Source organism: Lactuca virosa, chromosome 8, assembly GCF_052849685.1.
Source record: "Lactuca virosa cultivar CGN04683 chromosome 8, Lactuca_virosa_CGN04683_v6, whole genome shotgun sequence".
NCBI classification, from domain to species: domain Eukaryota; kingdom Viridiplantae; phylum Streptophyta; class Magnoliopsida; order Asterales; family Asteraceae; genus Lactuca; species Lactuca virosa.
This window is the reverse complement of record NC_136433.1, coordinates 218,428,714-218,500,802: the sequence shown is the minus strand read 5'-3', so window position 1 is coordinate 218,500,802 and position 72,089 is coordinate 218,428,714. Positions and strand designations below refer to the sequence as shown.

The 72,089-nt window shown below is 36.6% G+C and overlaps 2 long non-coding RNA genes across 5 annotated transcripts in view; both read left to right on the top strand.

The window, feature by feature from the left end:
* The first annotated feature begins 44,112 nt into the window (after nt 1-44,112).
* Nucleotides 44,113-44,773, top strand: LOC145134875 (uncharacterized). Its single transcript, XR_013719403.1, has 2 exons — nt 44,113-44,224; nt 44,321-44,773. It is a non-coding gene; the product is annotated as an uncharacterized LOC145134875 (long non-coding RNA).
* A 24,861-nt stretch (nt 44,774-69,634) lies between these two features.
* LOC145134821 (uncharacterized) overlaps nt 69,635-72,089 on the top strand; it is a 2,694-nt gene continuing 239 nt past the window's right edge. Inside the window, exons 1-7 of one of the 4 annotated variants that reach the window (XR_013719373.1) lie at nt 69,635-70,049; nt 70,149-70,264; nt 70,511-70,594; nt 71,024-71,059; nt 71,169-71,256; nt 71,411-71,486; nt 71,578-72,089. The exon at nt 71,578-72,089 is cut by the window's right edge and continues 239 nt beyond it. This is a non-coding gene — a long non-coding RNA (uncharacterized LOC145134821). Of the gene's footprint in view, nt 70,265-70,510; nt 70,595-71,023; nt 71,060-71,168; nt 71,257-71,410; nt 71,487-71,577 lie in introns of all 4 variants that reach the window. The other 3 variants (XR_013719374.1, XR_013719372.1, XR_013719371.1) reach the window with 3 other exon arrangements.

Genomic DNA, 72,089 nt, shown 5'->3' with positions numbered 1-72,089 from the left:
TAGAGATTCCTACGAAGCTCTTAATGTTTAAGACATGTAAAAAGGGCTTAATGTGTCAATGGCATAGGTTGTGGCAAAGAGGTGTTGGATTCTCCACAAGAAGATTTGAAGAAGGCTTGGAAGTAGGTTGCCATTATCTTAAAAGCGGTGACTTATAACTTTAATTAGAGTATGCTTTTATGAGCTAGATTTGATGCTTTGACCTTTCATTATTTTGGCTAGAGCACGCAAAAAGTGATCCAACCCCATCCAAGTTCTAACCGTTTTCATTAAATAGACCAGGTTGGGTAAAAATTATTAACCAGTTTTCAACCCAACAACTCATTTAATATATATTTCATTTTATATTTAAATATTATTATTTAATATTTTAATTATAATGTTATATTATTATTATTATTTATGTTAAAAAAATAGCAACCGTAATTTCTATCTCTAACATTATTGTCGATCACATTCCATATTTTGGACATCACTCCTCAATCACATCGCACACTGCTCCACACCGAATTGTCGAGTTTGAAATACATAAATAGATCAACCCAATGGTAATTTATTTATCTAACAGGTAGGGTTGAATTGAAATTTTCAACTCATTTAACTAAGTAGGTTGGGTTACGTTGGAATCTTGAATCATTAAAGAGATGAGTTGAACCTAAACTTAACCCATGTCTAGTTGTCAACCCATTGTCGGTTCTAATTTTGGCTATCTTGGATATAGAAAGACATTTTACCCTTCTTTTTTTATCTTTTTTATCAGTTTATTATTTTCTTTTTTATTAGTCATTAAACTCTAATTTCCCCTTTGAACCTCGACTCCCACCGCCCTTTAGACCACATCTAACGACCGCCCACCTCCGCCAAAATCAAAATTATAACTAGCCCTAATAATAAGAATCAAATCTAGCAAACATGATGTCCATGAAATCAAATTGTTTATATAAGTCGTTACTAATTAAGCTTCTCAGTTATTCCTATGTTCAATCTTCCAAACACTAAGTCCATGAAATCAGCTAACCTCAAAATCAACCATCCCATCGCCATCATGGAATCAACCTGCAATAAGAAGTACCAAGGCTTTGGTTATGTATGTTTGTCGGTCTTCCAACTTAGAAGTTATTGTGAACATGAATATAATATATAAAGATGAAAATCATTATTTTTACGGTTGTTTGTTTAATTTTAACTACAAACCTTTTGCTAATTAAATATTTCATAATTGTAAACTAACAATACATAAAACGGATAGGGTTTCGTATTATTATAAAATGAGAAGTACAAGATACAATGAAAGGAAAAAGAAATAATATATATACTAGCTAATTACGGTTTTCTAGATAATAGGCCAATATACAACCCAATACAAAATAAAGCCCAAAATCTTATTAGACTAACATCCCCCCCATAAATTCACAATGCAACAGCAATAAGCATTGAGAGTTTGTCGAATAGAAAATGAAATCGATGAGCAGTTAATGGCTTCGTAAGAATATCAACAATCTGCAAGGTGGAAGGTGTAACATCACAAAAATCACGATAAAATTTTTCATTTTCCAATTAAGGTAAAATCATGGTTTCCAATAAAAACCCAAGTCAAAACCAAATGTCAAATACAATATCCAAAATTAGAGTACCATAAAATCTCCAAAAACATATCACCGAAGGATGTGTACGATCATGCCTTTGCTTTCCCCCGATCATCTGAAGTACCTGAAACATAACACTTAAACCGTAAGCCAAAGCTAAGTGACTTCCCCCAAAATAACACCACACAAACATATAACAACATGCATATTGGGTCCACAACCATCGGGCTGGATTACCCCTAAGCCCACAACATGAGTATGGCTTGCCTTCCTGGCCCACGACTCATGTATGGGTTGCTTCCGAGCCCACAACATAAGTCTAGCTTGCCCTTTCTGGCCTACAACTTATGTCTGGCTTGCTCCCGGGTTTGTTAGCTTCAGCACAGAGCAGTATTGCCTCAACCCAACCGCACTATGTCGACATATGCAACATATAACATATAACCAGCAAGCAGATAATCATTCAGATCTAACAGATCACTACAACATAGCAACATCCTATATGTGACATCCCCAATTTCACGGCCAGAAAAGACTGATTTGTTTATGCTTTGTTTTATAAAATCAAAGTAATCCTTTGATTAAAAGAGTTGCGGAATTCGTTCCCAAAACAAAATGTGATCAAATTTATCAAAACGTTTCTCAAAGAGAATGTATTTTCATTAAATAATAAAACTTCGGGATGTCATGTTCCGATACAGACCAAAAGCATAAACAGTACAATACAGACCTTACAGCAGTTATTTACAACTACAAGTCTATAATCAAAATGTCTTGATAAGTCATCCAACTTATGCTCTCGCGCCACTACCTGTAATGCAATTAAAACTGAGTAGGCCAGACTTGGGATCCTGGTGAGCATATAGGGTTTTCAACCCACAATAATATAATCATTATATTTAATCATCAAACAATCAACCCAATTACCCATCCCCATTATCTCCTTTCATTTCTTAAAGCTTTACCCTAAGAATCAATTATCCTTCATTCATTTATTCCTAAGAATTGACCTAAGGAATTGCCACAAAGTCCATTGCTGTCTGTGGTCCATACATCTGATGAATACGTAATTCAAACATCCGATGAACACCTAGTTCTAAAATACCTAGTGAACACACTCAGTTCAACAACACTAAGTGAACACATCTAGTTCAAAAATACCTAACGAGCACCTTGAGTTCTAAAATACTTAATGAACACATATAGTTCAAAATACCTAATGAACACATTGAGTTCAAGGACACCAAGTGAACACATATAGTTCAAAATACCTAATGAACACATTGAGTTCAAAAACACCAAGTGAACACATAGAGTTCAAAAATACCTGATGAACACATTGAGTTCAAAACACCTAGTGAACACATAGAGTTCAAAAATATCTGATTAACACATTGAGTTCAAAACACCTACAGGTTACAAACCTGTTAACTTTTCATTGGATTGTCTAGAACAGTCTATGGTCACCATCTCTATTCCACTAGTTAACTAGAACATCAATATCATCCAAACTTCTTATCATTTCGTCTCACATCAACTATTTCATATACCCATGTTCTACCCAACATATTTGTAGATATAAATTACATATAAAGTTTTAATCATTTAAAAACTTGTATGAAACATTCATTCAACATCCGTCTCAAGTAAACAAACAATATATAAACACATAGCACGTATTTCATAGCAAATACTTCATATCTATGTGTAAGGTGAAAGTAACTGATGGGTTTTAGGTAAAACAAATAAACTAGAAACAATTCCTAAGTTCACATGCAACCTACTTTGGATCTATGTTTTAACTATTGAACATACAAATTTGAATTGCAAAACAAGAACCCTAGAGGAGAGAGGCTAATTTCGAAATTAACAAACTAGGGTTTAGGGTTTACATACCTTTCAATTGTTACAGCAAACAATTGATATTCCCTTGATCTTGATCTTGATCTTCTTGGAAGCTTTAGCACCACAAGTGTAATGCCTCTAATGGAATCACACCCAAACTAGCAAGAAGGAAAGTAGAAGAAGAGAGAGGGGAGGGAGTATGCAAAATCTCGGCCTTAGGGTTTCTTCAAAAGAAAGAGTCACCAAAAACATGAACCAGGAGGCTCCTTATATAGCTGAGGGATCTAGGGTTTAAGGGAAACCCTAGTTATCCTTTGCTTAGGGCCTAAGCAAACCCAAGGGCCTTATCCAAGCCCCTATGGACGAAATTATTAGGGTTTCCCCTAAAGATTTCGTCCACCCTCTTCCAAGGGGGTTCTAGAGCCTTCCACTCAACTATTAGATAATTGCAAACTAGTCCCTGCACCTTATAATTAATTCTTTTAACCCCAAAATCAATTCTGATTAATTTCTGGCTAACAATTAATTAAACATAATGATTTCTAATTAATATATTAATCCATTAACATATTAATAAATCATTTATATATATATTAATTTATTAATCTTATAAATTAATATCTCTCCTTTCATAATTTCCTTGTCCAGTTGCTAGGTTGAGGGCAACCCAAAAGGACTGTGCTGCTATCAATTCAAGTACATACCAATTATAGTTATGGGCTTAGACACCTAATCCAACAGTCTCCCACTTGGATAAGTCTGTAACTATAATTGCTAGTATGCCTTCTAAATTTGACCAGCAAATTGTAGCTTCCAAAAGCTGCTGCCGAACTCTGACCCAGTCAGTTACGCGTCCTAAGATAAGTGATCATATAATCCTTCATTCTGCTAGATATCCCTAGACATAAGACATGGAATGTAATCAATCTCTTTGTATAGAATCTATGTTTCCCGATTCCTGATTTGTGATGATGTAGGACTTCTAATTGAACACATCAATTTAGTCCTGGCTGGGCCCAGCACATAAGTCAACACCAAATCATCGAGGGGCCCACAGATATCGCTTTTCCTGTTAGGGCAAAAGGAACGAATAAACGTTGACTCATATGCTTGTATCTTTTACTCATCAAATTATACATGACAATACGTTTTATAACACCAAGTTACTGATGCGTTTTCGCATCACCAATGCATAACCGACTTGTAAATTACAACTCATATATCTTTGTTTCAAGATTATAAGATATTATCGTGTCAGTATTACTCGTGATGAATTCCATGAAGTAATACTCTGAGCGAGGGTTTATCCAATACTCAAATCTCAATTTCTGAGTACTCATGAACATTGAAGCAATTCTATTGCCATGTCTATCCTTAGACAATCTGCAATCCAATTCATGACAGTCTTAATTCACTACTTACTTCCAAGAGTACGAGCGACTGTGGAGTTTGAATAATCTCATTATTCAGGAAGTAAAACATGCAAAAATGAAACACAATAATAAACAATTGACAAAAGGTAGTAGCCAAACTTATAAATAATACTTTATTATTTAATCACCAAAAGTCAATTACATTTACTTTGTTACAAGTTTCAAAAACTAATCTAACTACTAAAACTAATATCATCTTTCAGTCCTATGCTCCGAGCATGCTGAATATGCTTAGCCCTACTCAGACCCTTTGTGAGGGGATCTGCTGGGTTATCTTCAGATGACACCCTCTTTACTATAAGATGGCCTTCTTCAACTCTATGTCTGATGAAATGGTACTTTCTGTCGATATGTCTGGTCTTACCATGATCTCTCGGTTCCTTTGTCAAGGCAACCGCTCCTTCATTATCGCAGAACAGTTCCATAGGCTCCTGGATGGTTGGAACAACTCCGAGATCCCCGATGAAGTTCCTCAACTAAGCTGCTTCTTTCGACGCTTCACTTGCTGCTATGTACTCTGATTCACAAGTAGAATCAGCCACCGTATTTTGCTTGGAACTCTTCCAAGTAACTGCTCCTCCATTCATTAAAAATACCCAGCCCGACTGAGAACGGAAGTTATCTCTATCCGTCTGAAAGCTGGCATCACTGTAACCATCTACTCTCAAAGTATCACTGCCACCAAGCACAAGGACCCAGTCCTTTGTCCTTCGCAAATACTTGAGTATATTCTTAACTGCTATCCAATGAGCTCTACCTGGGTTTCCCTGATAGCGACTGACCATGCTCAAAGCAAATGCCACATCAGGACGAGTACATGTCATAGCGTACATGATCGATCCGACAGCGGAAGCATAAGGTACACGACTCATGTCATCTATTTCAACATCTGTACTCGGGCATTGAGTCTTACTCAATTTGGTATTGCTCTGGATAGGTAGCTCTCCCTTCTTGGAATTTTCCATACTAAACCTCTTTAGTACCTTATCCAAGTATGTGCTCTGACTAAGTCCAATTAGTCTCTTCTTTCTATCTCTCAATATTCTAATCCCAAGAATATAGGCAGCTTCTCCAAGGTCTTTCATGGCAAAACACTTTCCAAGCCAAGACTTAACTTCTTTCAAGGTTGGAACGTCGTTACCAATGAGTAATATGTCATCGACATACAACACCAGAAAAGTTACTATACTCCCACTAGCCTTGATATACACACAGAACTCATCTTCACTTCTAGAGAAACCAAACTCCTTGACTTTCTCATGGAAGCAAAGATTCCAATTGCGAGATGCTTGTTTCAATCCATAAATGGATTTCTCAAGCTTGCACACTCTATTGGGGAACTTCGCATCAACAAAACCCTCTGGCTGACTCATGTAAACATCTTCAGCCAACTTCCCATTAAGGAAAGCAGTTTTGACATCCATCTGCCAGATTTCATAATCATGAAAGGCAGCTATGGCGAGCAATATCATAATAGATTTAATCTTAGCCACTGGCGAGAAGGTCTCATCATAGTCAACCCCTGGGGTTTGAGTGAAACCTTTTGCAACCAGTCGAGCCTTGAATGTGTGCACATTTCCATCCATGTCTGTCTTCTTCTTGAAGATCCATTTGCACCCAACTGTCTTACGACCTGGTGCACTATCAACCAAATTCCAAACTTGGTTGTCATACATGGACTTAATCTCGTTGTCCATTGCCTCTTTCCACTTGGAAGCCTCTGGGCCTGCCATTGCTTCCTTATAAGTGACTGGTTCATCTAAGTTTACCAGTGTTCTGTCACTTATGAATGTGTCACCATCTGAAGTAATATGAAAACCATACAACTCAGGTGGCATACTCACCCTAGTGGATCTTCTAAGAGGTAATGAGTTATCGATTGGTTCAACAGGAACTGTTTCCTCTGGTTGAGTGCTAGTGTCATCTAAGGTTCCTTCATTGGCTGACTCTTGAATTTCTTCAAGGTCAATAGTGCTCCCACTGTCCTCTTTGAATATGAGCTCTCTTTCAAGAAATACTCCTCTTCGTGCTACAAAGACCACGTTTTCACTAGGCCTGTAGAACAAATATCCAAAAGACTGCTTTGGGTAACCAATGAAAACACATTTCTCACTTCTAGCTGCTAGCTTGTCGTGAGTCTCTCGTCTTACGAAAGCTTCACAACCCCAGACTTTAATATGTGCTAACGAGGGAACTTTCCCTGTCCACATTTCGTGAGGTGTTTTGGCAACCTTCTTTGTAGGGACAAGATTGAGGATGTGGGCGGCTGTCTCTAAGGCATACCCCCAGAAGTGAATGGGAAGCGAAGCCCGACTCATCATAGAACGAACCATGTCTAACAAGGTTCGATTACGCCTCTCAGCTACACCATTTAACTGTGGTGTCCTAGGAGGAGTCAATTGTGAGACTATCCCACATTCTTTCAGATAGTCGTTAAACTCGATACTAAGATACTCCCCGCCTCTATCGGATCTAAGTATCTTTATCTTTCTGCCCAATTGATTTTCGACTTCATGCTTAAACTCTTTGAACTTTTCAAAAGTTTCTGACTTATGCTTGATCAAGTAGATATATCCATATCTGCTATAATCGTCAGTGAAAGTCACATAGAATCGATTAGCATCTCTTGTAGTTGATCTGAATGGCCCACACACATCTGTGTGTATGAGATCCAACAGACCTTCACCTCTTTCACAAGACCCTGTGAATGGTGATTTTGTCATCTTTCCCAAAAGACAAGATTCACACATATCATCTGACTTTAGGTCAAATGATTCCAACACTCCATCCTTTTGGAGTTGGGCTATGCGTTTCTTGTTAATGTGTCCAAGACGACAATGCCACAAGCATGCCTTGTCTGCACTATTAGACAAGTCAATATTAAGTACACTATTTCCTAGGCTATCAACACAAGTCACTGTTTCATACACACCATTACAAGGCAAAGCTTCAAACATAAAAACACTATTCTTATAAACAGAAATTGAACCATTAAAATCATTAAAAGAATATGTAAAACCTTGTCTGAACAATGCATGAAATGAAATAATGTTTCTCGTCATCTCAGACGAATAGCAACAATTTATTAAATCTAATCTAACATCATTACTAAGCAGAAGCTGATAAACTCCGATCTTGGTTACTGGTGAAGACTTTCTGTTTCCCATGATCAGGTTTATCCTTCCTCGCACTATCTCCTCACTTTCCTTTAGACCCTACAAATCAGAACAGATATGAAAACCACATCCTGTATCAAGGACCCATGAACGAGAAGATAATGAGTTATTAGCAGAAATAGTGTAAATACCTGCCGAAGATGGCTTCACTTTGCTATCCTTGATATCTTGCAGATATTGTGGGCAAGATCTCTTCCAATGCCCCTTTTGGTTGCAGTAAAAGCAAACTGCCTCTTTTGGATCAGAAACATGGGGAGTGGAACCATTGGGCTTAGCCTTTGGGCCATTACTAGATGACCCAGCTTGAGCCTTGCTCTTCCAGTTTTGTTTGGGAGGACCTTTCCTCTTTTTCCCCTTTCCCTGTCCAATAGCCAAAACAGGGGCACTCGCAGGTGTGGAGGGTATACTTTTACCCTTCATCCCTGCCTCAGCTGTCTGCAACAAGTTGTGCAATTGGGCCAAGGTCTGCTCAGTATTGTTCAAATGGTAAGTTAGAATAAACTGACCATAACATTCAGGAAGTGAGTTCAAGACCATGTCAATGGCCAATTCCTCATCAAAGTGAATATTGAGCTTGACCAAACGCTCTATGTAGCGTTGCATTCTTTGCACATGTGACACTACCGACTCCCCATCTTTCATCTTACAAGCCATGAGTGACTTGACTACTTCGAACTTTTCTTGACGAGCTCGCTTATGGTACTTTTCCATAAGGTCCTTGTTCATCTCGAAAGGCCAGTAGTCCTCATAGTACCTCTGTAGTTCTGGGGACATAGTTGCCACCATGATGCATGCCAGTTTGGTAGCATCATCGTAATGTTTCTTGTAGGCAGCAAGATCTTCAGGAGTAGCTTCATTCTCATCAAGCTCTTTGAGCTCCTTTTCAAGAACATATTCTTTGTTCTCGAAACGAAGAGCCATCTTGATGTTGCGCATCCAATCGTTATAGTTTGAGCCATCCATAACGACTTTGGAGCATATGTTGAGCAAAGAGAAGTTTTGGTTGGAGGAGGACGAAGCAGAAGTGTTTCCAGGAGTAGACATCTGAAAAGAAAGAAAGTTTTAGTTAGATTTCAAGATACCTTAATAGAATAACCCAAAGATATAATATCAAGGTTAGGATCCAACTATGAAGATTCACAACTTAGAAATGGGATGCCGAGATCCAAGTGCAAATTTCATAAAGGTAGGTGAATGACGATTCACCAATTCCACCATTAGACGAAACAAACGAAGTGAAATTCCTAATTCTTTTGAGATACATTGAAACTATTCAATGGCATGTTTTAATCTCAGATTATGCTCTTCTATTTGTGACTGGGATGCCGAGGATCACAAACAAGATGTGAATAACCATGCAAATGTGCTTGGTAACCTCATTGTCTTTATCATTAACTATTGATGTGCTGGTAAACCACACACGCTCCATCAAAATGACAATTATGAGATACCCATTACTACTCTTTATTAGTGCCTTTTAGTGTGCTGGTTAACCACACACGCTCCACTAACGACCAATAAAGCATAATGTGCAATTTCATGGATTAGCATACTTTTCACATTTTTCCTAAAGTAACTAGAGTTGGGATTTTGAAAATAATGTTGTAGTACTTTCTTTAATATCATTATACTTTTAATGAGAAGTAGTTGTCCTATCAAATCCGTTCTGCTAACGACCCCCCACTAATCAAGGAAGCGGTGGGTGAGAGTGGACACCCATTCAACTACCATTTTATAGGCAGTTTCCTTATACCCCCCTTATAGATTAGCTTCGTGAATGAGGCATACTAGCGATTTGACTGACCATATTCTTATACATATATAATATTAAACTTTTAATCATAATACATATATAGGGTGTGTTTTAAAACTTTTTAAAACTTCAAGGGTTTATATAAATTTCGAAATTCAAACTATTAAATTTAAATTTAAATAAACCAATTAACTAGATTTAATATTTATCTTTTAATTAACTATTAATCAAATTATTAAATCTTGTAAGGATTATCTAATTAAATTAATCAATTAATTTAATCCTAATCCTTATCCCTCTAAATTTCGAAAATTAGGGTAAGGATAATTATCCAATTAATCTAATTAAGTAACAATTATCCAAAACAAGAAACCCTAGTTATCCTCTTAGCATATTTCGAAATTCATAAGGGAGGAGGCTAGGGTTTTCAAAACCCTAACCCTAATTTCGATTAGGGTTCTTTGGAGGCTAGGGTTTTCGAAAAAAACCTTTGATCCAAAACCCTAGAAATCGAAAAATTGGCCTTTAGGGTTTAATAGCTATAAACTCTAATTTGCAATTCAACAATTGTAGCAATTCAATTTAAAACAACAATGGCTCTGATACCACTGATGGGTTTTAGGTAAAACAAATAAACTAGAAACAATTCCTAAGTTCACATGCAACCTACTTTGGATCTATGTTTTAACTATTGAACATACAACTTTGAATTGCAAAACAAGAACCCTAGAGGAAAGAGGCTAATTTCGAAATTAACAAACTAGGGTTTAGGGTTTACATACCTTTCAATTGTTACAGCAAACAATTGATATTCCCTTGATCTTGATCTTGATCTTCTTGGAAGCTTTAGCACCACAAGTGTAATGCCTCTAATGGAATCACACCCAAACTAGCAAGAAGGAAAGTAGAAGAAGAGAGAGGGGAGGGAGTATGCAAAATCTCGGCCTTAGGGTTTCTTCAAAAGAAAGAGTCACCAAAAACATGAACCAGGAGGCTCCTTATATAGCTGAGGGATCTAGGGTTTAAGGGAAACCCTAGTTATCCTTTGCTTAGGGCCTAAGCAAACCCAAGGGCCTTATCCAAGCCCCTATGGACGAAATTATTAGGGTTTCCCCTAAAGATTTCGTCCACCCTCTTCCAAGGGGGTTCTAGAGCCTTCCACTCAACTATTAGATAATTGCAAACTAGTCTCTGCACCTTATAATTAATTCTTTTAACCCCAAAATCAATTCTGATTAATTTCTGGCTAACAATTAATTAAACATAATGATTTCTAATTAATATATTAATCCATTAGCATATTAATAAATCATTTATATATATATTAATTTATTAATCTTATAAATTAATATCTCTCCTTTCATAATTTCCTTGTCCAGTTGCTAGGTTGAGGGCAACCCAAAAGGACTGTGCTGCTATCAATTCAAGTACATACCAATTATAGTTATGGGCTTAGACACCTAATCCAACAAGTAACTACACACTCACTTGATTAGATGATTCTCAGACAGCACTACGGCTCTAAAAGTAGTATTGTTCAGTGAAACTGGGATATCTTCACACACCAGGCTTCTCGTGGGTAGAGTTTCGGCTCGGAAACCCTTTTCTTCTCGGGATCTTCGGGGCTTCGGGACTCGCTTCGGGTCTAGGGATGATGTCGGGGATTCGGGGGTATAACTTGTACGTAGATCGAGGTAATAAGGAGTGAGAGAGAAGAATTTGAGCAACAAAACCGACTGCCCTTCAATTCTATTTATAGGGCTGATTTTTCGATTTTCACGCCGTGAACCCTCATTTCACGTCGTGAGCTTGGTCAGGCATAGGGCATTGCGTTCGTCATCAGTCCACTTGCTCTATCAGGCTCCAGAAGGCATCAGAAGACAGTTAACGTCGTGAACACTGTTTTTACGTCGTGGTCTCTGACACTGCTTTGGGGTTCTGTGACATCCCTATTTTCACGGCCAGAAAAGACCGATTTGTTTATGCTTTATTTTAAAATCAGAGTAATCTTTTTAAAGAAAACAGTTGCGGAATTTGTCCCAAAAACAAAATATGATAACCATTTATCAAAACATTTCTCAAAGAGAATGTATTTTCATTAAATAATAAAACCTCGGGATGTCATGTTCCGATACAGACCAAAAGCATAAACAACACAATACAGACCTTACAGCAGTTATTTACAACAACTAGTCTATAATCCAAAGTCTCTCGTCAAGTCATCCAACTTATACTCTTGTGTCATTACCTGTAATACAAAGAAAACTGAGTGGGTCAGGCTTGGGAGCCTGGTGAGCATATAGGGTTTTCAACCCACAATGTTATATTATATATATATATATATATATATATATATATATATATATATATATATATATATATATAAGAACTCACAAACATATACAATTTCACTATATACAAGCAACTCTTATCCCACCCCGTCGATCCTTACAACGAAACGATCCATACTCTCGTATCACAATTTACCTCCTTACCTAATCCATACTCACGGATCTAAAACTAACCTCTCTACCAAATCCATACTCCCGGATCTGGTATATCTGATCCATACTCTCGCATCACAATTTACCCCTTTACCTAGTCCATACTCACGGATCTAGTATATCTGATCCATACTCCCGGATCTAAATTAACCTCTTGATCGGATCCATACTCCCGGATCAATAACTGTGCCCAATCCATACTCCCGGAATAGGGACAATTAACTATACCTTAATCCATACTCCCAGATTAATAACTAATAACTAAGTCTTAATCCATACTCCCGGATTAATTACAAATAACTAAGTCTTAATCCATACTCCGGGATCTATTGATCTCAAGACAAATTAATCAGATCCAAATAAAGGGGTTCTACTGAAACTGTTAGAACTTTGTTCTAACAATTGGTATCCTGATAGAACTTAATCAGATTAAGGACCGAAAGTGAATTGCAGTTCGCTTCAATTTCATACCAAAGCGAAATCAACCGAACGTTCGGTTGTGAACAGTAGATTCGGGTTCGGTTCTTATTCGTGAGGTTCAGTTGTTAATTTAAGTTCGGTTCTTAAACTGAGTTTCGCTCTTGTAATTGTAAGGTTCGCTTCAATGCTTCAGTGAACGACCAAACAAGCGAAACCTCTATTGACCATAAATCCAAAAGCAACCCCTCCTGTTACAATAAACTGACAGTTTGTACCCTTTAAGCATAAAAGTGTCAGAAGTCAGCTTTCTTTTTGCAGAAAAATGACACTTTTCACCCCATCTTTTCAACTTTTTCAACTTTTGTCAATTCCAACACAAAAAAAACAATAAAATTGATTTCTTCAACACAATATCATATCATTGAACCAAATCCATCAGATTCCACCAAGATTTTGTCCCCATTTTCGTTTTTTTTTTTTTGATAAAGGACAAAACTTTTATGGGACTTTTGGTACCCATTTAAGATTCAACATTGAAGTATGTTTCTTGCATAACCACTTATTTGAAGAAAATCTATCATCCTCTGAATATAATACCCGCTTCTTAGTTGGAAAACAAAATTTTCCAAAAATTTCATTAAACCAACCAAATTCTCTTTTCTTTTCCTTCCAACTTCTAAGATTTTTAACTGAAGAAAAATGAGAATCAGAGATTCTTTGAGCATGCTTGACATCAACTTTTTCAACTTTTTCACAAGCATTGGGTACTTGTACCTTGGGCATCCAAACTTTCTTCATTTTACTCTTGTTCTTTCTCTTCTTCTTCCTTTTCTTATTTTTAGGCTTCAGAAACAAATTTCGGATCTGAACCACTTTTTCTTCTTTCTGAAACTGAACATTTGAAGACTTTTGAACACAATCCTTAGGAGTTTGATAAATATGAACATCTTGAATTATTGGCTTTCTGTAGGGAACCAATCCTTCAAAGATATCATCAGAACACATTAAATCATCTGTTGTTGTTCCAATAGAACAAAATGTCTTTACTTTCATGACTTCCAAAGATTTACTTTGAGATTCATCTTCAGAACAACTAAAATCGGATTATAACTCATCTGAAACACATGAACCACTTGACTCCCCCTCAACAATAACATCTGGAGTCATCTTTTCTTCAGAAACATGAGAAACAACATGAACTTCTTCTTTTTCTTTTTCAGCCCTTTTTATCTTCAACATTTGTTTATGTTCCCGATTTAAATGTTCATATATAATATGAAATTGTTCTACTATTATCTTATCCTCTCTTAACTCATGGTGATTAACAGATGAGTATCTAGATATTTTATTATCAACAAGAAGATTATACAACTCAGGAATATCATTCAACATAGATCGACCACTGATTTGAAACATGGTCACTTTGTTAACACCATAGATTGGTTTAGTAACCTTTAATCCAAGTTCTAAAATGAATTCAAACAATAAATTCGTTTTATCCATTAGATCTTCAACAAATGATAGAACTTGAAGAGAGAGAAAGTAGATCTGATAAATATTCTAGAGATAAAAACGGATCTGAAAGGGTTTTTAGTGAGAGAAAACAGATCTGAAACGATTTTTAGAGAGACAAAGTAGATCTGAACACGAAAATTCGAATAAACACGAAATTTTCTTCTAATTCTCTTTCAGAACACAAATTAAGAACAAATCATATGATAGAATGGGTAGAAGATAACAGATCTGAACAAGATTTGGCAATAAAACAAATTAGTACTCTTTCTTTTCAGAAAACTTACAAAACTTGAAGAACAAGGTGAGATTCAAGATAAAATTTCGCCATAAACAAGATCGATTCTTGCAAAAATCGCTGAAATCTACAAGAACCCGCTCTGATACCACTTGTTAGGAATAAAATCCGAGATGACGAATGCGGAATATCAAGAACAATCAGAATCAATCACCACAATATGCAAGTAATCTGATAAAAGGTTTTTCTTGTATTGATTATGAGATGAACGTACAGAGAAAACCCTAATCTGGTCAAAAGCTTACACCAAAAGTTAACCTAATGATTATTTATAGGGAACAATAAATATCTACCATAAATATAAAATAAATGCCTAATATAAAACCAATGCCTTAGAAGAGCTCGATTAAGAACTTCTACTGTAAAGGCATCATAGGGAATCATAAAATGATTAACCCTAAAAAGACTTCCCTAAATAACCAAATATGCCAAATCAATTTCAATATCTCAAATACTCAACAATCTCCCCCTAGATGTTGAAACTGGTGAAGATCACGATTTCCGATCTTCTTGGCACTTATTTGGATGTGATTAATTTGTCTTGAGATCAATAGATCCCGTTTGATGCCATTTAATCGAGTCTTATTTCGTTTATCACACTATTGATTCAATCCAATACTGTTCCTTGGGCCCAATAGTTTCAACTGTTGATTATTGTTCATATATCGTTCATCGGTGTTTGAAATCACAAAATTCTGAATCTCGAATGTCAATATTCTTATTCGATTTATGGATTTAACTTCATAACGATTAAGCATTCTTTTTGGAATTCACAATTCTCGATTTTTGTTTAATTCGCTAATAGTTCTGTTTTTGAGTTGAGATTTCTGAAAAATATCATTCTCAAAATCGATTTTGATTTTGTTCATCTATCATGTTCCAAAATCGATCTGTTTAGCCTGGAGATTGAGTTGAGAAACATTGATTTTGTTGTTTGGCGTTAATTGATTTTGGTAGTCAAAGCAGAAAAGTCAAAATCGGTATTCTTGGATATCTGGTTCTGACTGTGATCTCATAAACTTAGCCAAATCTGATAATTAGACGAGATTTCGGAAGTAAATAGGAGAGTGATTTCGGAATTGATTTTGGAAGAACTATGATGGACCTGACATCGGAATGAAGGCTGTTGTAATTGCAGATTCTGTTTCGCATTTTTGACTCGCAATTGGTACATCGCATTCGCTGTTGACGTTGATCTCATATGTTGATTGCAAAAGTCTCGCAAGTGGTATATCGTTCTCATGCCAATCTTGTGTTCAGAATCGGAACAAATGTTTGAGGAATCGGAACTAATATCATAGTTGAAGTGGAACTCGCATTCGTATTTATGTTATCGGAATTTGGACGCCTTCTGAATGGAAAAGAAAACTTCAGCCGAAGTTCCTATTATTCCAAATCTCAGAACCGAAAGTCCAATTTCGGTCCCCAAAAGGGCTCTCAGAACCGAAAGTCAAGTTTCGGTCCCCACACAGGCTCACAGAATCAAAAGATAAGATTCGGTCCGAACGTTACAGTTAACAACCGAAAGTACGCTTTCGGTCCCAACACCGTCACTCAGAACCAAAAGTCAGGTTTCGGTCATAAGACCAGTTTCGGTCCTAAGTCTAGTTTCGGTCCTTCCAACTCCCAATGCAAAACAAATCCTGTGAAGGACATCAAAGGAAAGGGAAAGCTAGCATCAGATTCTAAGTTCCATAATAAGAAATCATCAGCTAACCCTAGGAGTCAAAAGAAAAATCATAAACCATCTAACAACACACCATGTAATGCACCAATCAAACAAGATAAAACTAAAATCAAGGTGTATACCATTAAAAGAAAAGATCAAACCACTCTAGTAAAAAGAACATATTTGGTTGATATTTCTTCTGTAATTCCTTTTTCTGTGAAAGACTCACCAGGACCCAAGAAACTTTGGGTTCCTAAATCTGCTTAAATTTGCAGGTAATCAGTGACGAGCAGTTCGATGATGAATGGTATATAGACAGTGGCTGCTCGCGTCACATGACAGGAAGGAAGGAAGAGCTGAGGGAGTTTCGGTCCCTGAAAGATGGTGGGTGTGTAAAGTATGGAAATAACTCCTATGGAACAATCAAGGGATACGGTATGATAACAAATGGAGATTTCTCGATTCGAAAAGTGGCGTATGTGGAAGGATTGCAACATAACCTCATTAGTGTGTCACAATTAGTTGAGGGCACAGGTTTGAAGGTTTCATTTGATGATGAGGGATCTGAGATAATTGAGAAACAATCTAAGAAGGTTCTGTTGAAATCTGAACGCAAGGGAGAGATGTACCCCTTAAACCTCAACCCAATACGAGGAAAACCAGCAATATGTTTGTTGTCAAAGGCGAACACATATGAAAGTTGGTTGTGGCATCGGCGACTATCGCACCTGAACTTCAAAGACATTAATAAGTTGGTGCTTGGTGATCACGTTCGAGGCCTCCCTCTTCTCAAGTTTGACAAAGAACATATGTGTGCAGCGTGTGAGATGGGCAAACAAAGTAGAAAGAGCCACCCTACACGAATCAATACGAAGATTGTTGAAGCTCTTGAACTTCTGCATATTGACCTATGTGGACCTTCGGCTATCGAGAGCATTGGTGGTAGTAAGTACATCCTTGTTATAGTAGACGATTTTTCGCGCTTCACCTGGGTTTTCTTTCTTAAACAGAAATCAGGTGCAACTCCCAAGTTGAAGACATTTATCAAGCAAGTAGAAGTACAGCTGAGGAAAACGGTGAGGAATATCAGAAGTGACAACGGTCTGGAATTCAAGAAATGGAAAGTGAACCTCTTAAAACTACAGATGGTCAATCCTCAACTGACTCTCCAATTAACGGCCCAATATTCAAGGGGGGGAGTTCATCAGCACCAAACACAACTGGAGTATCTTTCGAGGGGGAGAATCCAATTTCATCCCCGATTCTTATAGGTCCAGGTGTAGGGGACAACTCTGCTACAAACCCACTCAATAGCAGTTCAATCGAGGGGGAGAATCCATCTCTAACAGAGGATGCAAACTCTGATACTGCGACAGGTTTCACTTCGCCAGTCGAGGGGGAGAAAGAGAATACAACTGACGAAGGCGAAGGTGATTGTGAAAACAGAAACTACCCAACCGAAAGTCAAAGTCACAACAGAACTGAAGGATAATGTAGCTTCAGGTTCTGGTTCACAAGCTAAGCGAAAGGAGATCAATGATGATAGTGATATTGATGTAGAAGAAACCATTGCTGAGGCTCTTCAAAGAAAGAAGAGAGACCGAGAGTTGGATGAAAATTTAAAAGTTGCGAAGGAAGCATAGGAGAGGGAAAGGAGAAACAAGGAAGAAGAAGAAGCCTTGAACTGCAAGAAGGCCTTGTTTCCCTTATGGACAAAAGAGGCACTTATCAATCAAGCTATAGAGTTTCCAAGTATTTATTGGTTGAAACCTGTTGCTTCGTTTGACTGTGACAACTCTAAGGACTCGCAGTTCGACATGCCAATCACAAGAAAAGCATTCACGTTTCACTGCTTTGACTCGACTGCTGAGGTTCCTTTTCCTCATCCGAAGGTTGACCGAGAGCTTATTGACTTCTATCTGAAGTATGGACAACCTCAGTACCTGACATGGAGTGCCCAGAAAATTGTGACTGTCAAGGTGCTCAAGCCAACGCCTGCTGGGAAATTTGTGAATGTCAATTTCAAAATCACACGAGGATCTGCAAACTCGGTGTCGATTATCTCACTGGCAGACCTTCCAAATCTTAACCCTCATGATTGGATTTTATTATTCAACATTCTGCTCACAAATCCGAGAGAATATGAGCCGATTTTGGAACACTTAAAGAGGATGTTGGCTTCTTACATCCATGAGGTTGCGGCTATGGATCAAGAGATAGCGAAAGTCATGAACAAGAAACCGACCATTAAGCCAACACCGAAACCAGGAGATGTAAACAAAATGAAGATGGGCCAAATAGATTCAACACATCTCACTGTGATGTTTACCAAAGGCGAAGCTCACAGATTTTTATTCGCTCTTGTGGATAAACACTTGTTTTCAACCGACTGCTTAGAGCACATCATCAAAATTATTCATCGGTGCAAGCAGAACTCGGATGCTGATAAGAAGAACTTCACTGACATGCTTCGGTGGTACATAACGTTCCGTCATCATCTTTTGGCTATCATTCCGAAGGTGTTCAAAACAGTAAAGAAGACTTCTGTAGCTCAACCGAAGTGAGCTTTCGGTTCCAATGACGCAAAGGGGGAGATTGTAGAGTTTAATTGTGTTGCGTCATGAGCTTTTTGTTTAATATCCGGATTGGGCCTGTCCATCCGTGATTATCTAGTAGGGTTATACTATAAATATGCATGCATGTATGCATAATATGCTGTTGATTATTACGTTTATTGTTTTGTAACCCTAAACACCTCCACAATCGAATTTCTTAATCGAGCTCTTCTGAGGTGTTGAAGCATTAATCATACGACATATTCAAAGTCATACTCGTGTTCTTATTTACGTTCATAATTGTTTGCTTGCATAGAATCTAACGATCCTGATAGAACTTTGTTCTAACAATTGGTATCAGAGCCCAGGACCGAAAGTGAATAGGGTTTCAAAGTACTCTATGGATGATGGCAATGGGCCCCCTTGATGAAGTGTAGGTTAAAAGCCCAGGACTTGTCTTTTCCCTATAAATAGTCATGTATTATTCATTATTAGGGTTAATAGTGAGGCAAAATGTAGCCGCCACGTTGTGAGGTTTCTTATGTAGTGTTCTTATTTTCCGCATCTTGTTCATCAAATCTCAATTAGGGTTTTAATCCTAACAAGTGGTATCAGAGCGGGTCTTTGAAAATCTATTGATTTTTGAAGTATTGGTTCTTGATTTGATGATTTTCTGCGCAAATTATTGAAGATTATTGGTGTTTTGGCGTTTTGGAATCAAGATAAACCTGCTGTTCATGAATTTATGGTATTTTCTAATGGGAATTTTTTTTAATCCAATTCGTATCTTGTTCGTGTTTTCTAATTGGATCTGACATTAGTTTAATCCAAAATCAATTACTGTCGATAGATCAATTTCCTTTGTTTTGAGCCATTGATTCGATTCTTTGCTGTTCTTGATCCACTATCTAAGCCTTATTTTCTTTAAAACACCGTTTGCGTCCCCTATTTTTATATTATATTCATCTTGTTCAATCATTATGGGTTTGTCGAAAATCGAAATCAACAATCGATGATTATTTATTAATTATCTGAGGTTATCGTTTGTTATCGTGTGTTCATCAATTCTCATGAATCGATTCCTTCCCGTTTTATCCAAGATCATTTTTTTTATTGATTTTCTCATTCCTATTCATATAATCGATTTGATTTTTCGATTGATTTGATTCGTGTTGAACTTGGAATATGTCTGATGATATTGTTCTATTTGTGAATGAAATCGATCTTTGGAGAATCGATTGGGTGTTTGGCTGGTCAAAACCGAAAGTCAAAATCAGATCAAAAGGCTTAAAGTTGAAATTGGAACTATAAAATCACTTCGTTGGAACAGAAATCGGATCTAAGGAGATAAGGCGTCAAAGTCGGATCTTGAATCGTGTTTGGTATTGATCGGAATAGAAGGAATTAATCTGATCTTGTATAGAATCAATCTTTGCAAATGTTTTCGGAATTAGAATTGCCGCTCGGAATCGGAATCGTGATTTGGTAATTACAGTCGGAACGAATGTAATGGGACTCGCAATCGGAATTATTTGGTTTCGTAATCGGAACTTTTGGCATCTCAGTTGATTGACTTTTCGAATGATCTGTTTTGATCTCGCAATCAAAACGAAGGAATCGGTACTGAAACATTTGACGTGTCTCACGTTCATCAAACAAATTGGGAAGAAGATAGTAAAGTTTCATTTTTGGTCCCTACAACTTCAGCGATTTGACACTTTTGGTCCATGTTGTTTTCACAACTTGGCTATTATGGACCAATTCCAGAAACTGTTACAAATAAAGGGGAATATGATGCAGATTTATTATTTTAATCCCAGAATTTCTGCAAAGTGACAGTTTCAGCCCATTTTTCGAAAAATTTGCAAATTTGAGGGCTGGTGAACACTTTTGGATTTTTTAATGCACATATTTTTTTCGTAAACAGAAAAATAAGGATTCCATCAAGTCTTGGCGGTTCGGAAAATCGTTTTTCGCAATAACGTCAAATTTTCTACACTTTTTCGGATTTTATATTTCATCGTTTATATCGTTTTATCACGGGGAGCACAATAATTTTTTTTATCCATTCAAGATCATTCTCATGACCATTTGAAGGCTTTATAATCACGTTTTTGATTATAAATCGGGGGAGAATTTGGTATGGCCATTCGAAATTGGATTTGTGTTTTTTCAAATTTGAAGATTTTTGATGAAGCTTGTTGTAGAATTATGAAGGTAGCTTTTACAGTAGCAGTTCTTCATCGAGCTCTTCTAAAGCTTTTATAGAGAAGTATCCTTTACAGTAGCAGTTCTTCATCGGGCTCTTCTAAAGACTTGTTATATCTCCGACTTCTAGTATTTTCTCGATCAAGTGACGTTACGAATCTTAAAATTTGAGTTGTTACATGATAATTTTTGGTGGCTTATATCATTAGCTTATTTGAAGATCATTGTGACTTGGAGGGGGAGTTCTTCAAAGACAAGAAGTGATTCGGTTTCTTAATTCTGAAATGGGTTTTTATGGCGGGTTTGGCTTTATTGAAGATCTTTGGGATTACATCAAAAAATGAAGTTTAAAAACATTACTTCAGTGCTTGGTTTTTATATATATCCTAGAACCCGTGGTTGAAGACTATTGAAGAATCAAGATTCGTGGATTGCTTCAAATGTTCCTCGTTGCAAGATCTTTTCTAATTTGCTAGATGCTTGTTTTTGAAGTTAAAGCATTGTCATCCATTCCATACTTTGAGGGGGAGATTGTAGGGTTTCAAAGTACTCTATGGATGATGGCAATGGGCCCCCTTGATGAAGTGTAGGTTAAAAGCCCATGACTTGTCTTTTCCCTATAAATAGTCATGTATTATTCATTATTAGGGTTAAGAGTGAGGCAAAATGTAGCCGCCACGTTGTGAGGTTTCTTATGTAGTGTTCTTATTTTCCGCATCTTGTTCATCAAATCTCAATTAGGGTTATAATCCTAACAATAACTAATAACTAAGTCTTAATCCATACTCCTGGATTAATTACAAATAACTAAGTTTTAATCCATACTCCCAGATTAATAACTGTGCCCAATCCATACTCCCGGAATAGGGACAATTAACTATACCTAAATCCTGATCTGATCCATACTCCCGGATCAATAACTGTGCCCAATCCATACTCTCGGAATAGGGACAATTAACTATACCTTAATCCGTAGCTACCAAAGTTCTTCTCTAACATGTGCTAAGTCCATAACTATCGATGTTTACTCATACCATCTTTCATCTCTCATCGTTCATCTACCCATGTTCTACCCAACATATTTTTAGATATAAAATACATATACAGTTTAACTCATTTAAAAACTATATAGAACATCCATTTCACACCCATCTCATATAAACAAACAATATATAAACACATAGCATGTATTTCATAGCAAATACTTCGTATTTATGTGTTAGAAGAAAGTAACTACACACTCACTTGATTAGACGATACTCGGACAACACTACAGCTCGTAAAGTAGTATTCTTTGATGTAACCAGGATATCTTCACAAACCGGGTTTCTCGCGGACAGAATTTCGGCTCGAAAACACTTTTTCTCGGGATCTTCGGGGTTTCGGGACTCGCTTCGGGTCTCGGGAATGATGCCGGGGCTTCGGGGTATAACTTATACGCAAAACAAGGCAATAACGAGTAAGAGAGAAAGAAATGAGCAACAAATCTTGGAATCCCTCGACTTCTATTTATAGGGGGGCTGAACCCTCGATTACGCTGGGCGTAACTCAAAGAGTACGTTGGGCGTACTCCACTGTCGACATGTACGCTGGGCGTACACCTAGTACGCGGGGCGTACTGGGAGGATCAGATTGGATGCGTCACTTATTACGGACCCGGGGCACTCGAGTGATGGGTCAGGTCGACGTGGTCCATTTCGGTTCACGAACATGGGTACGCTGGGCGTACTCCTGTACGCTGGGCGTAACCCGGTTTTCCAAACTTCAAAAATACGTAACTTTCGCATACGATCTCCGTTTTCGACGTTCTTTATATCCACACGTAGGTGAGACTATACTCTACAACTTTTGTTTAGACTCCGTTGGCTAATTTTGACTTTATTTTTATTATTTATTTTTAGTAGGCCGGGACAGGAAAACTCTGTTAGAAATTCATAACTTCTTCATCTGACGTCCGTTTTCATCTGTCTTTCTTCCATTGCACTACTATCGACGAGATCTTCGATTCTCGTTTAGATTGTTTCGGCTAGAAATCACTCGATCTCAAATCCGAACTTTGGGCTGCATACCGCTAAGTCGAAACTTAGAAAAATCATAACTTCCTCATACGAAGTCAGATTTAGACGTTCTTTTTATGTACGCTCTCAGTTTAACATATTCTACGACTTTCGTTTAGATCACTAAGGCTAAATATCGCTCTAACGTAAATTCACTATTTACGTCGTGCTGTGTCGTGCCGGTTCTGTCGCGAAACTTTGACAGGTCATAACTTCTTCGTTATAACTCAGATATCAACATTCTTTATATATCCGGAGTCCTTGTCACGACCACTACAACTTAGTTAAGATTATTTATTCTAAATAATCTTCTATTTAAAAGTCATTTTTTGACGCTCATCGTCTCTAAATTAACTAGCCCTGATCTACGGGCGTTACAATTATCTCCCCCTTAGGATGATTACGTCCCGAAATCATCAACGAAATAGGGCTTGTATAATGATTCCATACGTTATCTCTTTATCCTAGGTAATCACCGTGATGCTCAATCTTGCACCTGCTCTTCGTACTATGTTGGACTTTCAATTGTAACCTTCGAGTTACAAAATAAATCCTTATTGAGGACTTCTTCTTCTTCTTAGGATAAGTACTTTCCCTTATCTATTGTAACAGACCGATGGGTCATGTTCTAATGACCTCTCATCATATGATGCAACGTTTAGACTCAGGTCTCTTAGAGTCAAATTCCAGAATGGAATATACCTTCCTTCATATTCTAATGTGCTATAGTCACATTTTAGCATGTAGCATTTCTAGCTACTAACTTCTTTAACAACGAGCACGATGCTATGGATCGCATTGATTTCAACCTTCTGACTTAGGTCAGATGTTACATCGAACTTGGTTCTCTAAACCATGTAACAAACTCATCATAGTCAGACTCAATTTGATATGGCCACTATGGTCGGAATAACAATCATCCGACTAGTCATTACCGAAACAATGGTAATAACATACCTGACCAAAACGGAATCAATTTTTAGCTTCTTGGTAACCTTGGGACTTTCCCTGATCCAAGTGCGAGTCTTGTGCTTCCGTTAGTATAGATCTCTACTACCATTCACACATACTCATACTCGTCCCAAGTATTGTCTCGCAGTCCCCAAGTCCTAAAATCATAAAACAACTTAACACATACGAATGTGTCCAAATAATCATAACATTTTTCCTAGACTCTACTAGGACTTCTTACATGCGTATCTCCAGTCATCAATCCTGCTTGAACTCGGTTGGTGGTGGAAACACCAAATGATAGGACAACTTCATGGATTATACCAAAAGTTCTTTCCTTCCGCTAATCGAAAGTGTACTCCTCCCGTACTAGACGTATTATTTATTAGACACATTCTAAAGGCAAGATACCTCTCTTACGATATCTTCCAATAAGCGTCATTCACTATTGCAAGCCTACTCGTTTCCTCCGTTTACTCAATTTGCTACAAGCCTTCACCATGACGTTACATTCACTGAAGCATGCGTTCAGCGCATCAAGACGAGAATATAGCTAGAGAAGATTCTAGACGTGTAATACTCCTTATTACTACCAAAAGTTACATGCCAGTTCTAATACCGTAATTAAAACATTTAGAAATCTGAACACATAAAATTTACAGATCCGGTCGGCAACAGACCATAGATCTAATCACATAACGCATATCACAAACCATTTAGCACATAAAAGCATGTTAGGCATTTTTGTAACACCCTGTTTATTTAATATATAAATAAATAAATTAATGAACGAATAGTAGCCCTAAAATAAATAATTATATATCAAAGGTTGATCTCGAGGAGCTAATTGTCACACTTTAAGAGATTGGGTAATTATTGGGACTTAATTTGAAAGAAAAAGAGAAGGGAGGGATGAATATGTCATAATTGAGAGTTGGGGGTAAAAAGGTGAATTCTGGATTAGTTTTGTAAAGATTTGAGAAAAGGAGGGTGTTTTAGTAAAATATAGACTTAATTTGTAAAGGAATTGAAAGGGCAGGGTTTAAATGGTAACATATATACCTCTTTTGAAGGGATTTTATGGAGGAGGGACCAGACTTGTAAATATGTCAAAGATTTAGAATGGTCGGGGTTTAAAACCCACCACACTCACCATACAAACCCTAAACCTAGCATTTTGCAGCCGCCACTCCTCTCCATCTTTATACCTCTCTCACCGGCACACCACCACCCCATTTTTCGATCAACGAAAGGGTCGCCATCGACCACAGGATTGCCGCCGTTGTTGAGGTTGTGAACCACCGAAGTCAACCGCCGTGCTGTCGGGGCAGTGGGCGAATGGAGAAACGCGACGTGCTGCTGTTGCCGTTCGCCAGTTGAGGTCGCGACCCGCCTCAGTCGCATTTTCTCTCCACCACCATCTTTCTTCGCCTTCCCATTAACCGCCGCCGCCTGTGCAACTCCCATATTGCTTCGGTCACCGTTTATTGCCCCAAAGGACTGCCATGTTCGTGTTTCACGTGGGTTCGAGTGGCTGTGATCGGGATGCACTTCGGAATGGGCTTGACGAGTACGCGTTCGTGTGGATGTGTGTTGCTGGACAAAGACTCAAGGAACCCTCCACCACCATGAGGTGGGTGGTTGTTGTTGGAAAACCGTTGCTGTTGCCGCCATTTTCGTATTGCTGCCGCCACCTTGCGCCGCCAGGTGGGTGGCTAGGTTCATTGTGCAAACCAGATCATATGTGTGTGTTTATTGTAGTGAATCGGGGTTGGGTGTTTATTTGGCCGAAGTTCTTGAGAAAAGCCGCCACCGCCACCACCGTGAGGTGGTGGCTGCCGCCATGAACCACCATGTGTCTTGGTGATTACGTGTGTTTATTTTGATTATTAGCCTTGTAAAATGTAATCTAAAATTAGAATAATGAAAGGAATTGAAAACCACCACCTTAGGGTGGTGGCTGCCGCCACCGGCCGCCTTGTCGGGTGGCGGTGTGCTTGCCTTGTGAGTTTGATTCGTATGGGGTGCTTGAAACCCTAATGGGCCTTGTAAACCCTAATGGTCGCAATGAAGCTAAATGGGCTTAGTGAAAACCGTAATGGGTCTAATGGACTCTAATTGACCCAATAAAACCCTAATGGGCTTAATAATATTCTAGTGGGCCTAAGAGGCCCAATAAAGCCCTAATTGATCTAAGAACCCAAAAAATTAATAAATGGGCTAGTATTTGGGTTGGAAACCCTAATTAGGGTTTGGAAAACCCTAATGCCAATAAAACCCTAATTTTGAGAATTAATCGGGACACACGAAAATTATTTAATAACTTGGAATATTAAATAATAATCATTGGCAAAAATTAATCTAAGCAATATTGGACTTAATGGATGTAGTCCTTAGAGGATTAAGTCCTTAATGGGTTAAGTAGCAAACTTAACCCTAATAATCATTTTATGTGAAACCCTAATTTCACTTGGGTTTATTGTAGGGCCTTTATATTGGGCCTTGAAGATTTGGTTATTAATGGGTCATCCAAAGCCAAACAATTGGACTAGAATAATTAATAGGCTTTGAGGTAAGGCCCATATGAGGAGTTGGGCCTAATTTGGAAAATTGGGCCACAGATGGGCCATAGTTTGGGCCTTAATGATTACATGATGTTGGGCCTCAGAATAAGACCATGTATAGGCTTAGGCCCAATTTGGAAAATTGGGCCATGTGTTGGGCTTTGATTCCTAATTGACTTTGGGCCTATGGATTGGGCCTTGGGCTTGAATAAGCCAAGCTTGGGGTAATGTAGTAATCATCCAAAGCATGTACTCATGATTATGTAGTGGAACCCAATTATTAATTGGGTGTTATTTTGGTGTTGACAGTTCAGGAATCTGTCATCCATCAGCTGGGGTTGAGTCTGCGGAACTTCAGCAGTGTGGGATTGTGTCTACGGGACTTCAGTAGTGTGAGGTGAGTTACCTTCCAGTAGAAGTGGGTCTAAGGCCATAATGCCGACCCACTAGTAGGAGCTTGTAGTTAGATGATTGTCTATGTGACTATTATCTGGTATGTACTTTCTTTATGCTTTATGTGCTAGTATGCTATATCATTATGTGGTAGTGGTAGGGGGTGAAATAGTCCCCGGATACCAGTTGAAAGATACCGAAGGGGTAGGTCAGGCACCCAGATATGCCTGACAATATATTAATGTATGCTATGCTATGTTATTATATGGTAGTGGTAGGGGGTGAAATAGTCACCGGTTACCGGTTGAAAGATACCGAAGGGGAGGCCATCACCCAAATATGCTAGGCAGTTATCTGGTTGAAAGAGACCGAAGGGGAGGCCAGCACCCAGATATGCTAGGCAGTTATCCAGTTGAAAGAGACCGAAGGGGAGGCCAGCACCCATATATGCTAGGCAGTTATCCGGTTGAAAGAGACCGAAGGGGAGGCCAACACCCAGATATGCTAGGCGGTTACCGGTTGAAAGATACCGAAGGGGTAGGTCGGGCACCCAGATATGCCTGATAGTATGTTATTTGTATGGTATGTGGTATGATGGGGGAACTCACTAAGCTTCGTGCTTATGGTTTACAGTTTTGGTTTCAGGTACTTTGTTTTAAAGGAAAGGAGCCGGCTTGGTCGCAGCGCATCACACTATGTTTTCCGCACACGGGATCCTTGGGATTACACTCTGATATGGTTTCAAGATATTATATTTTGATTATTAACACTTTGGTTTTGACATGAGACATTATTATGAATGTTTTTATACTAATGGTTTTATGTAATAACTTATTTAAAAATGAAATTTTTAGTCTGTATTTTTGGGATGTTACAAGTTGGTATCAGAGCCTTGGTTTGAGGGATTCGGGCACACTCCTGGGTGTGTTTGAACTCAAACTAATGACTTGGTATGAAATTTTCAAAAGTAAAACCCTTTTATAAAAAAAAGTTTGAAAAGAATTTGAAAAGAGAACAGAACTTTGAAAAGAACAAAGTGTGTGATGCGTGCAATTAGCCGAGCTCAAGTAAGTTTTCCCCAAGATACCCATACATGTGATGTTATGATATGATATGATATGATTATGAGAACTGCATTCTAGATTAGGGCTGAGGATCTAGGAGGATGCCTTATATGCCTATTGTATGTGCTTGTAGACTTGCATGCTAGTACTGATCAGTCAGTGATAGGATAGCCTGTTTAGGTTACACTTGATTGTATGAGCCTTTGTATTACATGTACAGATTCCTGATTAGAAGATAGAATGGTTTGATTGGAATATGTTGGGTAGATTTTCCATTGTCTGAATGCTGTTTGCTTTGTGTTTTGTGAGACTCTTAGTAATGTGAGTTAGCTATTAAGTGAATATGCTAAGTCACATGTGGCACAGGCTGGATAATCTCAGAGTGATAGATCTGACCCTATTGCGCAGCTCTTGTCTGAGTCCAACCGTTCTAGGGATGGGTCTATTACTCGAAGGATTATCTGATCTCTGTTGCATGTGGCTATATTCATGAAGTAGCTAGTTGACATTACTGGGAATCTTTCAGCAGCTGAGGACTGGGTGGGTACGGGAACCTATGGAAGCCTAGGATACGATTCAGTGGGTTAATAGTGAGGCTCAGTGAGACTTGGGTGTACCAGTTGAGGAAGTGACTTGGAGGGTCTGGGAGGATTGCTGAGGAAAGTATGAATAGGTGTGGAAGGTAGTATTGGGCCCGTACTACTGAAAGTACAGGATCCATACTCGAATCGTTAAGATAACTGGAGAATCTGAGAAGCTTCGGGGGGAAGTTTGTGACCCGGTATGGGGGCAGAGGATGTTTCAGTCATTGCAGCTTAGCCATTGGCAAGTGAGCTAGTGAGCGTGACAGGGTGTCAGACCCTGAAGGATATGATTTCTAAGAAGTTGCAGATGCGAGATTGATTTGGAGTACCTTGGGAAGAGAGGGTTATACCAGGTGCGTATAGTAGAAGGTTCCAGGAAGAGACCCATGACTTCTGATCATCGGGTGAAAGGCCAGCAGGGCCTGAATCAGTACAGCATGTACGGGAAAGTGCACAAGGGAGTTTGTGACTCCAAGGGTTTAGACTGCTACAGGTGTGACAGGGTTGGTCATGTCAGCTAAAGGTGATCAGTATTCCTCCAAATGTTCGCGGATATGTTATCTTCTGCCACTTAAAGGCGGATATTGGGAATCTGTATCGCCTTGGAAATCATGAGTGAGTTTGGACAAGACAGATATCTAGTCGGGTTTCTGCTAGTGTTTGGGTTATCAAGGATCATATATGCCATCTTGCATGCCGAAAGGTCCTTGATGAACCCACAGAGGGACGTATCTTGCGGAGTGGATTCCGCGTGTACCGTTCTCATCCCGGACCTTTTCGGGATCTGTGCAGGAGTATTATTCGGAGAATATCAAGTCAGGGAAGTTAGAGTTTAATAATTCTGCTATTGTTCGGGTATGGTCGTCCGCTATCCATGGAAGAACTTGGGAGTTCAAGGGACTACCATTTCTAGGGAAGGATTGGTAGCGTGACGATAGTGGAGTCAGTTGCGAGTGTTAGATGTATAAGTGTTCGGACAGTGGTTGATCAAGAAAAATGTACTTCCATATGGGTTGTGTTCGGTCAGAGTTCAGTGGTGCTGCAAGATTTGAAGTAGGGACGAGAATTCATCCGCCAGAGTGGGAATTAAGACCTCCAATGGTCAGCATGAGAAGTGGATTGAGGTGTCAGAATGGACCAGATCTCAAGAGTACTCATCAAGATTTCCGAGGATGGGCGATCTCAAGGTGTAACAGGTGATTGATCGCTAGCATTAGTAAGCACAGGTAGTCACCAGTGGGATATTAGAAAGCAAGAAGGACTGGGAATCCTTCAATCAGGAAGACTTAGTCGAATCTAAGTGGGAGAGGGAGACTTTTTGTCAAGTTCTCCAAATGTGAATTTTGGTTGCGCGAGGTGCAATCTCTTGGGCATCTTGTCAACCAGAAGGGTATTCTAGCCGATCCAACCAAGATAGAGGCCGTGATGCAGTGGGAGATTCCGAGGTCTCCAACAGAGATTCAGAGTTTCCTGGGTCTAGCAGGTTATTACCGGAGATCTATACGGGGCTTCTCCAAGATTGAGGTTCCTTTGACCCGACTGACCAAGCAGTCGGTGGCCCTTCGCTGAGGGCCGGAGCAGTAGGCAGCCTTCGAGACTCTCAGACAGCAGATTTCAGGAACCAAGTTAAAGCTCCAGTTAGGACTCAAGTTCAGTTATATGTTAGGTCGAGTGCGTGTTCAACTAGTATGGAAAGTGTTGTAAGACTGCGGGTGTAGCCGTAGCATTCACTAGCAGCCAGATAGTGTTAGAGTGTTGTAAGTCTACGGGTGTAGCCGTAGCATTCACTAGTGGTCAGATAAGCGATAGAGTGTTATAAGACTGCGGGTGTAGCCATAGCATTCACTAGTGGTCAGATAAGCGATAGAGTGTTGTAAGACTGCGGGTGTAGCCGTAGCATTCACTTGGTTGGCAGATAGCATAAGCGTGTTGTTAGGACGCAGGATGAACATTAGTACGCACCAGTTAGCGTGCAACGTTGAGGATATGGAAATCCACGAATTGGATTTCGGATTTACCCAGAAGGATTAGATCAGGTTGAGCCAGTGATACGACTGTAGGAGTGCCACTATAGTTATGGGATCAGGGAAGCAATGGACCGTATAAGATTATTTGTGATATAAGGCTCCCATCGGTTAGATAGCAATCACTTTTAGCCTAGATTTGATGACATCAGGATTCGACACATAGACCCGATAGGTTGGATCAGGAGGTTGTTAGAGCCTCAGTGACATGATAACTAGTAGCAACTAGTCCAGAGAAGGTTCTTGTTCAGAAGTCATGTGAAACAACTAGGTGGGAACCCTTTTAGCTCAGCGACCGGGCTGGAACCTAGTATTTCGGACGACTGACAGGTGAACTGAGACCAGGGAGGTCTCGGTAGATTTTAGAAAGCAACCATGTGGCAACATACTGCTTCAGGCAGTTCAGTGTTCGAGCAGTTCTGCGTTTGGGCAGTGATTGTATTTGTGATTTAGGTCGCAAGTACGCACGGAATAGCTGGTTTATTAGGAAGTGACAAGTCACTCACAACGGGATTAGCTGAGCCTTGGCCAAGTATGAGGGATCTGTAGGGATAATTAAGTTTGTGATCCTGTCTTATAGTGGGAACCTCGAGCTATTAGAAGTTGAGTAGTCCGTTCAGGGATAAACGAACTGGATTCAAGGATAATGATTCAATATGAATGGGCTGTCAGGAAATCATGCCATCTCGAGACAACAGATTTTAGGGCTTTGCGAAGAGTGGTCACGGTTACCCTGGGAAGGCCAGGGTGTGCCCAGGGTTGTACTTGAGTGGTTGGCATGTAAGGAATGATAAGGAATGATTTCGAGGACGAAATCTAATTTAAGTGGGGGAGAGTTGTAACACCCTGTTTATTTAATAGATAAATAAATAAATTAATGAACGAATAGTAGCCCTAAAATAAATAATTATATATCAAAGGTTGATCTCGAGGAGCTAATTGTCACACTTTAAGAGATTGGGTAATTATTGGGACTTAATTTGAAAGAAAAAGAGAAGGGGGGGGGGCTGAATATGTCATAATTGAGAGTTGGGGGTAAAAAGGTGAGTTATGGATTAGTTTTGTAAAGATTTGAGAAAAGGAGGGTGTTTTAGTAAAATCTAGACTTAATTTGTAAAGGAATTGAAAGGGCAGGGTTTAAATGGTAACATATAGACTTCTTTTGAAGGGATTTTATGGAGGAGGGACTAGACTTGTAAATATGTCAAAGATTTAGAATGGTCGGGGTTTAAAACCCACCACCCTCACCATACAAACCATAAACCTAGCATTTTGCAGCCGCCACTCCTCTCCATCTTTATACCTCTCTCACCAGCACACCACCACCCCATTTTCCGATCAACGAAAGGGCCGCCATCGACCACAGGATTGCCGCCGTTGTTGAGGTTGTGAACCACCGAAGTCAACCGCCGTGCTGTCGGGGCAGTGGGCGAATGGAGAAACGCGACATGCTGCTGTTGCCGTTCGCCAGTTGAGGTCGCGACCCGCCTCAGTCGCATTTTCTCTCCGCCACCATCTTTCTTCGCCTTCCCGTTAGCCGCCGCCGCCTGTGCAACTCCCATATTGCTTCGGTCACCGTTTATTGCCCCAAAGGACTGTCATGTTCGTGTTTCACGTGGGTTCGAGTGGCTGTGATCGGGATGCACTTAGGAATGGGCTTGACAAATACGCGTTCGTGTGGATGTGTGTTGCTGGACAAAGACTCAAGGAACCCGCCACCACCGTGAGGTGGGTGGCTGTTGTTGCAAAAACCGTTGCTGTTGCCTCCATTTTCGTATTGCTGCCGCCACCTTGCGTCGCCAGGTGGGTGGCTAGGTTCATTGTGCAAACCAAATCATATGTGTGTATTTATTGCAGTGAATCAGGGTTGGGTGTTTATTTGGCCGAAGTTCTCGAGAAAAGCCGCCACCGCCACCACCGTAAGGTGGTGGCTGCCGCCATGAACCACCATGTGTCTTCGTGATTATGTGTGTTTATTTTGATTATTAGCCTTGTAAAATGTAATCTGAAATTGGAATAATGAAAGGAATTGAAAACCACCACCTTAGGGTGGTGGCTGCCGCCTCTTGCTGCCACCGGCCGCCTTGTCGGGTGGCGGTGTGCTTGCCTTTTGAGTTTGATTCGTATGGGGTGCTTGAAACCCTAATGGGCCTTGTAAACCCTATTGGGCCCAATGAAGCCAAATGGGCTTAGTGAAAACCCTAATGGGTCTAATGGACTCTAATTGACCCAATAAAACCCTAATACGTAACTTTCGCATACGATCTCCGTTTTCGACGTTCTTTATATCCACGCGTAGGTGAGACTATACTATACAACTTTCGTTTAGACTCCGTCGGCTAATTTTGACTTTATTTTTATTATTTATTTTTAGTAGGCCGGGACAGGAAAACTCTGTTAGAAATTCATAACTTCTTCATCTGACGTCCGTTTTCGTCTGTCTTTCTTCCATTGCACTACTATCGACGAGATCTTCGATTCTCGTTTAGATTGTTTCGGCTAGAAATCACTCGATCTCAAATCCGAACTTTGGGCTGCATACCGCTATGTCGAAACTTAGAAAAATCATAACTTCCTCATACGAAGTCAGATTTAGACGTTCTTTTTATGTACGCTCTCGGTTTAACATATTCTACGACTTTCGTTTAGATCACTAAGGATAAATATCGCTCTAACGTAAATTCACTATTTACGTCGCGCTGTGTCGTGTCGTTTCTGTCGCGAAACCTAGTCACGACCACTACAACTTATTTATGATTATTTATTCTAAATAATCTTCTATTTAAAAGTCATTTTTTGACGCTCATCGTCTCTAAATTGACTAGCCCTGATCTACGGGCGTTACAGGTTCGTGCCCCGAACTTCAGAAATTCATATCTTTCGCATACGAACTCTGTTTTTGACGTTCTTTATATCGACGCGAAGGTGAGATTATGCTCTACAACTCTCGTTTAGACTTCGTCGGCTAATTTTGACTTTATTTTTATTATATTATTTTTAGTAGGCCGGGACAGGAAAACTCCGTTAGGAATTCATAACTCCTTCGTCTGACGTCTGTTTTCGTCTGTCTTTTTACCGTTGGACTAATATCGACGAGACCTTCGATTCTCGTTTAGATTGTTTCGGCTAAAAATCGTTCGATCTAATATTCGAACTTCGGGCTGTACACTGCTAAGCCGAAACTTCAAAAAATCATAACTTCCTCATACGAAGTCAGATTTGGGCGTTCTTTTTATGGACGCTCTTAGTTTAACGTATTCTACGACTTTTGTTTGGATCACTAAGGCCAAATATCGCTCCATCGTAAATTCACTATTTACGTCGCGCTGTGTCGTACCGGTTCTGTCGCAAACTTCGACAGGTCATAACTTGTTCGTTATAACTCGTATTTCGGCATTCTTTATATATTCGACAACCTTGCCACGACCACTAAAACCTAGTTAAGATTATTAATTCTAAATAATCTTTATCAAAAAGTCACTTTTGATGCTTATCGTCTCTAAATTGACTAGCCCGGATCTACGAGCGTTACAATTATCTCCCCCTTAGGATGATTACGTCCCGGAATCATCAACGAAAATAGGACTGGTATAATGATTCCATACGTCATCTTTTCATCCTAGGTAATAATCGTAACTTCTATGTTTCTTCGAATGAATACCTAACTCTTGGACTTCTTGACCACAGGCGATGCTCAATCTTGCACCTGCTCTTCGTACTATGTTGGACTTTCAATCGTAACCTACGAGTTACAGAATAAATCCTTATTGAGGACTCCTTCTTCTTCTTAGGATAAGTACTTTCCTTTATCTATTGTAACAGACCGATGGGTCGTGTTCTAATGACCTTTCATCGTATGATGCAACGCTTAGACTCAAGTCTCTTAGGGTCAAATTCCATAATGGAATATACCTTCCTTCATATTCTAATGTGATATAACCACATTTTAGCATGTAGCACTTCTAGGTACTAACTTCTTTAACAACGAGCGCGATACTATTGATCGCATTGATTTCAATCTTCTGACTTAAGTCAGATGTTACATCGAACTTGGTTCTCTGAACCATGTAACAAACTCATCGTAGTCGGACTCAATTCGATATGACCACTAGGTTCGGAATAACAATCATCTTACTAGTCATTACCGAAACAATGGTAATGACATACTTGAATAAAACGGAATCAATTACTAGCTTCTTGGTAACCTTGTGACTTTCCTTGATCCAAATGTGAGTCCTATGCTTCCGGTAGTATAGGCCTCTACTACCATTCACACCTACTCATACTCGTCCCAAGTATTGTCTCGCAGTCAACCAAGTCACTACACAAAATCACACAATCATCCAACACATCGGATATTAAAACCATAGATACCACATAGATATCAAAACCATAAATATCACATAGATATCAAAACCAGGGTTTATATTATTTCTTGAAACGATTACACAGAGGTTCAAGTTTACCCTATACTATACCTCTAATAGGCTACACCACAAGTTACTATTCACACTGTTACTTCATAACTTGATCTTTGGATATAAAATACTCATTCCTGATTCCTCGCGTTATTGTCTGCCTTGTCGAGGATCATGTGGAACACCTTTGGCTTTGCTGGTTCTTTCTTCTTTGGGCAATTGATCGAAATATGCCCTTTTTCGTTACACTCATAACATACTTTCTTACTAGATGCACATTCATTTCCGTAGTGCCCAGACTTTCCACACTTGAAACATGTAACCTCCTCGACACATTTTCCCAAGTGTTTCTTCTTGCACTTGTCACACCATCTTGCTTCATCTCTTCCTCCTTCGAACTTTTTCGAACCAGACTTTGAGAATTTTCTCTTCTCGTCGGATCTTGAAGATCCTTCAATCTTTCTTTTCTCGCCAACCTCAACCTTGTTGGCGGTTCTGCCCTTGATCATTTCTTCGACGGACTTAGCAACCTAAATTGCTGCCTCAAGGGTAGGTGTCTGGCATACTGGCACAATGTACTCCCATGGTAGTCCCTTTGCATACCTATCTATTTTCGCCAGCTCGTCTGGGACAATGCGTAGAGCAAACTCCATCTTATCTGTGAAGGCATTGGTGTATTCATCAATGGACATGTTGTCCTTCTTTAACGTCAGGAATTGGTTCTCTAGCTCTAGCAGATCTTGGGCCGAGCAGAACTTTCGTTTGAATTGCACCAAAAATTCTGCCCAAGTCAGTTGTAGTGGCTCGTTGGGGCTTATGGTCTTCCCCAGAGTGTTCCACCAGCGAACATCACTACCTCTGAACTGACGTATTGCATATGTGGTTTGTAGCTTGCCCTTGCAACCACATGTTATGAACGCCAACTCCATCTCCGATATCCAATCCATAACTCCAATTGGGTTTTCTTTCCCTGTGAAAGTCGATGGCTTGCAAGTTAGAAAATCTTTGTACTTGCATCCATTTCTTTCGACCCCGTCGTCTTGGTTGTTCCTCCTAATCACTGGCGGATTAGCTTGACCAACGGTCCCACTGTAGTTCCCCCCTTCCGACTGCCCTCCATTCACTTCGGGCTCTTCAACTTGTATTGAAAGTTCTTCACGATTATGTCGAAGCAGGCGTCTAGTTTCTTCCATCTGACGATTCAACATCGTTTGAATCATCAATTGTACTCCAGCCATTGTCATTGGCTCAGGTGCTACTGCTACAACAGCTACTTGCTCAATCACCGGTGCTTGATTCCTGTTTTCGTTTGCGTTTCCAGCTCCACTTCTGGTTCTCGCCATTTTTGATCTATACACCGAATGAGGTGAATTTAGATCCTTATTCACGATAGATATTTAAATCATCGTTTTCACTCTAAAAGTTTACATGCTAGTTCTAATGCCGTCGTCAAACGCTTAGAATCCTAAACACATAAGGTTTCCAGATCCGGTTGGCAACAAACCGTAGATCCGAACAAATAATATCACATATAGCAAACATATAGCATTTAGCACATAAAAGCATTTTAGGCATCTTTCCTAAAATAAACTAGTGCTCGTGTCGATTTAGGTGTACTACCTAAAATATTTTAGACACACTCTTCACGATTATTACTTAGCATTCTAAGTTTAAGTCTAGAAATTTCCTACAAATTCCTAGTTCACTTAAACTAATGCTCTGATACCAACTGTGACATCCCCAATTTCACGGCCAGAAAAAATCGATTTGTTTATGCTTTGTTTTATAAAATCAGAGTAATCCTTTGATTAAAAGAGTTGCGAAATTCGTTCCCAAAACAAAATGTGATAAATTTATCAAAACGTTTCTCAAAGAGAATGTATTTTCATTAAATAATAAAACTTCGGGATGTCATGTTCCGATACAGACCAAAAGCATAAACAGTACAATACAGACCTTACAACAGTTATTTACAACTACAGGTCTATAATCAAAATGTTTTGATAAGTCATCCAACTTATGCACTCGCGCCACTACCTGTAATGCAATTAAAACTGAGTGGGTCAGGCTTGGGATCCTGGTGATCATATAGGGCTTTCAACCCACAATAATATAATCATTATATTTAATCATCAAACAATCAACCCAATTATCCATCCCCATTATCTCCTTTCATTTCCTAAAGCTTTACCCTAAGAATCAATAATCCTTCATTCATTTATTCCTAAGAATTGACCTAAGGAATTGACACAAAGTCCCTTGCTGCCCGTGGTCCATACATCTTATGAATACGTAATTCAAACATCCGATGAACACCTAGTTCTAAAATACCTAGTGAACACACTCAGTTCAACAACACCAAGTGAACACATCTAGTTCAAAAATACCTAACGAACACCTTGAGTTCTAAAATACTTAATGAACACATATAGTTCAAAATACATAATGAACACATTGAGTTCAAGGACACCAAGTGAACACATATAGTTCAAAATACCTAATGAACACATTCAGTTCAAAAACACCAAGTGAACACATAGAGTTCAAAAATACCTGATGAACACATTGAGTTCAAAACACCTAGTGAACACATAGAGTTCAAAAATATCTAATGAACACATTGAGTTCAAAACACCTACAGGTTACAAACCTGTTAACTTTTCATTGGATTGTCTAGAACAGTCTGTGGTCACCATCTCTATTCCACTAGTTAACTAGAACATCAATATCATCCAAACTTCTTATCATTTCGTCTCACATCAACTATTTCATCTACCCATGTTCTACCCAACATATTTGTAGATATAAATTACATATACAGTTTTAATCATTTAAAAACTTGTATGAAACATTCATTCAACATCCGTCTCAAGTAAACAAACAATATATAAACACATAGCACGTATTTCATAGCAAATACTTCATATCTATGTGTAAGGTGAAAGTAACTACACACTCACTTGATTAAATGATTCTCAGACAACACTATGGCTCTAAAAGTAGTATTCTTCGGTGAAACCCGGATATCTTCACACACCAGGCTTCTCGTTGGCAGAGCTTCGGCTCGGAAACTCTTTTCTTCTTGGGATCTTCGGGGCTTCGGGACTCGCTTCGGGTCTCGGGATGATACCGGGGCTTCGAGGGTATAACTTGCACGTAAATCGAGGTAATAAGGAGTGAGAGAGAAGAATTTGAGCAACAAAACCGGCTGCCCTTCGATTCTATTTATAGGGCTGTTTTTTCGATTTTCACGTCGTGAACCCTCATTTCATGTCGTGAGCTTGGTTAGCCATAGGTCATTGCGTTCGTCATCAGTCCACTTGCTCTGTCAGGCTCTAGAAGGCGTCAGAAGACAGTGCTTTGGGGTTCGCGTCCCGAACTTCAGAAATTCATATCTTTCGCATACGAACTCCGTTTTCGACGTTATTTATATCGACGCGAAGGTGAGATTATGCTCTACAACTCTCGTTTAGAATTCGCCGGCTAATTTTGACTTTATTTTTATTATATATTTATTATATTATTTTTAGTAGGCCGGGACAGGAAAACTCCGTTAGGAATTCATAACTCCTTCGTCTGACGTCTGTTTTCGTTTGTCTTTTTACCGTTGGACTAATATCGACGAGACCTTCGATTCTCGTTTAGATTGTTTCGGCTAAAATCGTTCGATCTAATATTCGAACTTCGGGATGTACACTGCTAAGCCGAAACTTTGAAAAATCATAACTTCCTCATACGAAGTCAGATTTGAGCGTTCTTTTTATGGACGCTCTCGGTTTAATGTATTCTATGACTTTTGTTTGGATCACTAAGGCCAAATATCGCTCCATCGTAAATTCACTAGTTACGTCGCGCTGTGTCGTACCGGTTCTGTCGCGAAACTTCGACAGGTCATAACTTATTCGTTATAACTCGGATTTCGGCATTCTTTATATATTCGAAAACCTTGACACGACCACTAAAACCTAGTTAATATTATTAATTCTAAATAATATTTTATCAAAAAGTCACTTTTGATGCTTATCGTCTCTAAATTGACTAACCCGGATCTACGGGCGTTACAATTATCTCCCCCTTAGGATGATTACGACCGGGAATCATCAATGAAAATAGGACTGGTATAATGATTCCATACGTCATATTTTCATCCTAGGTAATAATCGTAACTTCTATGTTTCTTCGAATGAATACCTAACTCTTGGACTTCTTGACCACAGGCGATGCTCAATCTTGCACCTGCTCTTCGTACTATGTTGGACTTTCAATCGTAACCTACGAGTTACAGAATAAATCCTTATTGAGGACTCCTTCTTCTTCTTAGGATAAGTACTTTCCTTTATCTATTGTAACAGACCGATGGGTCGTGTTCTAATGACCTTTCATCGTATAATGCAACAATTAGACTCAAGTCTCTTAGGGTCAAATTCCATAATGGAATATACATTCCTTCATATTCTAATGTGATATAACCATATTTTAGCATGTAGCACTTCTAGCTACTAACTTCTTTAACAACGAGCGCGATACTATTGTTCGCATTGATTTCAATCTTCTGACTTAAGTCAGATGTTACATCGAACTTGGTTCTCTGAACCATGTAACAAACTCATCGTAGTCGGACTAAATTCGATTGACCACTAGCAAGATAACATTCTAAGTCATAAAGTTTCCAACTTTATAACTTTCCAAGGCTAGAAGGAGTCCAACAACTAAACCCTAACTTAATACACAAACCAAAACCTCATATGTCATGCATGAAGAAAGGAAAGGGACCAAGATCACATTTTTATGGTTCTAAGCACCTAAAAACGTCTGGAAGGACAACCCTTATGGGTTAGAGTAAGCTATACTCATGAAAACCAAGATTATGGGACTAAAAAGCATAAAAATCTAAGAACTAGCAAGATCCAAAGCAATCATGCATCAAGATCCGAACTTTATACCTCCAAAGGATACTTGAGGGTGAGATACTTCTAGATCCAAGATGCCTTGAGCTTCTAAGATGATTTCCCTTCCTTCTTCTTCCTTCAAGAACACCAAAAACGCACTCTCAAGCTTAAAGAGGTCTACACAAAGGATTATGGTTTGCAAGAGGTGTTTTGGGTGATGGAGGTTGATGAATGAATGAGTCTCAATGAGATAATGATGATTAAATAGGGCTCAATCCCTAAAAACTAGGGTTTGACCCCTAACCACGTATGCCCGACGTACGCTTCTTTACGCCCAATGTACTAACACCAACTCGCGTTTCTCAGTAAATGAGCCATGGGACTACTTTTGCAACAATTTAAATACTTAGGGTTCAAATGAAATTACCTGAACAAAGGGGTGTTACATAAGGTACATAAGGAAGGGAGATAGTGCCCTTCTGGAGATTATGTCGTGTGAAATGACAATCAATATCAATGTGTTTTGTGCACTCATGAAACACTAAATTCTTGGCAATCATTATCGAACTCTCGTTGTCACAATACAAAGAGGTAGGTTGATAGATGTGATTAATAACGTAAGTGGCGGTATGAACATCTTTCAAAATTTCATAAAGAGACTTCCCTGAAGTGTGCACAGTAGGAATATGATTAATAACGTAAGTGGCGGTATGAGCAGCTTCTCCCCAAAACATATTGGGAACTTGAGCAGAAATAACAAGGATATTGCAGTTTCTAGGAGATGTCGATGTTTTTTTCTCTGCAACACCATTCTGTTGAGGGGTGTTTGTACAAGATGACTTACGCACAATGTCATCAAATGCCAATAACTGCTTAAAATCGTTAGATGTACATTCCCCTCCTAAATCAAACTGAAAGCATTTTACAACAACAGAGTGTTGAGTCTTGACAAGGGCTCTGAAGTCACTATATATGGTGAAAAAATCAGACATGCGCTTCATAAAATAAACCCACATGTAAAAAGTGTAATCATCAATGGACGAAACATAATAGTTAGCTCTCGATTTAGAGGTGATCGGAGATGGACCCCACACATCAGAATGCACAATATCAAAGGGAGCAATAGAATGAGTGACACTTTTTATTAAAAGGTAAAGCAGAAAATTTTCCTAGTTTACAACCACGAAAATCAGAAATATCATCAGTTTTCAAAGAACCTAACACACCTGTGGAAACCAAAATCTATAAACAATACGCAGACACATGTGCCAAACGAGAATGCCAAAGATAAAAAAAAACAAAACAAACAAACGACGAAGGATTTTAACGAAAAGACGACAAATTAACACTAGATGCAGCAACATGTAGCTTCTCCAAAACATAACGCTCCCCAAGTCTACCGCCTATCCTAATCACCCCCCGAGACCGAATGTACTGTACATAGTAGAATGAATAAAAAAAAGACCCAACAACCAGACTTACACAACTGATTGACCGAAGCAAGATTCAAAGCAAGTGTGAGAATGTAATAGACATTTGTAAAGATATAAGGAGTGACAATAGAACCAACACCCTCTACTGACATAGGTGTAGCACTAGCAGACATAACACAGACAGGTGTACGAGATGATAACGAAGCAAAATATGACATAAATGGTGACATGTGATGAGACGCACCATAATCCAATATCCACAAGGATGAAGGAATACATGAAGTGTTGGATGAAGACATACCTGAATGAGACATGAAAGCTGACATGGCAGTTGGATTGGCAACAATGAACTGTATGAACTGCTCAACAATTGGGGATCCAAGGCTGATGGTGGTGTAAAATTTGTCTCATTCTCAACTAAAGGTGCAGCAGCGTACTGTGGTGGCCTAAAAGATGGAAACGAGGGACATGATTGAGACTGTCCAGAAGACCTATTCTATTGTGAAGACTGAGATTGTGCATGTGATCTCGTTTTTTGTTGCTGCTGATTTCCCTTGCTTGTCAGCAAAGGACAATTTGCCTTCCAATGGTTCTCCGTCTTACAGAAAGCACACTCATCAAATGAGACTTTGGGGCAATTATGGTTTGAAGACTGATGTCGTTGTGGAACAGCAAAGGCAACAAGAGTGGTTGTCTTAGGACCTTTGTCAGCATAGGACTTGATACGTGTTTCTTCAACAATCAACTCGTAAACAGCTGAATCAATAGTAGGAAGAGAAGTACGATGCAAGATTGATCCATACAGGCCTTCAAAATTTGAACGTAATGTCATTAAGAACTAAACCAACATTGTTCTTCCCTTCTATCAATATAAGGCTTAAAAGCCTTTAACACATCAGAACTTTGTAACAGCCAACTGATCCCACAAATCTGACATAGCTGCATAAAATTCCTGAACATTGAGATTGTTCTGTTGGAGGGCTCGGATATCAAACTCTAACTGATACTGCTTTGCAAAGTTAGACTGAGTATACAGTCTAGCCAAGTGGTCCCAAACTCCTTTATTGTGTCATGCTTCGCCAACTGAGTTCCAATAGACTGGATAACATAATTATTAATCCAAGTAATAATCTTGGAGTTATCAGTCTCCCATGAATCCAGTAAGGCTGCATAATTCTCATCATTTTCATCTGTTGGTTTCTTCTTGTCACCTGTACAATCCCCCACATAGTCTTGCCTCACAATAAATTCTTCATAACATAACTCGAATAGGCATAGTTCTTGTCATCGAGTTGGATACAAATGGACCGAAGAGCATCATCTCTCGGGGCCATAATTCCAATATCAGTCAAACGAGAATAACCAAACAACAGTAAATACGAGTAGCAGCTCGAAATCAACAAAACCAACAGACGAAACAAAACCCTCGAAATCGACGAAACGAACAAATCAAACCAAATGGAATACATAAACGAGCAAGAAACGAACAAATCAAACCGCACAACGTTGTGTCTGCTACAATGCGCCCCCAAAAAATGAAAAAACAAATGATCGATCGAGCTCTGATACCATGTAAACTAACAAGACATAGAACGGCTAGAGTTTCGTATTATTATCAAATGAGAAGTACAAAATACAATGAAAGGAAAAAACATAATATGTAGACTAGGTAATTAGAGATTTATGGTTAATGGGCCAATATACAACCCAATACAAAATAAAGTCTAAAATCTTATTAGGCTAACAATAGTTTCTAAACTCTAGATATACAGAGATTTTAAAATTTATATGAATAATGATTACAGTTATTCAATGTTTGTTAAGGTGAATACATATCCAAAATTTGGCTTGAAAACTTAGATGTCATTTTATAGAGTTTTTTCTCGTTATTTTGAGGATTATTTTGGAAGGACGAGAATGTGAGTAATGTTGGTGTAAATGGAGATTCCGTCTTGTAACAAAATATATTAACAATTTTTTTATAATTAAAATTTTGATTATTTTTATAATAAAGAACTCAGAGCTTGAAATTGCAAGTCGGTATCTAATAACGAAAGCTAAAGTTATAGTTTTAGATTATGAGTTTTTTTGTTTAAAATAAAAACTAAAAACTCTTATTGTTAAATGAAATATTTTTAATTATCTTTTTCTTAAAAGCTAAAAAATATCAAAAGTTTCACAGCAAACATGTCCCTAATATTTTGTAGCTTACTTCTTGATGGAAATAACAAGTTTATAATAACCATGCCAAATAAAAAGACTTCCTATCAAAGATGAGGACTTGACGACCACTTGTACGTAATAGTAAAATTGGCAAATTCAAACAATCTCAAACTTGAATCATGGTTATATATTAAATGAAAAACGATTTGAGTGGGCAAAACATATTTTGACAAAAAAGAAGTCGTATATATCCAGATAAATAATTAAGGAAAAAAAAAAAGACAAAAAGTTAAGAGGAAGGAATGAGTCATATTCGTGGGCCTTTGGTGGAGACGTGCAAATCAATCCGGCATATATCTTTTATTTTGTAATCCAAATATCCAACATTAAAGTTTTAACAAGTGTACAAAAAAGTTGAAATCATGGATAATATTTTTTTGTCATGCAATGCAACAATCATTTATTATTAGACTTAGATGTGTATTATTTTGTATTTATGTTATGTGTTTATCTGTTAAAATAAATCTTAGGCTAGCAATAATTTATTTATAGAAATCCTTGTATATTTATACACCATTGTTTAATGAGAGGAGACATCAAGATTTCTTGAACTTTCTTGGTATCATGCCTTTACACCTAGTTGATCCCCAGCCCTATCCCTCGTGTGTTCCTCTTTGTTGCCGACATGTCCTCTTTTTCCCCGTATTCCTTGCCAACCAAGGGAGGTACACGACGTCTCTTCTCAGCCGTAATTAACCTACTTCTTTCTACCGCGGTTCTTCTCCTTTTGTTACTAATCTCTTCTTCTTTCTATCCTATAGCTACCGAGAATAAAGTGCGTTATGTTGTCACAATCTTCAATATAAAGAATCCCATTCCAATCACTTTAGAGATGGAAAAATGGCAACACACTTCCTGGGCAACTTTATTTAAAATATATTGTCGTTCCTATCAAGTTCTTGATAACATCAGTCAATCAAACCCTACCACAATTCTAGCCATCGATGACATTGCCGCTATCAAAGAAACAAGGAGTCGTCTTGATGCTATTGTACTCAAATGAATCTATCAGAGTATTTCGAATGAACTTCTTCATATGATTTTCCAACCCAAAGTCACTGCTCAACAAACTTGGGAAACACTAGCAGTTATATCTTCCAAGATAATAAGCATTATCGAGCTCTCTACATAAAAACCAATTTAGCATTATGAAACTTGACGCTTTTCCCAACATCCATGTATACTGTTAAGAACTAAAAACTATAGTTGGTCAACTTGCTAATGTCAGATCTCAGGTAGCCAAACACTGCATGGTTCTACAACTTGTCGTCGTCCTCATTTCCATCTATGACAATGTTGATACATTTTAAAAAAAAAACATATCCTTTACCGAAGTTTTATGAAGCACAATTCAATATTGTCCTCGAAGAAACCAATAAAACGTATCAACATTTGACTACACTAATTTCCACCCCTACTGCCACTACTTTTGGAATTTCCAGCATCGATGCTAATTGCCCATCACCACCATCGAACACCAACAACAGGTCTGATAGCTCCTGATATCGAGGATGTGGTGGTAGGAAAACAACAATAAGGTTGAGGAAGGGGTCATGGTCGTGTTAGCTTCTTCTCGAGCCAAATTAGGCCTAACGTCCTCTTAATTAGGAAACTTCTTCACTGTGGACTTGGAGCCCACAACAATAGATCATGCCTCCATGCCCTTACCCTACTACTGAAACATCCCAAAATATGGTCCCAAAAATTTCCATTTTAGAATAGATAAAATAGTATTTCCAAATATCATCCATACATCTCAAACAAAACCAATGTATCAAATGTCATAAAATCAGAGTAAAGTAGCATATGCGGAATCCCAATGGTGTGTGCGATGTAGTCAACCCAAGCTTTTCCCCTTGCAACCGAAAGTACCTGAAACATTAAATGAAAACCGTAAGCACAAAGTTTAGTGAGTTCCCCAAGATACCGCATACCAAACATATCATATAACAGGCCCCGCCCAGTGAGATATGGGCCCCACCCACACTCGTATAACGAACCCCGCCCACACTCGCATAACGGCCCCCGCCCACATTAGATACGGTCCCCGCCCACATGAGATACGGGCCTCGCCCACTCTCGCATAACGGACCCCGCCCAATAAACATACATATACAAGCACATACAAGTATCACACAGACAACAAGTATATCAACATAACCAATCAAAGGTCGGCTTTGGTGCCTTAGACCTGCTAAACCCAGTGAGGAAGCACTCGAGTGGGAAGCACTCGAGTGGTGGGACACTATTGACGCATGACTCACTGAGGTCACTCGGAGGGCTATGACTTGGGAAATTCTTAGTAAGAAGGTGAAAGATCGTTTCTGTAGTGAAGGTAGCGTACAACAGGCCCAACGGGAGTTTTTGAACCTTTAGAAAGGTAGCATGACGATTGCTAAGTATAACACCACCTTTACTGAGAAGTCACAGTTCGCTACTGATTACTGCCCGACCGAGGAAAAGTTGATTCGTCACTATGTGGAGGGGTTACCATGTGAGTACCGTGCAGTTTTGACATTGAAGACCACTTTAGTCGAGGCCATGGATGAGGCCCGCAAGATAGAGAATGATATAGCTATTCGGGATCGTACCACAGCGAGGTCCGGGGAAAAACGCAATTGGGAGGGTTAATCGGGGTCCTCTGACAAGCAGAAATTTCAGAAGAATGGTGCAAAATCAACATTTTGTAAGAAGTGTCACTCTTCTCATGGAGGTCCGTGTAGCAGCAATACCAAGAGTTGCAAGCGATGTGGTAAGGTGGGGCATCGTTATGAAGATTGTAAGAGTGCTGAACCTATGTGTTGGATTAGTGTCTAAGTCCATAACTATAATTGGTATATACTTGACCCGACCCGGCATGGTCCATTTGGGTTGCATGACATCAGAACATTTGGGTAGACCTTTTGTGAGAAGAGGATATTTGTGACATATTAATATATTATAAGTTCTAATATATTAATATGAAATCATGTTATTTAATTAGTATTGATCAAGAATTAATTTGGAATTAATTTAGTGATCAAAAGAGACTAATTAAATATATGGGGATTGATTGTGTAAATCATTCATTCTTATATATGTGGGCTTATGATCCATGATTCCTTATGTTGGGTTTAACCCATGTGGTGACCCATGGATACTCCATGGAGGTTAAAACCCATGGAGCATAAGGAATGGGTAAAGTCATGGGTTACATGGTGTAACCCTAATGTGCACACTATATAAGAAGCCCCTTGGTTGGTGAAATTGGCACTAGCTCATAGAAAAGGAGGGCAAGCCGATTTCTTATATGAATATCCTCTCTCATGTTTATTCCAAATGTTCATGGTGTTGTGTGAACCATTTGAGGTGTCACACTTGGGGCACTAGGCTCTTGAGCTCCATGGAATCAAGCACCAACAAAGAGGTATGTCATTCTACTAGATTTTATATTACTTGTACTTCATAGTATGCTAGTCAGGATAATACCTTGGAAATTGATATTTGCATGTATAATAGAGAAAACATAGATCCAAGGTATTTAGGTTTGCATGTACACCATAGGAGTGTTAGAATGCTCAAAACCCAACAGTGGTATCAGAGCCTAGGCTTGTTTTCTTTATACTTGATGCAAATTGCTGAAAAAAGTCGATTTTCTACTCACTGCCCAATTGACTCGCCGAGTCCATCATGGAACTCGACGAGTCCATGCCTTTCTTCAACCAACTCGCCGAGTCAGTTCATGCACTCGACGAGTTGGCAGCCCAGAGTGCAGATTTTCGAGTTTTGGTGTTGGAATTGGTCTAGAATCATTACCTTTAACTGTTTTGGACTTATAAAACCTGTTTTTTAATGTGGTAATGATTATGTTAAACCAATTTCAATGCTATAATCAAAGTTTCAAGTTTTTATATATGTTTATGTAATTCTTGAAAATTGTTGATTATGAATATTCATGCTTATGAGTTTTGTTAGATCATAGGAATTATGTGCAAATTGTTTATTAGTATAATTCTTGATCTTGATGAAATTGTATGGACTCCATAACTTGTCCTCAAGTTATGGATCACCAAAAGTTTTATGTGTTACCTTGTTTATGAGTTGATTAGATTAATGAAAAAAATTATGTGTTAGTTGTTTTCAATCCAAATTAATCTAAAAGAAGTTCATAAAATGTGTTTTTGTAACTTGTCCTCAAGTTATGTGAAAAGTCATATTTATGAATCTTAAAACTCATAAAAGTGCCATAGGTTACACAAAAATGAAGAGTCTTTTTCATTAAGTTGTTTTATGACTCCATAACTTGTCCTCAAGTTATGGATGTTTAAGAGTCACTTCTTTAAAATATGTTATTAAAGAATAAGGAGTTACATAAAATGAAGAGTCTTCATTTTAATGTACATTAAACTCATAAGTTATGAAATGAAAAAGTCATGAAAAGTTTCAAAACTTGCCCTCAAGTTTTGGAATTTGTAAAGTTACTCCTCATGTATACTTTAATTCCAAATTGAACCTTAGAATTTTAAAAGTTTAAAATTCAACCCTTATACTATTATTATAATTTTAATTATATATATATATATATATATATATATATATATATATATATGTATGTATAAGATAAAGTCAGTCTTACCATTAGTAGGCCTCATTCACGAAGCCGGTCTATAAGGGGGTATAAGGTTACTGCCTATAAAATGGCAGTTTAATGGGTGTCCACTCTCACCCACCGCTTCCTTGACTGGTGGAGGGTCGTTAGCCAAACAGGTAGGATAGGACTATAATTCTCCCTTCATTAAAAGTATAATGATTAATACTAAGTAACTAAACACTTATAAATTCCCAATCTTAGTTACTTAGGAAAATGTGGAATAGGTGCTAACCCATGAAATTACACTTTGTACCTTACCAAGTCGTTAGTGGAACATGTGTGGTTAACCGGCACACTAACAAGGACTAGTAAGAGTGGCAAAGGGTAACTTGACTTTATTATAGATCGGTGGAGCGTGTGTAGTTAACCGACACATCAATTAGGTGATAAAGTTAAGGGTACCAAGTTAATTTGCATGGTTATTCACACCTTGTTTGTGATCCTCGGCATCCCAGTCACAAACTTGAGAGGGCACAATCGAGATTCAAACATGCCATTGAAAGCTCAATGTATCTCAAAAGATCTAGGAGTTTCAAATCCAATTAAAACTTAATTATATTTCGTTTTTCATGGTGGAAATTGGTAAATCGTCATTTACCTACCTTCAACTATTTTATAACTTGGATTACGACATCCCTCTTCCAGATATAAATAGGTTGTTGGGTCCTAGCCTTAATATTTCATATTGGGTGTTATATTAAGGACTTTAAATCAACTAAACTTGAATTTCTCCCATTATAGATGTTTAGTTAAGACAACTATGGTCTTCCCAAATCTTTAGGAAAAAGCTTTCCTGATGAAGATGATATTCCACATGGCAATCAAGGTGAAAGATTAATCCCTTTGTTGAGCATTAATGGGACTGGAAATCATGCTTCACTTCCTCCACCTCCTCCAATTATTCTCCCTATCCCACAAGTTCAAATACTTGAAAATTTCAAGGTCACTCAATCCCTATTAGCAAGCCGGGAGAGTCGGGTGTCGAAGTCTCGAGGTAGCTGGCTGTTGACTTGGTTCTTCAGTCACACCCTGATGATAGATCAAGACATGACCCTTAATGATCTTACCTATTTGCTTGATGCAGCTAAATCAACAATGATTTGGGGCACTGGTAAAGCAAAATTTGATTGGAAGATCAACTTCCCAAACTTCCATGGACATTGACAATGGTAACATTAGAAGTCCAGAAAAACTTTCTTTCCCAATGGAAAGGGATCGGCCATGGTCAAGTCATTTGACCTAATGGTAAAGAGAAAGGATAAGTCTGAGATAGTCTCATGTACCATTTCCAAAGAGTCCATATGTTTCTTTTGCCAAAAGAAGGGGCATTGGTTGCAAAGTTGCCAGATTTACCTGAAAGATATGGTAAAGTCAAAAGTTTGACTCTACTTCAGGTAAAGTCCATTATCTAACTCTATTAAGTATCTTTCGGAGATTCTTAATACATAATGTAATATAATTACATTTTGATGTTTTAGAGAATCAAAGGAAGCTTAAAGAAAGAGTATGCTGATTCTGATCGCGAAGTTGGTTCGGTGATCAGAATTTTGAGCAACTGCTTAAGAGTTATGATAGATTGCTTAGGAATAGATATCAACATAGTTTTCATATGTATTTACATTGTAAGGATAAGATTTTTCCGCAAGTTTTTTTAAAAAAAAGTTTTGATTTATTTATTTTAAGTATCCTTACAATGGCATTTGTGAAAAATTGTTGTTTACAAGTTTCCATTGATAGCAATATTGGAAAATGGATTTGATTCTTTCATTTGTGGTAGTGTTATAATTTACCAAATAAGGAAAGATTCTCATCATCCAAGTTTCAGTTGGATAAAAAATTGGAATCATGCAAGTTGTATTGTGTGATGAATGAGAATTGTCATCTTTGGAAAATTAAGACTAAGTCCTTGTTCACATGTATATGTGACTCAAGTGAAGGACTAAGGGATCAAGTACACATTCTTGTGCACTAGTTAAAGTCCACCACAAAAGATTAATAAGACTATTTGTCATGATTTACTAAAGTTTAGTTAATATGGTTATGCTTACAAGTTTAAGTGTAATTCTGAAATATTGGAAAAGTTTCAATGATTGGCAGAGCGAATAAGAAGAATCAAATTAGGCAGAAAGATAAAAGTTTCTCAAATCTAAAAAGATGGGAGAGTACTTTAAGTATCTTGTTTTATGTTTATCTTAATGATTATAAAACCATATCACAATTGATCCTCTAAGGACACCTTAGTACATTTGTTTGGCTAAGAAGAGGAATCGTGAATTGTTGAAATGGTTAAATCAAAAGATAAATCATATTTCGTTCCAAAAACAAGTCTTAGAGTCATACTCTAAGATTGTAAATTGAGTGACATGATTTTAAGAAAGGTTTATAACACTTTTCAAATGTAGAGTAACATGTTTCTTACTCTTGTACATTTGGAATTGGTAAGTTGTGACGTTTAGGATAAAACAAAGACCAAATAAGGCCAATTGTGTGAAGTGTTTGTCTTGATAAGAATCCACACTATTTCTTGAATATTTGGCAAGAGAGTCTTATATGTCAAGAGGACAGTGGGAGTCTAAAAGATCCTGAAATTGTTTCAAGAACTAATCAAGAATAAAACCTGTATTTCATCACTAGCACACGACTAGAGGTTTATAACCTATCGTGTTGACATATTCTTATTTCTGTGCCCATTCCAGTTAAAGTTGGCTATGCATTTGAGTTCTACATGTTCTCAGTTGTTTGCATAGCTACTTGGAAGCAATGGTAGGCCTTGTGCTCCCAAGTGGCAAGAAATTAAGATTGAACAAGTTCAGTCCATATGAGTTTGAATTTGTCACTAACCTTGTCTTGTGATTATGGTTATGACAAATTCACATGGATAGGAACACATACACCATTAAAAATCTAAGTGTCATAAGGTTTCTCTCCGATTCATGAAAATGATGGTGAGGAAGCACTTTCACTAAGTAGATTTTAAGTAGATAGCAATTGTGATCTTTGCATTCTCAAAGTCGTTAGTGGAGCGTGCGTGGTTAACCGGCACACTAACATGGACTTATGAGAAATGACAAAGGTCTAAACAATTGAGACTATGATTACGACATCCCTTTTCATAGTTCTGAAACTGTTTAGACACACCTGTGAGCTATCTAAGATAAGGTGTTTGATTTTGATAAAGTCTTGTCAAAGCAATCTCGTACCAGAAATCTGAACTTTGGTAAGGAAGTCAATAAAGTATTGATTTCTAGAAGTCCAGTTGATTTCTGGGTACATGTCAAAGCTAGTGGGAGCATAAGTGTTATGCTAGGAAGATAATAATCATTGTGCTAGTGGGAGCATGATTATTATGCTAAGTGTTGCAAGTTAGCAATGTTAATTATAGAAAACAAAAGTTTCAATTCGTTTTGAAAAGTTGTTTTGATATAATTAAGGGAGAGGATATACTTCATTTCAATTCTAAAAGCTTAGATTGAGATTTTAATCAACTTTAGTCAAGGATATATATGAATGTTATGTTGTAATGGTTCAACATAAGGAAATTCTATATATGTTGCGTTCTCAAAATTCGATTATGATTACGGCATACCTCTTCATAGTTCGAATTGTGAGAACATGGCAAATAAAAATTTTGTAGCATGACTCGTGTCCCATATGACTAAAATGATTTAACAATTGTCGAAGACAATCTGAGGTCTACCAAATATTGGTTGCTCATGGACAATTGGAAGTATAGTGTAATGCAAGAGTTTGGCATTCTTACATTTACAATAAGTATTGGGATTGTGAAGTGAGCATCATTGGAATCATGTTCAATTGATCTATTTCACAAAGTAGGGACCATAGAAAAACAAAGTGTGCATACTTGGAGTATGGCATATCTATTGTTTGGACAAACATAGTGTGCATGCTTGGAGCATGACATGACTATTGTCTTTATTCAAGTATTAATTTGATTAATCGAAACATAAATAATGAGTAATCAATATGGTGCTTAGATAAAAGGTGTTTTTATTTACACTCAAAGTGTTGGGGCCATATAGGATTAGTATTATTCTTGTGTTTCACTTTGCATGTTTTGACTTCCAGAATAAACTAGGTCATTCTTCCCGGATGACTAAGTTATTCAAACCATCCACAGTCGGTCATATGTTGGAAGTAGATATGAATCAAGACTGTCATGAGTTGGCTTGTAGATGTCTAAGATATTGGACATAGCAAGAGTTGCTACAACACTCATGAGTACTCATAAGTTCTGAGTATTGGATTCAACTCACGCTCATTTGAATCACTTCATGGATTTTATCACGAGTGATCATGAGACGATAATATCTTATATTCTTCAAACCTAGAGATATGAGTTGTTACTATGAGTTGGTTATACATTGATTGCATGAAAACGCATTGGTAACTCGATGTTATAAAACGTGCCTTTGTGTATGATTCAACAAGTAGTAGAACAAGCCATATGAGTCGAAGTTTATCCATTCCTTTTACCCATAAAGGGATAAAAGCGATATCTGTGGACCCCTCGATGATTTAGTAATGACACCCCTAAGTGCTTGGCCAAGCCTGGACTGATTTGATTTGTTCAATTAGTCGGTCGTCATAAATCAGGAATCGGGAAACAACAAATGGACAGAGAGAATGATTATAATCCATGTCTCAGTCCATATGATATCTAGAATGGAGGAATTTATGATCACTTATCTAATGGACGCGTCATTTATTTGTTTAGAGTTCGGCAGCAGCTTTTAAGAGCTACGATTGCTGGTCGGGTTGTGAAGGCATACTTACAATAATAGTTATTAGACTTATCCAAGTGGGAGACTGTTGGATTAGTGTCTAAGTTCATAACTATAATTGGTATACTTGACCCGACCCGGCATGGTCCATTTGGGTTGCATGACATCAGAACATTTGGGTAGACCTTTTGTGAGAAGAGGATATTTGTGACATATTAATATATTATAAGTTCTAATATATTAATATGAAATCATGTTATTTAATTAGTATTGATCAAGAATTAATTTGGAATTAATTTAGTGATCAAAAGAGACTAATTAAATATATGGGGATTGATTGTGTAAATCATTCATTCTTATATATGTGGGCTTATGATCCATGATTCCTTATGTTGGGTTTAACCCATGTGGTGACCCATGGATACTCCATGGAGGTTAAAACCCATAGAGCATAAGGAATGGGTAAAGTCATGGGTTACATGGTGTAACCCTAATGTGCACACTATATAAGAAGCCCCTTGGTTGGTGAAATTGGCACTAGCTCATAGAAAAGGAGGGCAAACCGATTTCTTATATGAATATCCTCTCTCATGTTTATTCCAAATGTTCATGGTGTTGTGTGAACCATTTGAGGTGTCACACTTGGGGCACTAGGCTCTTGAACTCCATGGAATCAAGCACCAACAAAGAGGTATGTCATTCTACTAGATTTTATATTACTTGTACTTCATAATATGCTAGTTAGGATAATACCTTGGAAATTGATATTTGCATGTATAATAGAGAAAACATAGATCAAAGGTATTTAGGTTTGCATGTACACCATAGGAATGTCAGAATGCTCAAAACCCAACACTATGTGCTACAATTGTCGTCAAATGGGACATATCAGTACGCAGTGTCCCAACCCCACGGTCCATATGGGAGCTAGTGAGAAGAAAGATGAAGCGCCAAAGGTGAAAGCTCGTGCTTTCAATATGACAACTGATGGGGTAATTTTTGGGAACCCTCTTAGTTAATTCTATACCTGTTTATGTGTTATCTGTGCTTTTATGTTATTTGATGTTAGTGATAGTAAGTAGTTGGTATCATTGCGGTTATGTGCTCATTTGTGGAGTACCTCGGACTTCATTACTTGCGATGTAGATATTGATGTTGCTGTGTTTGATTTATTCATAATGGGTGAAAAGTTTGATTTGTGTGATATCTCTTTTGGTGAATACACTTTTACTTTGACATTGATTCGTGTTGGAGTATAACACAAAGAGGCAACATAGGAATAAGTGGAAGCATAGACATAGAGATTCCGAGGACGTAATCTTTTTAAGGAGGGGAGAATTGTAACGACCCGAAAAATCCTATTGTAAAAAAACATTAATTTTTCTGTTACTCGAGGGATTATTTATGCAAAATATCTTAGCTCTATGAGGTTAAAATGGAATAAATTAACTAAAAATAGTATTATTTAATATCTAAAAGAATTAATAAAAATTAAAAGGTGTGTAATTTAATGAAATTGACTTATGAAATTATTAGGGTTTAAATTTAACAGGGGGACATTAGGTAAATTATGGCATAACTCCCCAAGGAAAAAGATCGATCCTTCTCCTAGGCGTCCGTTCCCTATTCACGTCCAAAAACAAAGGAAAGTTTGTGAAACATATGCGTGCGTTTCAGAAATTTTAGAAGCTAAAACCCTTAAAGAAAAGGTGCAGGGACTGTTAGGGAACATTGATCAAATTCTAGGGACTAGATCCGTAACTTGTACATTAAATCGGACGCATCTTTCGCCCCACTTCAAATACGAGAGTAACCGGCTGATTTATTCTTTTCCTTACTTCCGTTTCGTGCGATCGAACTACTGGTGACCCACCTAGTGAAACTGATGCCCTAATTGAGGGGCTGCTGCAATCGTTAAGTGGGAGAAAGGGTGATCGAGAGAAAGAAGAACGACGGTTATAGAGGTTCCCGAAGAAGTTACGACAAACCTAAGATTTCGGCAGAAATATCGTTAGGCATTGCAACGGTGGCGATTGAAGTGTTTCCTGTCATTGATCGATTCCCAGTAAGTTTTTGAGTTTCAATTAAGAGTCTTAGAAATTTAGAGATGCATACATTTATGGTTTTGTCCACGTAAATATCAATATATAAAAATAGGTTAACTAAGATTCATAAATTTGTACTATCTGGTCGATGCAGTGCATTAACTTAATAGATACGAATCTAAGATCATTGAAGTAAACCTGTTAAAGAAAGTAATGGTTTAATTCTTATGATTATCGCCTAATGAGGTCTTTAGAGATGAGGTACTAAATATAAATGGACATACTCTAAACGTAATAACCTTAATATTTAGGAATATTTAATCAAATAGTGAAGCATGGATTCTGAATAACGGTACATGGCATGGGAATTTTATTACATGGATTCATAATAAGCACTCATAATAAACTAACTTAAACTATATACTCAGGCATGATTAATTTGAGTAGGCGTTATAGTTTTATAAAACAGACTAATCATGATTAATCATGTCTATTTATCCAGCGTCCTTGCTTTAAGTCTTGACTAAATAGAAATATCCATGGACAGATTAAATATGACGAAAAGAAAACAACAAACGTAAATTAGAATTTTTAGTTATTTTAATATGTTTAATATAGAATTTTGATGATATGGGTTTAGCGTTAGCATTTTCTTTATATCATTATATTCTATTATGGAAATTGGATGTCATAAGAATAACACATGATATAATATAAGCTAACAATTTCCATAACCATTAAGATGCGGAATATTATGACATAATATAATCTAAACTAAAGATGATCCTAATAATTGTTTAGGTGGTGCCTTGAGAATTTCAAGTAAGTTCAAGACTTGGAATAGAAGGAGGATTTCTTCAAAGCTAAAGGTGAGTTCATAGTTTTAACTCACTAAGGTTGTATGATTGAAACGTGCAATCCGTAGATGGTGATTTGGTTCACTTTAGGATGACCATGACATTACTTGTGCTTGATGATGATATGATATTTGTGATACTAGTATATGCTTTGTGCTAATGCCATGTTATGACCTAATTGCTATGCTGCTTAAACTTAGATGTACTTGATGTATATGACATGCTAGCTTAAGTTGCTTGAAATATGATGTACGGTTGTGTATTGATGTGTTGGTTATGAATACATTGCATGTTTAATACACATTTATATGGTATGCATTACATGCTTTACTTAATGTATAAATGACATTGCGGGGTTATGCATAGTGGGTTTGGGTAGTTTGATGACCTTTTCCTAAAACCTTATCCGGATCATTGACGCTGCCTACTAGGTTGAAAGAGTACCTATAGGAAGAGCTATAGCCACAACGGTTGTTAGTTGCCGGTCTTTCTAGATGACCGTGTGACACATGGTTTGCGGGCACTTCGGTGTTCGTGGGCTGGAGTGATGTTGGTCCCTCGTTCGCAGCCAGCGCAAACATCACGTGGGAATCGGGAGGTGTATCGGTAGAATTGACACCGTTTGTACCGATACTGAACGACACCGTGGGGTACTTGTACTCTGCAAAGTCGGAGTAGCGAAAGTGGAGTCACGGGGTTGGTGTTTCGGGTGGAAGTCATGAGCCACTTAGAGCATTCGGCTGGCCGTGCACACAAGTAGTGAACGGGGTGTTTCTCTTGGGTTAGGTAGCACTAAGGGACACTTTTCTATCAATCGGTTGGATAGATATAATAAAACGTTGAACATGTAACAAAAGGTTGGTTGCATATTAAAAACTTGAACATGTAACAAAAGGTTGGTTGCATATTAAAAGATTGAACATGTATCAAAAGGTTGGTTGCATATTAAAAGGTTGAACATGTAACAAAAGGTTGGTTGCATATTAAAAGGTTAAATATATAACAAAGGTTGGTTATTAATAAAAGGTTGAACAATTAAAGGTTGCTTAAATATGATATGTGATTATTTATATGATATGCGGTTGCTTATGTGGTATTTGGTTGATCATATATGTTATGTGGTAGAATTGTGGTTAAACATATATGCATGTATGCGGTTGAATATGTGATTGAATAGTTATGATATGCGGTTGTTTTCTAAGTGGTATTTGTCTATCATCTTATGTTTCATCGTAAAATGAATGATTGACCCATTTAGGGTTTGTATGTTTTATGTGCAACTTTATGAACTCACTCAGTAGGGGCTGACACTTGTATCTTTTCTCTTTTGTGCCTTATGATTGGTGCATGCAGTTTAGAAGATTGGCCTTGGTGAGAGGGGTTCTTATGGGTAGTAGATTTATATTAACGATACCATTCTTGGACACGTTTTTGATTATTTACTTTAAACTACTTTTGTTTACGTTTTAAATGGTTTGGAATTATGTTTGAGTCTTTGAAGTAACGTTGTGGTTTTGAAAATGTTTTGAATTAAAAACTAAGTCTTCCGCTAACGTATTCTGTTAAATAAATATTTTAAGAAAAAGAAAAAAAATATGGTAAAAATCACGACGTTACATTTTGGGTAACAAAGGAGGCAACTCAACACTTCGTGTAGGCTCATTAAACTCTGCGGCCAAAGACATGTCAACATGTCGTGTTGAGGCTCCAACACGTCGTTTCCCAAAGAGAAAACATGAAAAACTTGGGAATTTCAGTCTAACGTTATCCTAATAGTCTTCTTCTTAGTTAGACATGTATGGAAAACAACCATTGAATGGAAAAGATGTCTAACTACATGCCCGCTATAACACCAGTAGATACCAACTTTAAGTTGGACTCTTAAGTTGAAGATCCCTTTATTGATCCAACTTATTGAAAGATCTAGAATGCTCAAAAGTCATTATATAATGATATTTCTAATAACATATGATTTTATAAGGTCACACCTTATAGAAAATTACTATCAATTGATTATTTATTAGTATAGTTTGATTATTAATAAATATATCAACACTTGTAGTTAAATTGGAAAAACATTATTTTGGGAAATAATATTTTACCAACATTTTGGAAATTATTATTTCTAGGAAATAATAATAAAGAAAACAAAAACAACCTAGTTCAAATATCATATGGTATGATTATTTCAGTTGTGTACAAACTTTTGGTCACTTTAGGTGACTAAAAGTTTACAACTCAACTAACTAGTTATGGAAAGGTAATTGGTATTTGGATTTTGTCTCATTCGTACATGATGGCCAAAAATGATAAAGAGACAAAGCATATGATACTTTTGATTAGATTAATCTCCATGCCATGCTTGTAAGAGTGTCATACTTCTTACTTTATTGACTTGCTTTTTGTCCATGCTCTTGGATATAAAAGAAAGGCTTTATGTGAGAAGTAAATTGATATTTTTGCACATGAAAAATGATCTCTTTGGCTGCCAAATTTCTTTGATAGCATGTCATTCCCTTTCTTCTTCTTTCTTCTATTTAGTGCCAGAAATGAAAGTCTTAAATATTGCTTCTCTTTAAGCATATTTTGGAATATGTATTAAAACTTAAGAACAATATTTTACAAGTGTTATACTAGCATATTTTGGTGGATTAGTTCTTGTTTGGTGGATACTTCTAGAGAGCTTAATTTAAAGCTTAATGCGACACTTCATCAACTTCCAATCTCCCATGAGAATCAAAGCCTTCAAAGGTTGTAACACTTAACTTTCTATTGTTGTTTTAAGCTTTCTAAGTCTTTCAAAATGATCTTTTGTGGGAATAAAACTAGTTTATTTTATTCAAATCTAAAGTCTTTCGTTTCCATGTTTATATTTTTGAAACAATTTTTGAATAAAAACCCTACAATTGGCATCAGAGCCATTTTTCCAAGATTAGTTAGATTATTTGTTAAGTTGATGAAATCTTTGTTTTTGGAAAACATGAATGGTTTTAACTTTGCAAGAAAAATCCGCACATATCTTCTATGACAACTTTAAAAATTTTATAATTTTTATTTTTATGAGTAGAAATTTACATGCATCCTTTTAGTCATAAAGTTGTGTTAAAAAAACAAATAGTTGTTTTATATAATTTTGAGTATATATTTGTGTATGATGTGCATAAACTAGTCATGGACATTTGTGTTCATGTATGTGTTGATTTATTTAAAATGATTGTAATTATTTATTTATTCATATGTCATTTGTTAATTTTTGTAAGCAATAAATTAGTTTTAGAAATAGTTTATTTTTATATAAAATATTATAATAATGAAGATGGTGGCCATTTTGAAGATGAAAATTTTATAAACTTGATTTAATTAAAGTTTCTCAAACTTTATAAAATTATTTTTATAAACTTGCTAAAGGTGTTGAAGAAAGTAGGAGCACATGAAAACTTTACAACATGAAGGTCCCTTATGTCCTTTTATGAATTGACTTAATATTTTTTGTGATGGCTCACAAAAATATTACTAGTTTATGGCTTGATTTATGCACATATGTTTATAACATGCTTGTTTTATTTTATATTTATGTTATTATTATTATATTTATATTATGGTTGATAAATTAGTTTTTCAAATGCAAAATAATATTTGAACATACATAAACATCACACAGGTGTTTGGTTTAAATGAAATTTACCTTTTAACATAAGATGATAAAAATAGGTTTAAAATAAAACAAGCTTTATTGTTAAAACTAGTAACCGGTAAAATTTCGGGATTAAAATTGTATAAGTTTAAAATAGAGATATGTAAACTTATCAAACTCCAAACCTTATTTTATAAAAGAAAGTTTTATTAAAATGTTCACAAATTTTCTAAAGTGCTCAAACATGGACTTAATACTAGCTAGTAAAATTTGATCGTGTCAATTTTATAAAATAATATTGTTAAAATGTGATTTTTACATAAAATAATATTTTTAAAATATACCATGGTTTATTGGATACATTTAATAATCATGATTTAATATGTTTTTTAAACTAGAATTATAAAACATCAAATACCCCTAACAAACCTCAAATCTATGTAATCCTTTTTAAAGATCACTCACACATCTCTTGTATGCACTAGTGGGATAAATGATACCTAACCGCTTAGTGTTGTCTTTTGATGGTCGGGGTGTTTTCGCGATTTTGATAACCAAGTTATAGGCCGATTACACAAGTTTTTTAATGTGGATGATTTGAGCGGAAATCTTTTGTGATAAATGATACCTAATGTCACACCCTCGAACCAGACGGCGGAAACGTCCGAGGGCTCGTGTGACTATCAATTGAATATCATTATAATGATTATAAATGAAGCAAAACATAAACATTTCCATGCATTACATATTATAACCAGTATTGTTCACATCAAGTACATTGTATTATATATTACATTACCAAAGCATAAATCATTCGAAAGTTATCATTTCACAAAAATACGATTCCCAAATAACACTTGATGATTCTTCGACTTATCGATTACCTGAGAATACAAGTTATTTTGAAAACGGTCAACATATATAATGTTGGTGAGTTCATAAGCAAGTTTGATTTAAAAGCTTTGTATCGTTTGTATAACCCAGAAAATCCGATATTTTCTGTAAAATTTATTTACATCCTGATGTGATGATCCAATATATATATATATATATATATATATATATATATATATATATATATATATATATATATATATATATATATATATGTGTGTATGTGTGTGTGTGTGATTTCAAAACATGTATAAATAAATGAATCCCAAAAGTTTTCCTTGTTTTGTATTTGATGTATGTAAACGAAAGTGAATGATGTTATTCCCCGGAAAATCCGATATTTTCTGATCTAAAACAGTATTGTAGTTTTTGTATTATCGCATGGATTGTTCCGTATCGTCTCGATGTATGAATTTGATTTCCCATGAATGTATAGATGGTAATGGATCTCTATGTGAGTCGTTATAACCATGCATGATAAATGACTAGTTCGCCTGTCTTGGCATTTTTCCAAACGCCGGTTTTGATCAAGAGTTTGTCACCCTAGACTGGTCGAGTCTAACTGTAGCGAACAGCTCAGGTGTGGGGGAGTCACCCCCATATAGATACACAAACTCTCGCTCTCCCTCCAAGAGACTCTGATTATAACTACCGGCTACGGCCGAACACTCGTTGGCGTCAACCGATAATTCTCACTATATCCCAATTATTACCCCATGAATATGTATATCGTTAAGTGTGTTTTGAATTTCTAAACTGTTTGATAGTTCCATGATTATGAATGAGTAAAGCCCAACAAACACGAAAAAGGACAACTATGGCCCACTAATCATGTAAGTAATTTATGGACTATCGAGTATGTGACGGACACGTTATAGCCCATCAAACATATGATGAATAATTCAGGCCATATCAATAATGCAAATGGGCCACTAAGGCCCAATAGCATGTAAAAGCTAATGAAGGCTCATTAGGCATGTAACTGGGTCATCAAGGCCCAATAAACATGTATTGATTATATTGGGTCCAATAATCGTATAATTGGGTCACGAAGGCACAATAAGCACGAATAGGAAATATTAGGCCCAACCATCGTATCATTTATCCATTTATAGATATAAATTGTAGTATAGGGTTTGTTTTACACTTAACGTTCAATTACGAAGTTAAAACACTCGATATTTGATTTATAACGATACTATGATTTTATAAAAGTATAGATATTTTTAAATCCATATGTTATACAATTTTTTTATATCTTTGGTCCAATTGTTTTAAATATTAACATATTTGCCTCAAAGTATTAAACTGACCACTTCAACCCTTTCTTAGTGTAAAATGACACTTTTAGTCCTTTTTGATGAAAAATGACATTTTTGGTCCTTTTTAGTGAAAAATGACATTTTTAGTCCTTAAACTCTTTTTCATGACATTTTCAGCCCAAACATAACTTAAATTACAATTTTAACCCAAAAATATTATGTTGACAGTTTCAGCCCTTGTTAGTAAAGAGTTTACCCTTTTGGCTCAAGTTCCCGTGAATTTTACATTTTTGGCCCAAATTCCAAAAATTTTGCATTTTTAATCCACTTTAGAAATAAAAATCATTTTCAGCCCCTAAATCAGTTTATTTACTTTTTTGGCTCAACCTTTGATCAAAATTACATTTCTAACCCCCAAAGTTTCTATTTTTCGCAAATATGGGCCCAAAACCATAAGGCCCACATATTGAGCCCATTAAGCTAAAATTTATACTCTTGGCCCTTTTAAAATCTTGATTATCATAATAACTCTCTTTTATACAAATATTACCTTTTTGATCCTTGTAAAAACCGTGAATATCATAGTTTTTCTCATCTTTTGTTTACTTGTCAAAATAATCCATAAACAAGATTTTGTTTTGTTTCTTTCATTTTAAGAACGTATAACACTCTTATCTTAGTAATATGATGTATAAGGTGTTTTGTTTCATGGATTTTACTCATATTTGTGTAAGATGTCGAGATGCGTTAAGATCTAACACATTTTTACAACATAAATCAAGAAATCACACACATCAAGCATATAACACATAGATCTACACATTTTTACTTGTATTCTCCCCCAAAATCATATAAAAACCGAAAAACAAGGGGTATGAACTCACCTTGGTTGGAAGATTTCGGTTTTGGAAGGAGATTTGGAAGAGTTTTTGGCCTAGCTCACTTTTTTGAAGAGATCTTTGAATCCTATGGAGTTTTAAGAGCATGATCATGAAAACATGTGTTCATGAGGATAGATCTATCACAAAATGAAATAAATCGCTTTGAGTTTACATGATCTTACTTAAGTATGAGGCTTGGAGAGATCTTCTTGTATATCCTCAAACTCACGAAATTTTGGGGTGAAAAGGAGAGAAAATTTAGATGATTTTTGAGAGGAAACCTTAGAGTGTTAGTAATTAAATGGAGAGGGGTGAGTGGGAGTTCTTATGGCCGAGAGGTAGAGAGAGAAGAGAGAAGAGAGAAGGGAGAGAAATTTTGATGTTTCATGGGGATATGAGATTTCCTAGGTATTTGTAGAGTAAAATACATGGATAACCACCATGTAATATTGAGGTGTCTTCATTAGAATTATCCCATAATATCTTTTTTTACAATGTATATATATATATATATATATATATATATATATATATATATATATATATATATATATATATATATATATATATATATAACCGAGAATGAGAGAAAAGAATAAGAGAGAAGAAATATTTGGGCTAGTATTAAATATACTTGAATTTATAAGGCCCAAACATGGAAGTTTTCGGCCCATTGGGCCCTCCTTATGAGTTTACGGCCCAAAGGTGGTGAAGGAATGGGGTTTACGGCCCAAGTGTGCTTATGAACCCATTTATGGCCCATGATAACAAGGTGAGACATTTTAGGCCCAATATGGCCCAAATGTTATGGTTTGACGAATATGGGTCCAATTAGAGCCCAAATGGGGTTCCTTGGCCCAAAAATAACCAAATGAAAAGTTTACTGACCTATTAGGCCCAATAAAAGGATCCTGGTCCATTCTGAGTTTGAACCGAGACTTTAGGGTTTCAAACCCATAGTTGATTATATGCAATGTATTTTAGTTAGGTTTTGGACTTCACTCGGGAGTTTTGATTCAACTGGATGTTTTTGTTTGAGCATAGTACGTGATATCCACTTAGGTTACAAGTCTTGGGTGTCCACATGAAAACATAATTTTCTTAGCTAAAAATGCTAGTTGTGACACCTAAGCAAGAGAGTTCTGAGGCATAGATGGGATCAAACATGTCTAATTAAATATGTTATTAGCGATCTCATAAATCTAGGAATATATAGTAAGATATAATTGACAATTGAGATCTACTGGGTTGAATTCAAATGGATGGGATAAAAGATACCTAACCATTTATTTGTTTTGCAACTTGGATCCTAGACTAAATGAATTTTGTTAGAATTTTGTAGATATAAATAATCCACCCTCATAACCATGAATTTTCATTTTCTTTAATGTAACAAACCGATATTTCAAGTCAATGTAATAGTCTAGGTCAAATTATAACTTATTTTGAAATAATAAAAATAGAAATTAATTAAGATGAAAAGTAGCGTCAAAAATGAAGTATTAAATAAACTTGGTTGGGATGAATAAAGTGGTAGAGATTTTATCAAGGATTCCAAAAATATAAAGAAAACCAAAATCCGAGTTATAACGAAGAAGTTATGACCTATCGAAGATCCGCAACAAAACCGGCAAAACGTTGTTTACCGTAAAAAGTGAATTTTCAATAAAATACTTTTTAGCCTTAACTATCTAAATAAAGGTCGTAGTATACATTAAACCGTGAATATCCATAAAAAGAACGTCCAAATCTGACTTCGTATGAAGAAGTTATGATTTTTCTAAGATTCGACACAGCAGTACACAGCCAGAAATTCGAAATAAAGATCGAGCAATATTTAGTCGACACAACCTAAACGAGAATCGAAGGTCTCGTCAATAGTAGTACAACGGTAAAAAGAAAGAGAAAAACAGACGTCGGATGAAGAAGTTATAAATTTTTAATGGATTTTCCTATCCCGGTCTGTTAAAAATAATAATATTAAAAATAAAGTCAATTATCCGACGAGGTCTAAATGAAAGTTGTAGAATATAACCTCGCCTACGCGTGCATATAAAGAACGTCGAAAACGGAGCTCGTATGTGAAAGTTATGAATTTCAGAAGTTTTGGGCACAAGAACCGAAAAATTACGAACACCGAGAATTTTTGCATGGCTAGGAACCGGCCACGTCACCCGCTCTCGCAGGCGCCCCGTGTCCGACGTGTGTAGCAATCTTCTCGAGTCCGAACCGAGGTCCAACCACCTGCTGATGCGTGTTATTTCGGTGGCGAGTCCGAGATCCGACGCCTGGCACCTCGCAAGCGAGCCACGTGTCCTCCCCTCCTCTACTTCGGTCCGAGACTTCAGCCCTATAAAACCCTGCGAGATCTTCCGGTTCTTAACTCATTTAACACCAAATTTCATATATTTTCACAATTTTCACCCCTTTAAACTTCCTTACACCCCCCGAAGCCCCGGTATCATATCCAACACTCGAAGAACATCCCGAGACGCCAGAAGTCAGCAAAAATAGAGTCTTTCGGTTTCTAAACCCGACCCTCGCAAGACCCGGTTTTCAGAAATAAAGCCTTTCTAGCAACGAAGTGCTGCTCAATTCCTCACTACTATCAAGTGAGTTCATACCCCTATACTTTTCCAATCTTTTTTTCTATGTTTTAAAGAGGGGAATACAAGTAAAACACAAGTAATATTGTGTTTAAAATATTAATTGTTTATCATGCACTTTTATACTTTATACATATTGTATGTAAAAATACTAAATAAACGTTATTATCAAACTTGTAAACTTTTAAAGTTGTTAAAATAACGAGATTTTTATTACATAAATAACATGCATATAAACTATTATAAGTATAGTTTATGGAAATTACAGGTTATTTTACTAAGAAAGAAAAACTATTATAAGTATAATTTATGAGTTAGTTCAAAATTTTTATCGTAAACAGATATAAATAAAAATTTATATTTTTTATTTACTAAAAGGTTTTTCACCATATTACTCGTGAACTCGTTGAAGCAATAGATTTGTGAGACAATGGCTTTACGTAGTACCCACAGAAGTCCCCACTTATAACCAGAGTCTCTTGGAAGGAGAGCGTGAGTTTGTGTATAGATCTATACGGGACTGACGATCCCGCACCCTGACTATTAGCTACAGTCCCCGGGGTGACAAATGTCAACAACGGTATTGACGTCTAGTATGGTTATAAGAACTCGTATGGCATTAACAACGACTCATTTACGTAGTAATATGCTCCTCAAATAAATTCAAGGGGTAGTATCTATTTGATTACTTTCTATATAACTCGTTTGTACTAAGTAATCATGGGAGGATATTATCAAAACATTCAGAATTTAGGATAAACACATCTACAACTAGTTTTATTTAATAATAAAACTACAAGTTATTCAAGCTAAGTATGGCATATTTACTTGCACTCTTCGGTCTTGATTCATATTAGACTACAACTCGATTTATGAAAAAATATAGGATTTTTCCGGGATAATCATCATTATTTTACAAGTAAAGGATTTACAATTCAACTTTCTGAAAACATATACGATTACTTATTTCAAAGCATCATTCTTTAAGTAAAAGAAACTTATACAATTTTTGTCTTAAGGTATTAAGACTACATTCCATTCAACTAATAAGAAAATATAGGATTTTCTGGAGAAACTCATGAATACTTCCAAAGAATAAAGAACTTAATTTCTAAAACGAACTACTTATGAACTCACCAACTTAAATGTTGATACACTTTCAAACCACTTGAATTCTCAGGAAAGTTAGTAGACAGGTACCTTCTCAGGTGTTTTGAAGACGGAGCATAGTAGTATCACGTCTTATGTTTTACTATAGTTTTAATATAAATCATGCAATGTTTTGAACTCAATGTAAGTTATATTATCAATACGATGGTTGTTGTTACTTGGATTACTATTATACATTTGTTGTGATACTGTACATGACGTCCTCCGCCCCCGAATGTTTCCGCCGTTCAGGTTTGGGGGTGTGACATTTAATGACTTAGTAAAACAATAACATTCAATAGATACAACTTTAATGAATGTGTTCATGTCTTGAGAGATAATCTTATAAGAGATGTGAAATTGTATACACTTAAAGGTCCTAGTCCTAAACAACTTGCTTTGAGCAATAGACCTGAACATGATACCTAGTAAAGACATCATTGTGATGCTCAAGATGCTTCTAACATCATACTAGGAATAGTTATTCCTGACTTCCAGGAAGTCTTGGATATATTTTGATATATATTTGATGATATAACAGGTTAAGCAATATTCCAATAAATACAATGATATTTGTTTAAACTTGTTCAAACAATGGAATAATGCAAGGCTGAAAAAATTTACTTTGTGTGATCTAAGAAGCCCATGTTTTATAGACTAAATACCTTTAAGCCCAAGAAATCCAAGAAGGACCACATAGATAGATATTGTTTCTTTTGTGGAGAAACTAGATACTAGAAGAGAAATTGATTCTCTTATCTGAAAAGAAAGTCTGGAAGAGACTAGTAATTTATATATCTACTAGACAATACTTTTCATATAACACTCAAGTACGTGATACTTAAATGTTAATATAATATTTGTAACTTGTTTGCAGATATTTACAGAAGAGTAACCAGTAGAGCACAAACAAGTTGGAACTACACTATCAGAGTTTAGTTCATTATTTATGCTAAGAACATAAATTACTTGTAATATAAAATAATTTTTGTTTTGGAACAATGTATGTTTTAAATTTAGCATGTCTATATATATATATATATATATATATATATATATATATATATATATATATGGTTAGGATTAAATATGAATCATATATATTGTGTGAGTGTATGACAAGTTTTGATCCATTATATTATATTTGTATTTAAGGCTAAGATTATATCGTGTACAATAGTTATAATGGAAAGCAAAACACATAAACATTTCCTTTTAATAAAAAAAATAGAAATAATAATTATAAATGCATAATTGAGATTTTAATTAATTACCAATATGGAAGTTGAGAGATTTAAGGGAACACAATTATCTTAATTTAACAACAATATCCAAACATCAAAATCAACTCTAATTCTTTGGATATCTAAAATATATTAGTATATGAATCGTAACGAAGAATTGGAGAATTATTCCGATTTATAGAGAAGAAGAATACGAACGTATTCTTAAAGAATATGAACGTATTCTTAAAGAATACGGGTTCAATATACAAAATTTTCTATAAAAACAATTATCACGAAAAATAAAATATTTTTTAAGATTTTTTTTTTGTAATATATACTACTTTTTGTTTAATATACAAAATTCTTAAAAAATAAAAAAATTATATTATATATTACATTATTTAAGAATCTGTTTTTCAAAAACCTTATATTCTTTTTCCACTATTCATTGATTTCATCACCTCTCATCATGTTTAGCCTTCATACAACCATCAACCAACACTATTTACATTCTTACTTCCCATGAAATGCTTAAAGCAACCCTCTTAAAGTATTGTACGTGCATTCTTTAAAAATATAATATAATAAATTCTGCATATTGAAAATTCTCTAAGAATACCTTCATGTTTTTTGGTTGATTTTGTATATTAATGTGCGTTCATTCTTTAAGAATACAAATTAATTATTTTGAAAATTAACTTTTCAGGTCGATTTTCTTGGAGACTGATTTACCTGTTTTCCAGGTCATAATTAAATTTTCATTCTTGAAGAATAATGATATGAATTACAAGTCCACAACTAATATTCTTTAAGAATAATATTAACATTCTTGAAAAAAAATTAACTACAAATGATTTGAAGAATAATTTAACATGGTTATACATCCATACAATCAAAACAGTAATTAATATATAACAAAAAAGTAATTAGTATTCTTGCATGCTTGTACTTTACAGAATAATTAGTATGCAACATAATTTGACAATGATTAAGAGCAATCATGAAATTTTTTTAGGGATGCAAAAATCGTAAGAGCAATCATGAAATTTTTCTAAAGTTTCTTTTCTTCAATTTCTTGATTTCGTATCTTTGGATATTGTATCTCTCTAGACGTCTCTTTGGGCTTTTTCTGCACTTCAGTCTCCTATTAATCTCCAGAAATGTTGTTATGTTTATGTAGCATGAATTGGGTCAAGGGAGATTTCATAAACTCGCATCTAAACTCACGTTGTCTCTCTTTTTTGTCCTGCAGCTTTTGCTCTCGAAAATTTTGGTCTGCGTTGAACATCTTGCATCAAAATCATCAAATTCAATATGTCATCGCTCTCTCCAAACCTAAAAACATTATGATCAACAAAATTCAACTTCCATGTAACATTATCATAAAAGATAAATTCAACAAAATTCTTTGAATCCTCCTTATTTAATCGATACAATCAGAAGGAAAAGAGCAATTGAAAAAATCAGAACGAAAACACTAATCACGTTTGAAAACAATTTTGCAAAAATCAACAAGCAGTTGATATCAATTTTGAGCCATGACTTAACAACGTGAAGTGGTGGAGATGATTTGAGATCACAAATAAAGATTAAAAAGGGGATAAAGATATAATATTTGTAACCGAAACCATGATTTAAGAAAAATATATGACTTCATTTTTTGGTTAGTAAAATAATTATATGTAAACTTCCAAAATTAACTTTTACTTGTTTAATTAATCATTTATTGTTTTTCTAAATTCTCATTGGTTCACATATTCACACAATAATTAAGGTTTATATATGAAGTTAATTCTCTCTCTCTCTGTCTCTCTATCTCTCTCTCTCTCTCTCTCTATATATATATATATATATATATATATATATATATATATATATATATATATATTATACCTTAATATACATATTTGGTCAAAGTGGTCAAAGGCTGAAAATTAAGAGGTACAAGCTTTTATACAATATGTATAATAACTTTATGCATTAAAAGTACTTTGGTCAACATCTTATCTAAACATTTTATCTAAATATTTCAAACTATGTTGTGGCGAATTGAATCGGTCAAACGATTGACCGAGCCTACTCACCTATCTGTTTCCTTTCTCTTTTTTATCTTTGACCTTTTCTTTCCCCTTTATCCGCCCAATTTGTAGTTTATAACACACGGAACATTGAAGAATGGCTATTTGAATTCCATAAACTAAAAATATACTCTCTCCAAACTCATTCAACGCTCTGTAAACCTAACCCCTTTCACCATCGCCGACACCATCCTTACTCGCCACTCTCATCCATGGATCACCCCCTTCGTATTGTCTTTAAAGACAAAACCTGTATCGTAACTCATCCCCAATCCATTGATTTCTTTTCAATTCAAAGAAGTAATACCGGTTTCTTATGCAATTCATGTCTCAGAGGGTTACGTCGGTTATGGTTGAGATGACCGGTGAACAACTGACCACAGTTGCTATCAGGTTGAGGGAATCGGAGGAGGAAAAAAGCATGGCGAACAAGATCCGGATAGGAAGCTTGACGGAATTAAGTAATTTTACTTCACTTCCAATTAGGTAAGTTCCAATTAAGTAATGTTAACAAATGCAAAAAATATATTTTTGGTGATGGTGGAATACCAACGCATCTTCACCACCATTGCCTATTTGTTGTAGTTTTCTATCTCCTCCGTCACTCTCTCCTCTCCAGTATGGTTCAATTTTTTTGTAGAAGGTTTTGGAGGTGGTTGTTCTTAAACTAGCAACAACACTCTCCTCTTCTGTAATTTTTGGTAAGAACCCTACATCAGTTTATGTTGTTTAGCTCTAAGCTGATATATATATATATATATATATATATATATATATATATATATATATATATATATATATATTAAGTTTTGTTTTGATTTTGGGTTCTTGCACTTTTTGATTTTCTGTATTGGTTTTGGATTCCATTTGTTTCTTCACTCCCAAACTCGAACTGATCACAATTGAGAAGGGATTTTTTGTTACAAATTTCATTTCTTTAAATGCAGATTCACCTTAAATCTAATCGGCTTGACACCAACATTAAACCGAGGAATGATAACCCCATATCTGGTCATCTTGAGTCTCCAATGGTGAGTTATTTTTTAAGTTACTATGATTTAAATAATTTTTGGATATAATATGAGAATGTTTCAGTTGTTATTTGCATTACAGACAATCTTATTAACGTGTATGGTAGACATGAGTAATGTATTTCTTCTGCAAGAACAATCTTAAGAATCCATTATTTTTTCAATAGTAAAAGCAGGCCCTAATGTTTAAGTGTTGAACAAATTCCTCCTCTTTCACCATTATTGATGAGCAAACCCTACACACATGGCTTTCTTCATCAAGTCTTGTGATTCAAAAACTGAGATCCACTTCAAAGTTTTGAATCTCAGATCCACTACAGAACTTGAATCTCAGATCCACTACAGAACTTGGTTGGGTTAAAACAAGCTGTCAAATAATGGTTAGGATTTCATATTTAGATTTTGATATAATTTTTTCCATGTTTGTAGAAAATATGGTGGAACCTGGATTTGGAGCTGAGCAAGGTTAGGAAATTTTGTATAAGCATAATTTCCTATAAACGTTTTTTTATGTAATATGCTTTACTAGATACTTTGTTTCATGTAAAAGAAATGTATTGATGACTTTTTACAGCCAGGTGATGTTGTAAACCAAGAAATCGTAAAACAAGTCCAAACAACAGGAAGTTTTGAATTCCAAACTACCCCATCTTTGTAAGCATGTGAGTGCTCTTGTCTATCTTTTATAAGGAGAAATCTTTACTTCAATTTAAAGTTATGTTTGATTGGTAGTTTTGTTTGGTTTAGAATTTAGGTTGACAGTGGATAATCTTTGTTTTTGTGTTTTAAGATTAAAATATTTATGATACATTCCAGGTATGCCTATTCAAGAAACAAAGTCAGATTTGCTAATAAAGCATATACTTATGATGGAGAACTCATAAAATACTGGGTATGTATGCTGTCATTGTTATCTTATTTGTTTCCACATACTTTTATCAGTTGAATTCATTTTCTGATTGGTACTTGCTATCTTGATTCAGAGGGATAACCTGCATTTTATCTTCATCTCATCAGATAAAGATAAGGTATGTTCCTTACAAAACCCTACCTCCTTTTGTGTACTCGAACCATGTAATCTGAAAGCACATGGAAGAGCCATTAAACAACAACTTATCTTAAACGATGGGAAGCTTGATTAATCCAAATGGATGGTTTCCTTTCTATGTAGAATTTGCTAATACGGTGCATGTGCAACAAGAAAGAATAGGAGGACGAAATTTGGAGGCATAATGGGTTGAAAAGACCCAAATACCCTCATGTATATCATTTATGTAGTTTAGATTCATTAAAAAATAACAATTGTGAGGTATTATTATTTATGTAGAGTTTTCATTCCATATTTGATGCTAATATCGAATGAGTCTTTCCTTCCGAATGTAAATACACTATATTGTTGTAGATAGTAATGTTGCTCAAATATCTCTAAGAGTGACTTATACTTTATAGTTCCATTTGTCTAAATTTCTATAATTATCTTCCGAAACAAGCTATG